Below are 72,089 nucleotides of genomic sequence, written 5' to 3'. Positions count from 1 at the left end.
TTTCACCCCTCTAATTGAATTCAAACCTATGCAAGCGCTAATCAACGCATCATAGGTGCTAGATTCCAATTCAAAACCACCCTCAAACTCCAAAATCTCAAACAATTCAAGTGCCTCTCTGTACCTCCTATTGAAAACCAACTTCTCTATCTGACTACAAATCCCAGAACTGGGCTGTTTTCTCATCTGGGGTTCTTCCAAAACCGCCCCTTTCCTCTCCACAACATCCATTTTCGACGGTTTCGGCCTCGGCTTCAGCCCCCATGGCTGCTGCAGCCCTTGTTCCAGTGAACAACATCTAATTCTATCAAAAGGGTTTCTCCATTTTCTCTTACTGAATGAAAAACAATACCCAGAAAACAACAAAGACTTGTGCTTGAAATGTAAAAGGCCTTTTCTTCTAGTGTTTGAAATTTGATCTAACGATACACTATGGTAGCGTAAGAGCGGGATTTCCATACTCAAATAGCAGAGACAAATCAATGAGTAATGGTAGTAATAGAAACTGAAAAAAGAGTGTACCTTGAAAGAGAGAGAGTGTGAATTGGTGTGGTTTTGCCTTCATATTTTGGTTGAAGGTAAGCGTGAGGTTTGAACAAAGAGAGAGTCAGCATTGAGTACTCCGCCTGAGTTGTTGGGAGGTAGTTGAGTTCTTTTTCCTAACTGAGATTTGATTTGAACGAGGAAAAGAAGGAAGGGAGAAACGGTGCGTTTTACTCATTTTTGTTCATTTTGTTTTGTTATTATGGGCAAATTTCACTCTTTTAATTTTATTTTGGAAAAAAAAAAGGTACAAAACGTTTAATTACACACTTTTAAAAACTTTCAAATATTCTATCTTTTCTTTTTCTTTTTTTTGATAGGATCAAATATTCTATCTTTGATGTCAAAAAAAAAAAAAAAACTTTACTATTTTTAAAGACGTTTTAATTTTGTTTTATTTAGGTTTCAAAAAAAATATATTTGTTTTATTTTAAAATGTTTTTAATTCAAACCATATATCTTCTTAAGTGTTCATTTGATTACCATGTTTTTGGTTTAAAAAAAATCACAATTATCATTTTAAAACGTGATTTAATTCATTTGATTAAATTTATAAATGGGGTTTTCGGGATCTTGTAACTTGATTTTTTTACTTATTTTGCATTAGACATAGTGAATAACAATTAAAAAAAAATCTGTTTTTTCAAAAAGTAGAATTTTAAAAAGTTGAATTAAACTCATCATTTATTTTGTTTGTTTTTTTCTTTTTTAAGGGAAATCACCCTTAATATGCTTGAATGATGTCAAACTAGGCAAGGGGAACCCCTCCCATTCTTAGGATCATTTTATAAATCATTTTTTTTATTAATATTTTTTTTTTATCGTATTCCTTTGGAAAAAACAAAACCATACATCTATTTTTTTTAATGGGACATACATCAATTTATTGATAACATTGTTAAAAGAAAATTCCTAAACAAAATGTCTTTATATGGTTATTTCAGCCCAACTATCCCTTATAATAGATATTATTGTTCTTTGAAGTACATTCCATCATGCGTAGTAATTTTATGATCTGAATTGAAATATTTCTTAAATTTTGAGTTTTATTTGAAACTTATAAAAATGTGGGTTTTAATTCGAAATTATCCTAAAATTATAGGAATTAAAATGTGATTTAAGTTTTTTACTATTATGTTACTGTGACTTCTGCATAAAAAATTTGCTTGGGTGTTTGTGTGAAACTATGTTGTTTTGAGATTTCAAAATTGTATCTTTAAGGGAAAAAAAAAGCCTCCTTATTTTTAAGTTGCCAAAAAGGAAAAAAAATGAACAAATATTCTATCTTTGATGTCAAAAAAAAAAAAAAAAAACTTTACTATTTTTAAAGACGTTTTAATTTTGTTTTATTTAGGTTTCAAAAAAAAATATTTGTTTTATTTTAAAATGTTTTTAATTCAAACCATATATCTTCTTAAGTGTTCATTTGATTACCATGTTTTTGGTTTAAAAAAATCACAATTATCATTTTAAAACGTGATTTAATTCATTTGATTAAATTTATAAATGGGGTTTTCGGGATCTTGTAACTTGATTTTTTTACTTATTTTGCATTAGACGTAGTGAATAACAATTTTTAAAAAAAAAATCTGTTTTTTCAAAAAGTAAAATTTTAAAAAGTTGAATAAAACTCATCATTTATTTTGTTTTTTTTTTCTTTTTTAAGGGAAATCACCCTTAATATGCTTGAATGATGTCAAACTAGGCAAGGGGAACCCCTCCCATTCTTAGGATCATTTTATAAATCATTTTTTTTATTAATAATTTTTTTTTTATCGTATTCCTTTGGAAAAAACAAAACCATACATCTATTGATAACATTGTTAAAAGAAAATTCTTAAACAAAATGTCTTTATATGGTTATTTCAGCCCAACTATCTCTTATAATAGATATTATTGTACTTTGAAGTACATTCCATCATGCGTAGTAATTTTATGATCTGAATTGAAATATTTCTTAAATTTTGAGTTTTATTTGAAACTTATAAAAATGTGGGTTTTAATTCGAAATTATCCTAAAATTATAGGAATTAAAATGTGATTTAAGTTTTTTACTATTATGTTACTGTGACTTCTTCATAAAAAATTTGCTTGGGTGTTTGTGTGAAACTATGTTGTTTTGAGATTTCAAAATTGTATCTTTAAGGGGAAAAAAAGCCTCCTTTTTTTTAAGTTGCCAAAAAGGAAAAAAAAAATGAAAACTTGGGAGCAAGTCATTTTTCATCGTGACGAACTAAACTCTCATGCTAAATGGTCTCTCCAATCTTGATCCTAATGTATTCCACATAACTTGAATCTCTGTATTAAATGAGGTGGACGAGATGCTTGACCACTAGAGTCTTACTATGGAGTTCCCTACATTTATTTTTTAGATAAAATGAGTGATTTCATAATGAAAATTTAATTTAATTTAAATATTTATACAGTTATATCTTTAAAGTTTAATTTTTTTGAAAATTAAATCCAAATTTAATGCTTCTTTTTTAGAAGAAAAATTAATGCATTGATAGTGGAGATGTTGAGTTGACCCCCTTGTTTAAGCCAAGATTGTGTCACTGATAAAGTCGATTGACACTTTTTCACTTGTTTTTTTTTTTTTAATTTATTCTTTTGTTTAATAGAAAAAGTTAAGCAGATAAAAATTATAAACAGATCCCCAAAAAAAAAAGATGCTCTACCAATAAAAATTGTTAGTCACAAAGCATGCTTAAAAGAATTCCTTGGAATCCCCACTCCTCAATCAAAATGTGAGTGGTGATCACGTGACCATTTCATATAATCATAATCAATTTTACAGGGAATATGTCAGTATTAATAGATCTATTAATTATCTATCAGATCCTAATTTTTCTTTTTCTTTTTTTCTTTTTTGGTAGCCAAGGTAGATCCTAATTTATAGGAGGATGCAGGATGGTCACATGTAGACGAGGGCCTAAGGTTAAAGCAGAAGATTTTCTTTTGAGTTTGAGGTTAATGTGCTGAGCAAACCATACTCTAGTGCAGTGAATGTAGTTGAGACTTGAGAGCTACAGTAATTGGGACTTAGTATTATTATTGTTTTTTTAAAATTGAGAGCTAAAGTCTTCTCTACTAAGGAAAAAAAAAAGAAGTAGCTATTGCTCTTTTTTGAAGCCACGTGAAAAAAAAAATGTAATGCTAGGGACAATATTTTCACAATTTGTTCCATAATTATTGACTTAAATAACATTACTTTCATCAAAATTTATCATTAATAATATTATTTTTGTTATACATCAATACCAAAAAAACCATATTAACAATTGTGAACAAATATTGTATTCCGAAGCTTATTGAAAATAATGGCAGCCCTTAGAAAATACTACTAGATAAGCATTCATAAAAGGTATTGCTTTGGCTTTTGGACCACTATGAATGAAACTTCAGTGTCTTTTCAATCCATATTTTTCTTAGCTCCTCCACGAATCTTCGTCAATGTTTTCCAAGCAATTGTTATTTGAGGCTGTCTAAGTCACTTGAAGATAAATTTATGCAATGTACCATTTTCTTTTACTTTTTTTCTTTCTTCCCGGATCCCAGTGAAGTTTACACGACGAAAGCTATAAGCTAAAAGCTATATAAAAAAAGTAAAAGAATAAAAGAACAAAAAACTTTATGACCATTATTACTTTGAGAATACTTTACAGGTAACCGCACAGTCGCACATCAATGTGAGAATATTAGTGCCAGTAGAGATCACAAATCGTTTTCCTCAAAAAGAATTTGAAGATGTGGTTTTTAAGATGCTAAAGTGATTTCTTCATAGCTGTGGTGCTGAGCACAACAGAACACATCTTTTTAGTCTTTCAAAATGGTGAAAGAATCATGGAATTCTAATCGTCATATTTGTATTCACACCGCTTTTTTTTTTTTTTTAACTAAATAGTTAAGGAGAATGAGAGGAGTGGATGAATCGTGAATGCTTTATAGGCGTAAGCTCCAAAGTCAGGCTAAAAAGAATATTATAACTCCCAAGATAGTTAAAGCATAAAATATCAATGTGCGAATATCAATGCACATTAACACATTGATTATGCATCACCCGCACTTAAAAATAACCACTTGGAGTAATCTAGAGAGAGAGAGAGAGAGAGAGTAAATAACATTGCCAACTAGCTCTAGTGTAATAGCATATTTTTCTCTTGAAAAAGAAAAATAAAGGATAAGCATGTGTAAGTAATCAGTATAACTCAAGAACTAAGAAAGCTAAATAACATCAACCTAATAAGCAATCTCAATTTGGGGCTAAAAAGAATATTATAACTCTCAAGGTAGTTCAAGCATAAAATATCAATGCGTGAATATCAATGCATATTAACACATTGATTATGCATCACCAGCACTTAAAAATAACCACTTGGAGTAATCTAGAGAGAGAGAGAGAGAGAGAGTAAATAACATTGCCAACGAGCTCTAGTGTAATGGCATATAGTGTAATGGCATATTTTTCTCTTGAAAAAGAAAAATAGAGGATAAGATGCATATGTAAGTAATCAATATAACTCAAGAATTAAGAAAGCTAAATAACATCATCCTAATAAGCAATCTCACTAGTAACAAGTTGAACTGCTAATTTGCTGCTTAATTTGAAGATAGCAATATTTGCTTCCAAAAAAAAAACTAATGTAACCCGACTCCCAAGCCTTTTACCCTCAATAGTGTAAGTTCTATAATGCGCATTTTAACAATGCTTTTTAACTTGGTCCCTTAGGATAACACTAAGTTGTTTAGGAAAAACTAACTTGCTCTTGCAAAGGCACTTCTAGTTCTATCTATGGTAGGCATGCCTTCTTAAGTGGTATAGTGATTCTAGAGTATAAACTGCATATGAGGTGCACACTTGCATGTGTGTGAGTGTCTGTGTGCATACACATTGTTGAACCCCAATCCCGATATTTTTGTATTACTAACGATGCTTGATACTTACTTGAAGAATTTATGCAATTCTCCAAGACTTCACTCTGTTTCCCAGGGGGAATGTTCGCCGCCGGCACCTGACATCAATGGAGGAATCAAATGAAAGATTCTCCAACTAGCATTATAATGTAATGCCTGGATCTAATCTATGTATGTATGGAATCAAGTAATCAAAACAGAAAGCTTTGCAATCCAATAAGGGATAGTGGAAACAGAGGGCTCCACTTGTCATGACAAGGGGCTCACTAATGAGATGTATCCATTCGCTAACATTGCATTTCTTACCCACAAAAATTTCAATGTATTATAAGTCCTTGATGAGCTGGTAAGTTTTGTTGAAAAAACACATCTGATAATCACTATTCTAAACCATCATGTTCTGCTTGAAAGATATGGAAGAAATGTAAATTTCTTTCTCAATGCTGCCTTGCATGCTGCACAAGACATTCAACGCAAGGTAGGTTTTATTTGGGCCTTAAAACCATAGCACGGTTCCCAGTACTCAACTGAATGCAAGTTCCATTCTAATTCAAGAACAACCCAATTGCAGTCTTGTAATTTTACTTGCAAGTAAAATGTATAATTAAGGGATAGCTCACAGAGGTATGACTTATGAGTACATAGAGAAGGGTTTTCCTTAAAATCAATGGTAACTCCAAGGCAATCATGTATCTTATGCTAATTATTGTGGGATAAAATAGCCACAAGTTAGGATTACATGAGGAACAAACAAATGCCAGATCCACCATGAAAACATAATAATACTTGAGAGCACTTTCCTTATGATTGATAAAAACATATATCTTAAGTATGTCAATAACAATGAGTGCGTGTGGATGTCTGTATGTATGCATTAAAAATCTGCAGCACCTATTACGTCTTTTAACATGCAAGATAAGAAGGAAAATCCTGCCAATGAGCTATAGCTCAACTGGCACTTCCTTCAACCATGTGTGCATGTTTAACTTGCCAATTTAAAACACAAAAAGATAAGATGGTAAATCCAATGGGTGAAGAAGAAGAATAGGTAATAACATATTAGAAAAATTATGGACAAGGAATAATTTCTCCAGCACTTAATTGCATGGAAAGGAATAGACAAAAGTAGGAGTTAACGAGGAAGAAATGCTTGAGCTAGATCTACCATAAATAAAAGCATAGGACTCAAAGAGTGTTTTCATTATTTTTTATTTAAAAAGAAAGCTTATGTTTATCAACTATGATTAACATAAATATGCACATACTATGCATGGCAAAGCTACAGCATACATATAATGTCTTTCAATGTAAAAGGTCATTGTAGTCAAAGGTGGTACATCTGATGGATGAAGCAGAAGAACAGGGAAAGGAATATTTGAAATAGCCTCTGTAACTGTTGTCAAAATTGGCTGGCTTCAAAATGACTGATAGAAAGATTCTACTGCATCCTCTTTGCAGAAAAGGAATTCTGGAGAGGACACATTTGTCAGTAAGGAAAATGTCACCAATGTGATACTGACAGAACAATGAGAAGCTCCATTATCAAAACTTTGTTACTCATGAACTCACGACATCATAGGAGTTTCAAATATAAATCTCTTCTGGTATAATAAGTAGATAAAGGAATGACCACAGTATTAGTGTTAGGTTTTGAAATTAAGGTTCCTTTTTAGGGAAAAAAACTGTTGTGTCCACATACAGCATAAGAAACTTTGAGAAACATTGTTGCTTCGCAACCTAGAACAAGGCAGTACACTTAAGCACATGTCACCATGGAAGAAATCTGAATTAGTAAGGGCTTGAAAAGATTTATTTCACACAGACTGCAATCCAATGATGCACTTGAAAATTGATGGTATCTTTTGGACAGTTTATTAATACGGGGAATGCACAACTTATCAAAATAGTCAATAAATAATTGAAGGAATTCAGATCATCAGTTAAAGCTTTCCTATTGTATACATTAATTATAAGCAAAGCACCAATATGATCAAAGAGGAAGCCATTGTAAACTATACAGTGTGGTGCAAACAAGGGTGGACAGAACGAACCATACCACACATACTGTTCCAATCCAATTTCAGTGTTGCTGTTCTGAACCTCATTTATATTTGTTCCTTCATAGACCACTCAACAAATGGAACAACTTTCTGGGCTACCATCTGCATAACACCAAAGTTGAACTATGCTTGTTACACGTCCAAGCAAGAAGTTAGAACATCGACCAAAACATTCACTATGCAATTATACGATGTATAGTTATACAAAGATCTAATGTTAATTCAGGAAAGCTTCAAGAACAACAAGAGGAACATGGTTTCAGTAAAATTTCCTAAGGAAAATATTACCTAGAAATTATAATAAAATGAGTTTCATTCCAACTTTTAATCTATGTAAAGATCTCTCACTTTAAGAGCAAGCATGAATGCTTGATCAATAAAAAAAAATCATTTCAATAACCTGCAAAGAATATAATGAGAAATTCAATAATCATAAGAAAAAGTAAATAAATCTAATAAATAAAAAGGATTCTTATATTCCCCACTATAACCATCCGTATATCATCCTTACAATTTATTGCCATATGCTTATTTAGAGACAATACAGTTCAGAAAAAAAAAAAAGATCAACTAGAGAAGTCCCTGCCCTCCTCTTTGCATAATGGCTATTCCTGTATCCTGATTATATCCTCCCTATTGTGTTAAACAAAATCCTACTTTTTGATCTTTCGATGCTTCCTTGGTCCCGGGACCTCCAATCTCCCAACAGAACATCCACACCTTGCCCGGAAAACAAGAACTGCTCTTCCATTAGGCGGCGCCATCTTCTTGAGCTCGGCCTCCAATTCGCGGTGGTGATCACGTGGCAATTCAAATAGACCCTTCTTCACTCCAACACCACCGCTGTTACCATTCACCAAACTGGGACTATTCTTCACACAATCCTCTGTCTCCAACTGAATATCGAACTCGGCCGCCTTCCTTAGTCCCTTACAATTCGGATTCCCACATTTCCTACTAGTCCATGTCAAAACCAACCAGGCAACCAATGCTGCAGAACAAATACTGACTCCAATTGAAACATATATAATAGGAGCAACAGAAACTTCCTCTTTAACCAAACAAACAACCACCCCAGCAATCTTAACAACCTCAACTACCACAAACTTCACATAAGGGAACAACAAAACCCCACAAGCACCAATCACAGCAATAAAAATCACTATGTCTATGACAGCCGATCGAGATCGATCACAACCGGGAATGATTTTCGAGCAATTTGGCGAATTGGGTGCCTTTCTATTTCTAGATAAAGGATTTCCGTGCTTTGATTTAGTGTCAGCCATAGCTGTGGTGGCTTGTTGGTCAACAGACTTGCAGACCGAGATTGAGCTATGGAAATAGACCATTTCAATTCAACAAAACCCAAAATTTTAATCAGAAAAACCAAAACCCAACAATCCAATCGAAAAACCAGATCGAACCCACGATTCTAAACACGAAAACAGACCGACCCAGTTGGCCTAAAAGGCCAAAAGATTCAAACTTGAAATTCAAGTCCAGCTGAAAGATCGAGATTTGTCGGTGCCTACATATATAAAATAAACATACATATATTTATATAAATGATCGGGATTGAAGGTAAGAAATTGAAAAATAAGCTAGAGAGATGGAATTGAGTTAAGAAGAAGGAAGCAGAAGAAGCAGAGAGGACAAGGAAGAGTCATTTATAGTGCTTTGCTCTAACACGATATCACAATCCGCGTGTAAATGTTTTCTTTTTTCTTTTTCTTTTTTTTCTTCTCTCTTAGCTCACAGAGAGAAGGTTGGATGGGTTATGGAAAAGGAAGGGTCAGACACGGTAATATGAGACACGTTGGCGAATCGTGATGAATGGAGTGGTGGAGTTACGTGGGCTATAATGTTTATTTTATGTGTTGGAAATGGGCTTTTGAATTTTTGAGGAAATGATGTGTGAATGATTTTGTGGGGCACTACTCTATGGGCTTGCCCAACTTTACTTTTATTTTATTTTATTTCCTTTTTTTTTTTGGGATACAATAAGAATATACCCAATTTCACAATTTCTTAATGTGATTGATTTTGAGTGCCAAAAAAAAAAAAAAAAGAAGGTGGGTGAAAAGTATCTATCACTCACAATTTATCTATGGAATTGTGTGTGAAATTAAATGTGTTTCTTTTTTTTGAAAACAAATTAAATGTGTTTCTAGACTTATTCTTTAAAAATAAAAATGGTGAATGAGACCAGAAATAACTAACCGGTCAATAAATGGCAAATGCTTGATGGACGGTGTAATTGTTGCATTTTCAAACCTTTCAAGGAATAAATATTTAAGAGGGGTAGAACAAGTCTTCATAATTTGTGGAGGGAATGTATTAAAGCTATTTCTAATTTTGCTATAAAGGTTTATAATTTGATGTGAATAATGTGATAATCAATTTGATTGATGTCATGTTAATAATATAATAAATTAACAAATTTAAATATTTTTTTATTTTATATTTAATAAAATTTGACAAATCAATTTATAAATATTCTATAATAAAATTTAGACAGCAACTCATATTATGTGGGTTTCACACAATTTGGGGTCTACAAAATGTGAGAAAGAAAAAAAAAATATATATATATATATATATATATCCGATACATAAGATAATTATTAGTATAATTCGTACCAATTTCTAAGAGGTCTACAAAATGTGAGAAAGAAAAAAAAAAATATATATATATATATATATATATCCGATACATAAGATAATTATTAGTATAATTCGTACCAATTTCTAAGAGTCTAGATAGAGGGATCAACAATGTGTGAAATTTAAGTAGAAAAATGTTATTTCTCAACAAACAAATAAATAAATAAATAAATAAAAAGGAAAAATGCTAAAGGTATTATTAATTTTATTACAAAATAACCTTTAAATGACGTTGCAATGAATTTTATCAATGTGGCATAAATAATATAATATGTTAAGGACATATTTTATGTAGTTGGCTAATCCTTTGACAAAACGCACTTTACTTGTATTTGGGTAGATCTAAGTTGTGTTTAATACTTGAAGAAACATGTTGTTCAAGTCTAGTATTAAAGCCATGAAGATTGGACCAAGAAATAAGTGAAGAAAAGGTGTTCAATAAAGCTGGACAGATAGCTCGACACCTGCGGATAGATAGCTCGATAGCTGCTGGACACCTCCTCGACACCTAGCTATCTGTCGAGATCTTCAGCTGATGCTTATTGCAATCTCGATAGCTTCTCGATCGATCGAGAAAGTTTCTGTCTCCTCGACACCTTCTCGACACCTCCTCGATAGCTGCTATCTGTTGAAATTCATTAAACCTCAACACCTTTCGATCGATCAAGGTTACGGGAAATCAGAATTTTCAGATTTGATTTTTGGGCCAGGCTTTTGTATTTGTGTAGGGTTTCTTTTCTCACAACCCTAGACCTATATAAGACTTATTTTAGAGGCCGTCACATAAGAGAATACAAGGAGAACATATTCAAAAGGTGACCTATGCCTTATTCTCTCTGAAAGAAGTTACTGCTTCTTTGCGCCTTAGGGTTGTGTAACCAAGTGTTTCTTGATCTTCATTGTTGATGAAGTGAAGAACTTTGCAGCCAACATTCTTCTTCCTTAAGTTGGTAAGTGAGTCACGTACTAGGATTCGTGCAAAGGAGTTAGTCACGTACTGGGATCCCTGCAACAAAAAGGGTGGCGTTCATATATTGAAGAGTTCAGAGGTTCTGAAGCGGTAGAAGGTTTCTACTGTGAGTTCATCTACGGAGATTGTAGAGTCTAGGGATAAAGGTTTTGTACTAGATCTTAAACTTCTCTTTACTATAGTGAATTGCTTTTCGGGAAGGTTTCCCCCCAGGTTTTTTACTATGAAACTGGTTGGTTTCATTGGTTTTCCTAGGTCATCATATCTTGTCTTATTTATTTTTTTCCGTTGCATGATTTTGACATGATATTGATGTTTGTTTGTTATTAACAAGGTTTATTCATAATTAATCTAATTAACAATTTGGGTTTAAAACTTGTTAATTTTATCAACCGGGGTCTAAATTTCCCAACATAATAAATAAATAAATATCCTAATTACTATTGGATAAAATTTAGATAAAAAATTAGTTGTAGCCGTAAGCTACAATCTTACTCAATATTTTTTTTATTGGAGTTGAATTTTGACAAATCCACCATTAGATGAAATCTTCTTCTTATATTCTCCATACTTGCAAAATTTTTAGAAAATTAAATATCAATAACTATGTCATCAATAAATTTTTTAAATTGCAAGTTTTTGTATTTTAAAATTATATATAAAATATAATCTCATAGATCATATAGTAAATAATATCCGATTGACACAAAATTTGACATGTATATTGAGAGCATTAAAAACATACAATTCAACAATTAGTTTTTCAAAATATGTAATAATGTTTATTTTATTGAGTAAGGTTGCAACATTTGGCTACAACAAATTTTGTAACTAAATTTTGTGCATTATTATTTTATTATATATTTTAAAGAACAAAGTTTAACTACAAAATTTTTTTTAATACTAGTTAAGCTACAAAATTGGTTGTAACTTTAAGTTATAACCTTAATCAATATTTTTATTAGAGGAGAACTTTGACAAATCTAACATTAGATTACATCTTCTTCTTATATACTCCATACTTGCAAAATTTGTAGAAAATTGAAGATCAACAGCTATGTCATTAATAAATTGTTTAAATTGCAAGTTTTTGTAGTTTAAAATTATGCATAATATATAAATTTATAAATCATATAGTAAATAATATTCAATTGACACAAAATTTGATATGTATATATACAATTCAATAGTTAGATTTTCAAAATATATAATAATGTTTATTTTATTGAGTAAAGTTATAACCAGACTATAACCAATTTTGTAACTAAATTTTTTTTTTTTTTTTTTAAATGTTGACACATCAATTTATAAAATTCTTTTAAAAAAATTTATGGTACCTTCCTCCTACCTATAACCTCTAACACCACTCATTAAGGTGTACACTCATAAATATTCCCTTAAAAGAGATTTTTTTAATAAAAAATAATAATAACAATTCAATAATTGGAGATGAAGAATTTGAATCCTAGATATCTCCGTAAAAAATACCAAGAATCGCTAGTTGAACTACAAAACTCTTAACCCTTTTCGAAGTCTAGTTTAATCCCTGCAAAAAATTCAATATGTAGTAATATTTATTTTATTGAATAAGGTTGCAGCATTTGGCTACAACCAATTTTGTAACTAAATTTTGTCTATTATTATTTTATTATATATTTTAAAGGACAAAATTTAACTACAAATTTTTTTTAATACTAGTTTAGTTACAAAATTGGTTGTAACCTTAAGTTATAACCTTAATCAATATTTTTATTGCAGGAGACTTTTGACAAATCTACCATTAGATTACATCTTCTTCTTATATACTCCATACTTGCAAAATTTGTAGAAAATTGAAGATCAATAGCTATGTCATCAATAAATTGTTTAAATTGCAATTTTTTGTAATTTAAAATTATGCACAAAATACAAATTTATAAATCATATAGTAAATAATATTCGATTGACACAAAATTTGATATGTATATATGCAATTCAATAGTTAAATGTGGGGCCTGTTAGTTAAAAAGGTGTAGTAATCCTCAGAAGTGGACTCGGGGCCCAATAGCCCAATCCGAGGACACTTAGTTATCCGAGGACAGCCTAAAAAAGTTTTATTATTACCAAATGGGTAATATAGGAGGAACGAGTAGATATTATATACAGCGGTATAACACACGTCCGAGGACACCAAAATTCGAGGTAAATGCAACTTTCATGTTAGTGGTGAGACTCCGCCAAGTTGTATCTGAACTGGAAATTGGATATAGCTTAGGAGGCGTCGGGGAAGGTAGCAAATATCTTTTAAGGCCATCACCTCCACATTAAATGCTTTCCAGCTAACAGTCTGGCCGCATTAATGTGGAGGTGATACCTGAACAGTAACTAAGCAGTTTTATGGCCACTAAGCTAAAGGTTCCGGTAGGTACTGGATGGGACAGAAAGGAGCTCCCAAGATAAGAACTACACGTGTACGATGGAAACGAGGGGAAAACGGAGTATAAAACATAGGAACGAAGGAAGTAAGGAGGACTTCTTCTGGCAGAAAAAAGAAAGAACGAAGAGAGAGAGACTGACTGAAAAAGAGCCGAGGAGAGTTTCTTTTGAGGAATAAACCAAAAGCATCTCTTGTTACTGGAGGAGTAGAACCTTTCCTGTCACACAGTACTAGTTCTTGAACCCATACTCTAAAAATTTATTGTTTGGGCTTGATTGGGCTAAAAACCCAGTCGTACTCAGGGTCAATCCAAATTGAGTCCCTACATTAAATTTTCAAAATATGTAATAGTGTTTATTTTATTGAGTAAGGTTATAACCAGGTTGTAACCAATTTTATAACTAAATTTTGTTTTTTTTTTTTAAATGTTGACACATCAATTTATAAAACTCTTTTAAAAATATTTATGGTACCTACCTCCTACCTGTAACCTCTATCACCACTCATTAAGGTGTACACTCATAAAGATTCCCTTAAAAGAGATTTTTTTAATAAAAAATAATAATAACAATTCAATAATTGAAGATGAATAATTTGAATCCTAGATATCTCTGTAAAAAATACCAAGAATTGCTAGTTGAACTACAAAGCTCTTAACCCCTTTCGAAGTCTAGTTTAATCCCTGCAAAAAATCCAATGGTTTTAGACTATTGTTTTTTCTTTTTCTTTGTAGTTTAAAATGTTGGAGACCTTAATGTCCTCCAAAAAAAAAATTGTTGGAGACTTGGTTACTTTGGACCACTGGCGGAGCCAGAGGGGGGCGAGGGGGGGGCACCTACCCTCCCTGACTCCTCAAAATTTTTGGTGCCCCCCTTGACTCCTCAAAATTTTTAATAATAGTAGTCTAAAGTAGTTATATACTGACATGGAGGAAACAAAAAAAAATGAAAGAAGGACTTTTACTTGTTGAAAGTGACCAAACTATTGCTTTTGTCTTATCCTACTGCAACTTGCACCTATTTCACTATTTTTTATTTTTTATTTTATATCATTATTTACACTATTTTTACTATTTATGATACTTTCACAGTATTTTATCCATGAATGATCCTAGAAATACTACAAATTTTACAACTTATATCTTACAAATTGACATGTCACAAATCACAAAAAAATCATTTCAAACATTTATTCATTATATTTTTTAAGTAACACTAATCACATTCTTACTCCATCAGTTTGTAAATTTTTAGTAGCTATGAATTGGTTAATTTTGTTTATTTATTTCAATAATATGAAATATATTCATATTTGCTTACAATTGTTTATTTATTTTGTTATTATTGTTGATTAATATTTTTTAGATTAATTTCACTTTTAATATCATCTTTTAATTTTGCCCCCTTTAGACTAAAATCCTGGCTCCGCCACTGCTATGGACATTGGTCTGGGGCGAACCATGGAAGCAACTGTTATATTTTAATTAAATATACCTACTTCTCGAGTAAGATTAACAAAGAGAAGAAAAAGACATTATTTTATGAATGTCCACTGGGCCAGGTAGGTTTTGCCATTGCATGTTTTTCCTGGAGAGGTGATGAAAAGGATGGAAAACCTGCTACGTGACGGTTTAGTTTTCCATATAAATTTAGAGACATTAATATTTTATTATTTTCAAAATATACTAAGTTTTTGAAATTTGGAGGTTGTTCCAGAATGTTTTCTGAAAGAGAGTGTTAGGAAGTAGGATCTAGTTTGTTTATATTTATTTATTCATATACTTTTTTATGAATTAGTGCTAGGATGTAATTGTTAATATGCATTGTATAATGATTTCTTAATGTTTTGCTCAATTTTTTTTTATTATAAATAAATTGGAGTTCCACTAAATAGTGCTCAATCTTATGAAATTTGTATTCCTCAATTTTAAAATGAATTGATTTGATTTTTTTATATTATTAATTTTTATTGACAATTTTTTATATTATTATTTATTAATAATTTAAATAAATAAATAAATGATAGACATTTTCAAAATCCACCAAATTCATTTCAAAATAATAATAAATTGGATTTTGTTTAAATTTGATAATGTACCAAAATTCACTCAACTCATTTTTATATGTATGAATAAAATCTTAAGAACTTTATAATGTAGTTACCGTATGAGTAAGAAGTAAGAATTTTAGAAGATCTAATCCCTAGTACTTATTACATGAGTACAAAGTCAAATGGTTACCAATTCCTAGTTGCAATTTCACCAGCTTTGGCAAAAACTTTCAAGCCATGGACCAATACGACTTTGGCTTGGAGGTATCTTCGTTCCATGGAAATGCTTCACAAACAAAAGAAAGAAAAAAAAGCTACCGAAATAGCCACGAAGTCTAAAAATTCATGGCAGGTTGCGTGTTTGGCTTGTAAACTTAAAGTCAATATACATATCACATTACTTGGATAACTTTGAAATAACACGTGGGTATTTCATATTTGCATCTTTATGCGTGGTTAATTTTTATTTTTATTTTTATTTTTTTATACATTGATGGTTGAAGTTAGGAAATTGAATTCTAAACGTCTCCATTAGAAATATTAAGTGTGAATTTGACTCCAACTTAAAAAGCTAATTTATTTCACTATTTAGTTTATTTTTGTTACTATTTATGAGTTTTACTGTACTTTTTAGTATTATTCATGGATCTCACTGTACTATTTCAGCTAACTTTTACCTTTATCTACAATATTTTCAGCAAAAAGTTTTCAGTTTCAGTAAAATAAATAGATTCCAAACAATCCCTAAGTACCAACCAGTTAAGTTTCAAGTTACCAAACTCTTGGCATATGCGCCGCGTTGATATGCATATTATTGCTTGTGGAATTATGTGCACCTAATGCGTATTTTTTTTTTACAATTGTCAATACGATATGTTATTATTTAAATAATATCACTTTTTTCTTGATCCGCTACTCTTATCATGTATTGATCCGCTACTCTTATCATGTATTAATCACAATCACAGGAGGTCATATAACCATTAATAAAAATGTGAAAAATGTGGTGTGCCTAGACTTATTTTGATAAGTATAAACTAGCTTTGATTTGGGAGTAATGAAATCTGAAAGAGACGAAAGAAATGGTAGAGGTTTTTTGACTACAAGATTTGTTGATAAAGTCAAGAAAACTTTGCGCGTATAGCGTTAGCGTGTATTGTAGACAAATGAATATGTCAAAACTTCAGATTCCATAACCACAAAGAGAAGTTTTCTTTTCTTGGAAACTAGTCCATCAGCCATGAGCCTATGATAGTCTTTATCAGTTTCAAATTCCCAGTCACCATAACAGTCAACCCAATTACCCAACTATAGACCATTGAAATTTTTTTCAATGTCATGATGTTTGAAAAGACAATCAAGAGAGGAAGTGGAAAACTCATTGGTGGGAAACACTGCTAGCTTTTAAGGGATAATAGCCCAACTTGGGAGGGAAATAACATTCATTGAGCTCAACAAACTCTCATTTTTCCAAACTTTGATAAGCAAAACCCTTTTTTTACTTTTTCTTTTTTTTAGCTCGAGCGAGCTAACTATCCCATCAATAATTTTTCCCTCTTTGCAATTAGTTGGCTGAGACTAGTGCCCAACCCAACAAAAACAATGGAATTGTGGTGGTTTCGGGTGGAGGTTACTCCATCGTACGTCCACAACTCCAGCCTTGACACATGCTATGTTACCATCTTGCTGGATAATGGGATTGTTGTATTTTCCGATCTCTTAAGGAATCAATACTTAATTATTTATCTTAGATTTAATTTAAATAAAAAAAAAGTTAAATTAGAACGTAAATATCATAAAAATCCCACAACCATTTTGATTTCATTTGTGTGAACCAATTGGTTATTGACAACTATTCCTTAACAGTTAACACTAGCAAATACATTGCATGGTGCATTTTAATACATTTTGTAAGAAATCATATTATATCCTACGTATAATACTTATTATGTATTATAATATATATCAACTTGATATATATTACATGTCATTACAAACAGATGATAATCAAGATTCAAGAAAATAAACCAATTACTTAAGTGAAATAATAAATATCAAATTACTTTAAAAAAATCTTAATTTTTTAATTAATGCAAAAAAAAAATCCTAATTAAAACTTTTTATTTCAAAGTTTTGTGAGTATCTCTTTTTTAATTGATAATGGGTAATCCACTCTTCTTGCCTTTTGAAATGAAAAATTACTAATCATCACTTAAGTCATAACATGTTTTTTTTTTTTTTTAATTTAGAAAATAGTTTGGGGTTTCAATTGGTTTAGTTTTTTTATTGGTTTAATATTTTGGAGACATTTTTCCCTCCCCTAAATTATTAATATTTTGAGGCTTTTTTTTAAATAGGAGGCCTTAGACCTAGGCCAGTGGGCCTAGAGCCCATCCTGAAATTAGGCTTCAAATAAGTATAGTATTTTATTTTATTTTTTTTAATATAGGAGGTACAGTGTTTTTTTTTTTTTTTTTTTTTTTTTTTTTGTGGATAGAGAGGTACAAGTACAATAATATTTTGATTTGGCATAATACAAAAGGAAGGTCCAATTTTTCGTATTTTCATTTATTTGTGCTCATGGTTTGTTCTGAAAAAATAATATCCACCATGATCTTTGATATTTTTTTATTGAACATATGCATTACTAATTTATGGTCTTTGACTGTGAAATGAAACTTTATTAAATCGGTTTAGAGAAACTTCCATTTTTATTCAAATAATTACACTTATTATAATCATGTTATTCTCCTAATTAAACAATTAAATAATTATTAACTAGCTCCTGCCGTCCTGGGAATTGGGATTGATATGCTGTATTGAAGTAGAACTTTTTTTTTTTTTTTTTTTTGAGGGGGTATTGAAGTAGAACTTGGTGGAGATTAAAGTTTGTGAATGTGACTTGCACTTTCCACTAATCCACTAAAGAAGATTATATAAAGTCAATGTCATATCATCATTTCCTTTGTCTTTATGATACTTTTCTTTTTTAATTGTATAAACTTTATGAGACTGTTTTAAAGTTGTTCAACTGATTAACTTAATGGAGTTATGGCTGTAATTATTTAATTATTGTTTTTAATATATATTTCAGTACAAATTAAGTATTGGTTCGATCTCTACCTACCAAAAAAGAATTTTAATTAATGTTTTAGCTTGATGATAAAAAGCAATTATCAGGAACCAACGCCATAAATTACACTCTCAAAAAAAAAAAAAAAAAACTCTCTTAAAATATTATATTTATGTTCCTATAAAAAAGAGTTTATATATATATGTGTGTGTGTGTGTGTGTGTGGTAAATTAATGCACGCATGACAACAACTATAAACCATATCTTGCAGAGTTTTGTTTTCATAAAAAAGAAAAATCTTATAGTTTTAATTGTATTTCAAATTTTATATGAATAATTATGGGTTATATAGCTACTAAATAATTTCAAGTATCTGTATTTTGTAGGTATTTTTTTACCGTAAAAGTTTTTAATTTCAGTTTTAGCTGTAAATTAAGCTGAAAACTTTAACTACTTCAAGGACAGAGAACTTTATAAATTTTGTTGAATACACAAAAGAGAACTTTTAGGCTCGCAAAGGACTCTAGGTTAGAACTCGCTCTGCCTTTTGAATGCTTGGAATGCTCCTTTTTTTATGAACTCCTGAAGTTAAATTATTGAAGAATTAATATTGGAATTTATGTCACTTGAGATTCTCTTGTTTATGGACTCATATTGGTATTTTGTTGTCTAATTACAAATGTTTGTCCTTTATAACTTAATTCTACTTTTGCCAACTTGGATTCGCATGAGGGATGTCCTTCACCCTGAAAAAGTAACTTGGTTTTTATAAGGATTTTCTGCAACCTTCTTAAGTTCTTGTTTGGAAGGAGGGAAATGAATATAATGAAAATAAATGAAAAAAAATAATAGAACTTTTGTGAATAATTATCCTTTACCGATCCTTTTAAATTGTTAGATATGAAATCATGTCAAAATTTTGGATAAAGATTATTTTATTTTGGGTAAAGATTATCAAAATAATCGTACTCATTGTTTTTGGGTATGTTTGACAAAGCATCATCATCATCATCTTCCAATAGTTGAGAAAAACAATTTACTAATTGTTTTGCTTTGGCTGTAATAACTAATTAATTTCTAGAGAAATAAACCATATTAAACTTTAAACCAAATTTGTTGGGTCAATTTAAAAGTCATGAAGGATCCATATTAAGTGCAAACCACGTTTAAAGATATCTAGGAGAGAGCATATTGATATTTTCACAGATCACAAGGTCTTGGAAATAGCAGGATACAAATTACAAAGTAAAAATGTAAAATCCCAATAATTTTGTCCATTTATTCTGTCCAAAGGATGCTCTTTTAATATGTTATTTGTTGCTAAAAAGAAAAACTAAATTCCCTATTATTGTTAAAAGTAAAAAGTATAAGAAAAGAAAAATAAAGATAAAACTTATTTACCTTCGATTACCGATTCATGAATTTAGCTTCTTCTTCTCCTTTCCTTTCTCTCTCTCTCTCTTTTTTTTTTTTTTTTTTTCGAAAGGAATGTGATAAGATCTGGGTTGGACCCGATCGGTCCGGTTATCAATAATTTTAACCCAAATCAGACTCAAATCATAGTAAGCCCAAACACCCTTGATCCAATATCCCAAACTTATTTGACAAGGCCCAATTCGGTTCCCTTTAACCCAAACAGTTGTAAAATAAGCCCAATTCCCCCGAGGCCCGATCTGAATTCCCTTAAAACCCATAAGGATGTAATCCAATGGCCCATCCGGAAATTTAAGCCAAGCCCAAATCCAACCCCAATTTCCTTTATTAACAAAATTGGATCTCCTTCCAAAAGCAAATTCACTCAAGCCCCCAAAATTTCACATAATTACAAATTGTGCCTATACATTCTAACATTATACATAACCCCCCACACTTTAACATAATTACAGTTAGACCCCAAAGATTTCACATAATTACACTTCAAATATTGAACCATTATAGAAAAAAAAAAAAAAAAGGGCAAATGCTTCAACAAGTAGACTAATATTATTCCCATCAAAAAAAAAAAAAGTAGACTAAATTACTAAAATCATATTCAATTAGGTTATATTTATTAGGGTGTAAGGCATAACAGAACTAGTTGTATTAATCCACTATGAGTAACGTGTTAAGATAGAATGATAGATCAATACTAAGCAAATTTTTGATTGGCCCATCAGTTAACATCATTTCTTTTCCTACCAATACTACTCTTCACGAGAAATTTTTTTTGTAAATCAAAGAATGATTGAAAGCTAAAAAACAGTTGATACACCTAAATCCACCATGTTTAATACAAAAATATACTATATTATCTTGAGCATCCTACAAACTTGCGTGTACAACAAACCAAAAAAATATTAAACTTTAGAATCTCTAAAGGAAAAAGGAAAAGAAAATTGAAACTATAGGCTATATAGCCCACTGGCTATCCAATCAACTAGTCACACGTGTCAAAGTGAGACATTTGGATAGAAATCTACGCACTTAGTGTTTATCAAACAAAAGTTGGGATTAAAAAAATAGATTAATTTGATGACATGTGAATCCCTTTTTATTAAACTTTTAATCGCATTCCAAAATCAAAGGCTTACACGAGAAAGAAAAAAAATATTCACTCCAGCCGTCGAGCTTTTGTCTGTGGACACGTGGCATTCCCATATCAGATCTCATTCTTAACAAGTAGAAAAAAGCTCAACCACTAGAAGTAGATTCTTGGGTTCTTTTTTGAAAAGTCCTTGAGATGCTTCACACGTGTACTGTTTTGGACAAGTGTTGTGATATGATAGGTGGTGTTGAAATTGGTGAGGTTGGAACTGAGGGTGACTTTTTTTACTTTACTTTTTGGGGGTTGTGGGGCCTACTTAAGAATATGGTGCTGACGTGTCTATTTCGGTGGATTTTCTTGTTGTCCTCTCTGCTTACGTGTCAAAATGGGTCCAATCCCACGTGGTAGGACAGGATTTTAGATGTTGACGTGGACTTTGAGAAAGAACACGGAAAAAATTATCGGAGGAAGCTGAGTCAACTAGGAGAAAATCTAGGACATAAATTTTGTTTGCTATAATTTTGACGGGGCAAGAGCATTCACATTCAACCAGACTTAACATTCAACCAAGCTTACTTACAGTACTTAGGTATTGTTCCTTAAATTTTTTTTTTTTTAAATTTTGTCATATAGATTTTTTTTTTATGAGATAAAAGTGTAGTTTTAAGTTAAGTAGCCACATAACTGAATCTTAAGAAAAGAACCTAAAAAACAGCATCTAAGGTACTGTACTTAAGTTTTATTTATTCACATTAATCTGTTTATAATAAAATTTTTGTACAATTTTACTTAAAAATGACTTATACTAGTTTGTATATAATTGTGTAAATTTACAAGTTTGCTATAGTAACTGTATAAATTTACTTAACACTATTCATTTTGCATTTATTTGTTTTTCTTTTTTTATATATGTCAATAATAAAGGAAGAGAGTGGATGATAATTGTTATTTGAGAAAAAAAAACAATTAAATAAATTTTAAAAAATTAATATTTTAATAAAATATAATGTAAAATAGGTAATTTGATGTAGAGTATTTAAAAAAATAAGTATATAAAAAAGATATGAGTTGTATTAAAAAAAAAAAAGTTTATATGAAAGTAATATATAGTCACTCACCATATGCCACATCAAAATTGTGATAAAATTATGACAAATAAAAAATGGTTACCTGAAAACAGCTAGTCAATCGGAGAGTCTTTGTCTTATGGTTGAATTTATTAATAGAAATAAATGCCCGTTTGCTTCGGGACCTGAAAAAGAAAACAAACTCGCTTTGCTTGGCCTAGAAAAAGAAAAAAAAAATGTTGACAAAATTTGTGAGACGTAATTGTCTAGTTGACTGCATGAATATCCATTTTTCCATGGAGTTTTAACTTCATCTTCCAACCAGAATTATGTCACTTTTAGGTACCTCGAAAAACAATTGGATTCCTCCTTGTCAAAAGTGAATACATTGATGTAAAAGTTAAATTTCTTTTTGTCAACCTTTGTGTAGATATGCCGAAATGATGTCACATTTAGTTACCTTGGCAAACAATTGGATTCCTCCTTGTCAATAATAGATAACTTAGTAAAAGGTTAATTTCTTTATGTCAACCTTTGTGTATGTGGTTTGTAAATCTTTAATTTAATTAATTATACTTTTCTTTAGAAGATTAATTTAATTATACTTGAAGAGCAAGTATCCTTTTCTTTTCTTTTTCTCTTTGGTGGAGACAGTAATACAATATTATATTATTTGTTAAATCCTTTTGGATATACATTATTGTCAGTTTCTTTAAAATATTTTCCTTTATTTCCGTGTGTATATTAAAAATAGTTAGTATTCTCAAAAAAAAAAGGAAAGAAAGAAGAAGAAGAAGATAACTTTGTTTAAATTCTACTCTTTTATTTTTTTATTAAAAAAAAAATCCAACTATAACCCATTCGGTACATGATCATAATACTTTGGTGAGAAATAAATTATAGTAAAGTGATTAAAATATGCATATTCATTGGAAAGATTTAAAAAAGAAAAAAGTAACAAATTTAAGAAGTCAAGCTTGTACATCTTGACCTTTGACACATTATTATGTTATGTTTCTTTTCTCCGTCTTATTCATTATTCTTTAAAACATATTTAATATTTTTATACATAAAATTATTAAAATGATTTCTTCTTTTTATTTTCTTATAAATACAATAGAATTTTAACTTATGAAGTCCGCTTTATGATATTAATATTTATTATCAATCTAAAATACCAATTGTAGTTGGTCTAAGTGAGATTTAAACCCAAAAACTCTTATTTGACGATAATTTTTGTTTTTGATCAATTAAGTTAGCTGCAAATTATTTCCTCTTTGATTTCTCTTTTTCTTATCAACTATAGCCAACCTATTACCACTACCAACATATGTACCTTAGAATTTCTTAATAAAATGCATTAGAAACTTAGCAAAAAAGTAAAAATAAATAAATCATAAAAACATAGAAATACTAATTTATACCCAAGTGATTATGAATTTGAAAGTTCATAGCTAAAAAGACATGTGTATCCTAGATTATTTCTTTGATTATATTATAAATTTAATACTATTTAATATTCTTATGTTCCATAAGTACAATTTTATAAAAAGATTGTTAAAAGATCAATTTATTGGGTTTGACTTACTTTCAGTACTTTTTTTAACTAGAATATCTTTTTATTTTAATGAGAAATTGTCACATTATCCACTAACTAAATAAAAGATAGATATTAAAATCTACTACCACTTGCCATTGTGTATTTAAAATAAAAGGATATCTCCAATTAAAAAAAATACTAGAGGTAAGTTAAACCCCAATTTATTTAGGATAGTAAGTAGTTATACATGCATTGAGTATATATTTTTTTTAAATTTTTTTTTTTTAATCATACTTCCAAGCAATATAATAAATATTCTATCAAAAGCAATATAATAAACAAAGTACATACTATTTGCGTTTTCATATTATTATTGGAGATATTACATTTTACTATCATAAACTATACTTCAAATTACATTTTGTATCATAAACTTTTAAAATGTACTATTTGTACCATAAACTATAATTCATGTTACACTTTACATCTTACTATCAATTATGCCATTATCTTGGATGACATCATATGAAAAAACCCAATAGTCTCCCTTCTCAATCCCTTAAAAATAAATGAGAAATTACACTTTATCATCATAAATTATACTTTCAATTACACTTTACATCTTAAATTTTAGTTTTCCATCTAAGATAACAAGAAGGTGCAAAATGCAATATATGTTATAGTTAAGGATACTAGTTGTGCATTCTGAGAATTTAAAATGTAAAGTATAATTTGAAGTATACTTTAGGATGATAAATTACACTTATTATTATACTACCTAAAATATCAAATAAAAAACGTGTTTTATTGGCTATGATTGCGGGAGAAAGGAGACGAAAAGACAGTAGGCCAACTTCCATTATTATACACAAAACAAGTGGCCTAAAAATGGAGAAAAAAAAACATTAAATTGAAAGTCATGAGTTAATGACTCACTCGTATTAGTCTTAATTAATATAATGAAAAGGAAAAAAAGGTTGGCGAGTTATGATTTTTGAACAAAGTGAGAGTCGCCGAGGGATAATAATTAAAGAAAAAAGGAAAAAGAAAAGCTGACTAGGACTTGGAAATTACAAATTGGCGTCCAACGAAAACCCAAATTGCCGTTTACATTGGCAAATCCAAAGAAAAAGAGTGAAAGAGAATCAAAAAGAGAAAGAAAAAGAGAGATCTCTTTTAAAGGCCACAAACCAAACTTGTGGCTCAGAATTCACTTCCTATTTCTTCACTTTCTCTCTCTATATTGCTGACGTGGCACCCCCACCTGCCCATTTGGGCTCCTCATCATCTATTCTCTCTCTCTCTCTCTCTCTATCGCCGAGGGATAATAATTAAAGAAAAAAGGAAAAAGAAAAGCTGACTAGGACTTGGAAATTACAAATTGGCGTCCAACGAAAACCCAAATTGCCGTTTACATTGGCAAATCCAAAGAAAAAGAGTGAAAGAGAATCAAAAAGAGAAAGAAAAAGAGAGATCTCTTTTAAAGGCCACAAACCAAACTTGTGGCTCAGAATTCACTTCCTATTTCTTCACTTTCTCTCTCTATATTGCTGACGTGGCACCCCCACCTGCCCATTTGGGCTCCTCATCATCTATTCTCTCTCTCTCTCTCTCTCTCATCTATCAAACAAAGCAAAATCAAAATCAAAAACACACAAACACAAACACAAACACATAACACAGAAAACAACGTACAATCGACGATACCACGACGCAACAACACTCTCTCTCTCTCTCTTACACCACAACGTGTCAGATCTCTTTTTGTTTTTGTTTCTCTTTCTAAAAAGTGTTTCGAAAAAAAAAAACAAAAACAAAAACAAAAAACAGAGAAAACTGAGACAGAGAAATGTCGGAAGCTAAAGACCCGGCGATAAAGCTGTTCGGGAAAACGATCCCGGTGCCGGAGGTTCAGGCAAACGGTTCGGGCGACTCTTCCGGAGCCCCATCTTCGTGTTCGGGTCCTCTGGTGGATGATAATATCGATCAAGACCGTGCTTCTTCGAGTAGCTCTTCGGCTGAGAAGGTATGTGTGTGATTTGGGATATTGGGATTTGGATGTGTGAGCTGAAAAAATTTTGGATTTTGAGAGCGACTCATTATTTTCAAGGTGGAGATATATAATGGGTCGGTCTTAGTTTGGAAGCTTTTTGCTTGATTGACTTGGTTATGGTGGGCTATTTTTTTAAAAAAAAATTATTTTTGGTTGTTAATGATGTGTTCGTGAGCTTTGAATTGGGGTTTAGTTTGATTCTTTAGCTTCAGTGTTTAAAGTTTGGATTTTTGGGGTGTGTTTTGATTCGTTTTTTGTATAAAAAATGAGCTCGTTATGATGGATTTGCTTGAGGTAGTTTAGGTTTATTTTGATTGGTTTTGGAGATTGGTGGTGTAATATCGTTTAGATTAGCTTAGGAACTTTGGTCGTTTTGTTAAGGTTGTCCATTTTAGTTACTGGATTTTGGATTTGGCATCTTGTTAGATTTCATCTATGGTTTTACATCTTTTGGTGGAGACAATTAGATTTGCAACCTGAGTTTTGATAGCTGAGGGTGAGGGGCTAGATTATTTTTTGGCAAATCTTGGATTTTCTTTTATTATATAAAGTTCAAAAAATATGTAATTTTTCTTTTGTGATCATATTCTCTGGTTAACTTTTGTTTGTGAACAATGCTGTTTCCAAATGAGATCCTTGCGTTTTGTGAGGAATTTTCCAATTTTGAGATCAAGAACAATCTATAATCTGGATATGGAGTTGCTATTTTTTGTGGAATAATTTCTTCACGGTGGCATACCTGTGTTTATTTGTACTTTAAAAATAAATAAATAGCTAAATTCAATAGTCACAATTAGGGGGGGGGGGGGGGGGGGGGGAGGGGGGGGGGGGGGTTGGTTTTGAACATTGGTTGTCTCTGTTGGAAAAACAAGGAGTTGCCAGTCGAGTTTAGCATTGCCTTGTTTTAATAGCCTTTTTCAGTAACTCATAGTGCTTATGCGAGTACGAACATACTTGCCATAGTATCTTCAAGAGAGTTATTACCAATTTTGACGAAATTTATTTTATTTTCCATTTGGTTACCTAGAATTTATAGAAAAGAGAAGAGAAAGAGACAATTTTCAGTTTGAATCTTATGACAATCACTCCAAACTCAGCCTGTTACAACAGATTGGGTTATCATGACTTTTCATTCGTACCTTTGCAATAAAGCAAGCCTTAGGAACACTTGAATCTGAACATTCTAGATATCTCTGACCCCAGGCAAATGAGCCTTTGATGGGTGACTGAGATGAGTTAGAGTCTTGTCATTAGTCCTTCAAAGAGGTGGTTCTATATATACTTTTGCTGGCATGTTCTTTTGTATTGCAACTATGGAACTTTGGTTCTAACTTCTAACATGATGAAGTACTTTTACTAGTATGTGGTTTTTGCAAGTTAATTGGTTATTGTTCAACTGGTTAATATCATTGAATGCTCAAAAGATTTAAGTGAAATCTGGTCTATGATTTTATTTTTTATGAAGTTTCCCTGAATATGGTTTTTACTGTAGTGGAATATTTTTATCTGCCATCAATTTATATCTGAAATTGTCTTTCTCAATGGAAATTTTGTTCAATTCAGGATACAATAGGAGAAAAACCAACTGCAAATAAAAAGGAAGATGGAGGCCTACCTGTGTCTTCAGAAGAGTCGACAAATCCAGATGGAGCCTCAGGAATAAGTGAGAACCCTAAAACACCCTCGGTTGAGAAGGAGAGTGCTACATTAAAAGCCTCAAAGACTGAAGAAGAACATAGTGAATCTAGTAATTCACAGGAAAAAACCCTAAAGAAACCAGACAAGATACTGCCATGCCCCCGCTGTAATAGCATGGATACCAAGTTCTGTTACTACAACAATTACAATGTCAACCAACCCCGGCATTTCTGCAAGAACTGCCAGAGATACTGGACAGCTGGTGGGACCATGAGGAATGTGCCTGTGGGTGCTGGTCGACGCAAAAACAAGAATTCCGCTTCTCACTACCGTCACATAACTGTCTCTGAAGCTCTCCAGAATGCTCGAGTTGATCTTCCAAATGGAGTCCACCATCCTTCTTTGACATCCAATGGCACTGTCCTTACATTTGGTTCAGACACACCCCTCTGTGAATCAATGGCTTCTGTGTTGAACCTTGCTGATAAAACAATGAGGAACTGCACACCAAATGGAATTCATAAACCTGAAGAACTAAGGATTCCAGTTCCTTATGGAGGTGGAGAAAATGGGGATGATCGTTCAAATGGAGCTTCAGTTGCAAGTTCGAATCCAAAGGATGAGCCTGGCAAAATTGGGTCACAAGAGCAAGTGATGCAGAATTCTCAGGGTTTCGCACCTCAAATACCATGCTTTCCTGGGGCTCCTTGGCCTTATCCATGGCATTCAGCTCAGTGGAGCTCCCCTGTACCACCACCTGCTTTCTGCTCTCCAGGCTTTCCGATGCCCTTCTACCCTGCTGCAGGTTATTGGGGTTGTACTGTACCAGGCCCTTGGAGCATCCCTTGGCTTCCCCAACCAACATCTCCAAACCATACAGCCCTGAGCTCTGGTCCCAACTCTCCAACCTTGGGAAAACACTCAAGAGATGAGAACATTCTCAAGTCGAGCAACTCTGGGGATGAGGAACCACTAAAAGAAAACAATGCTGAGAGATGCCTTTGGATTCCAAAGACTTTGAGGATTGATGACCCAGGTGAAGCTGCAAGAAGCTCTATATGGGCAACATTGGGGATAAAGAATGACAAGGCTGACACAATTAGTGGGGGAGGACTCTTTAAGGCATTCCAATCAAAGACTGATGAAAAGAATCATGTAGCCGAAACCTCTCCGGTCTTACAAGCCAATCCAGCAGCATTGTCTAGGTCACTCAACTTCCATGAGAGCTCATAAATAGGTAGCTTATATTTTGTAATCAGTTTACAGTGTTGCAAGCAGACTTGGCAGTTTTCAACTGGTCCATTCAAATTGCCATCAATGGTGTATGCCATGGGATCATTTTGAGTTTGCCAGCCTCATTTCTAAAAGTATGAAACCAGTCCAACTGAGGCAGAGCGGAGGAGGATTATCCTGGCATCTCCATTTTAGGAGAAGATACCCAGTTTAGCCAAAGTAGGAACTGATATCATGTGCTAGTATGAACAGGTGCTTTTTGCTTTATGTTAGATGGTTTGCTGAGTTCGTGTACATATTTCTATATCAAATAGTGAGCGCTAGAACAAGGTGTGTACCAAAAATCCCAGATGTACATAAATAAATTTGGGAATTGAATTCAAATGGAACTTGTTGTCCTTCTATACATTTAGAGATTTCCATCTTTTGGTGCATTCTTAAATTAATTCAACCTTGACTTGCGAAGTGCGTATGCTTGTGACAATAAGTTTAGAGACTACTTTTCTCATAATTTTGTTCACAACTACTACGTTACAAGTTGTAAATGTTAGATAATAATGTGGTCACTTATCAAAACAAAAAAAAAAACAAAAACAAAAACAAAATTGTAGATAATAAAGTGGTGTCAATGTGGCTCATGTGAAAATAACAAGGATAAATTATAAAGTTGGTCCTTATGTTTTATACTATTTTTCAATTTAGTCACTAACTTTTCAATTGTGTCAATTTGGTCCCTAACATTTTCAATATCGTGTCAATGTGGTCCTTGCTATTATTCTTTGTCAAACAGAATAATAAAAAATTATTTTTCATACTACATCAATTGCTAACAGTATCGCCATGTCAAATTTTTTTCTTTTTTTTTTAAAAACCCAAATTTTATGTTCTAAAATCAAGTTTGGGGAAATTTCTAAAATCCCTAACTCTCTCTCTCTCATTAGATTACACTCGCTCTCTTCTCCCTCACCCTCACTCTCACCTGCCCCACTTTTATTAGTCCCACAACTTGAGTTCCAATTTGATTGCTTTTCACTCCACTATGGTTTTCAACATTCTCTACTGGGGTTCTTGGCTTGAACTCAGAGCACTCATATTTGTCTCAATTGCACTTACCTTATAACCAGTACTGTCACTAAACAGGGGTGGAGTCAGAAATTTTTGTTTGGAGTGCCAAGTTGTGACACTAATATATTTATTAAGATAACTTTGCACACACATATATATATACATACATGTTTTTTTATTATATACACACACACACATATATACCAAATTTTTTATTTCATAAGTTATATCTATACACAAACACGCACCCAATAACAATAAAAAACTTGGTATTTTCAATCAAAATTATATTTGATGGCGATTTTTCATAAAATAAAATTCATTTTTACCATTTTCATAGTAAAATTCTTAAAAAGTATTATTTTTGATACAAATTATCAAATTTTATACTAAAGTTAGTAAAAAAATCTTTCCATTGAACTAATGCAATTTTCAAAAACTGATCCAAAACTTGGAGGAATAAGTTTAGCTATGAACATATTTGAAGCTATCTTGCTCTAACCTATTATCTGACTACTAAGAGACATTTCATGTGTTGTTTTAGTGACAAGATTTTTTTTTTTTTTAAATGAGTTAGTAACTTGTTAATTGCCACATAACGAGTTGAAAGAGATAAATTCAAACGTGTTTGGTGCCAAATTTTATCAAATATTTTACAGATATAAAAGCAAATTTTATAATAAAAAATAAAATTAAGAAAATAAAGTTATATCTCTATAACAATTAGACCAATTTTTTTTTTAAGAGCATCATTGGACTGATTCAATTATATGGGGGGCTAACTCTTATTTTTGTATACTAAATTTTAAAAATATAAAAATAATTATATATTAAAAAAAATTCAAAATTTTGGGTAGACCACATAACGAGTTGAAAGAGATAAATTCAAACGTGTTTGGTGCCAAATTTTATCAAATATTTTACAGATATAAAAGCAAATTTTATAATAAAAAATAAAATTAAGAAAATAAAGTTATATCTCTATAACAATTAGACCAATTATTTTTTTTAAGAGCATCATTGGACTGATTCAATTATATGGGAGGCTAACTCTTATTTTTGTATACTAAATTTTAAAAATATAAAAATAATTATATATTAAAAAAAAATTCAAAATTTTGGGGAGCCAACCCGTTACTTACTTCCGCCCCACTAACTACAGGGGCACGACACAATGGACAGTTCTTGTTTGATCTTAACCAGGTATATATCTATGCAAGGTACATGAAAAGCATGGCAACACTTACGAAAAAGTTAAGACTTCATTTTCTTCAAACTCACTCAAGCAAACCGTGCACTCCGTCCCATATATCAACCCCTCCTCTTTTCTATACTTACACACCGTTATAGAATAAATAATAGATTGTTGGAGACCAACGGTGTTGATCTACCATATGGGGTGGTCAATCCTAGGTTCATGACTTCAGATCTTGACTCACGTGAATGAAAATAAGGGTGAGGGAGAAGAGAGGGAGATGTGTAATCTGATGAGAAAGAGAAAGTTAGGGATTTTACAATTTTCCCCAAACTTAATTGTGAACAAAAATTTTGGTTTTTATTTTTATTTTTGAGGTGGTGATAATGAAAAACGATTTTTTATTATTCTGTTTGGCACGTCATAATTTTCTATCCATAAGATAAACGACAGAAACCAAATTGATGACACTAAAAATGTTAAAGACTAAATTGACAAATTGTGTAAACTGTAAAGGATAAAGACCAACTTTATAATTTACCCAAATAAAAAACCTTCCAACTCATAAGGTTGTGAAAAAAATGTTGTCTTGAAAAGTTAATATTTTATCACTCCACCTTTTATTGGTACACATTCCCTGATTTATAGGATATCAATGTTGCATCCAATTTCACTCAAGACTGTGTACCTCCAAAATCCAAGAATACAATTTCAACCGGGCTAAAAAGAGTGTTGTTTTTGTTTATTAGGGTTTTTTTTTTTTTTTTTGAAATCTATATTTAGTCAACCAATCAATAGATTCAAGTGTGGAACCTATCATTTTATAGTTTGTTTGCAAAACAAAAAAAAAATTCCAACTCATAAGGTTGTGAAAAAAATGTTGTCTTGAAAAGTTAATATTTTATCACTCCACCTTTTATTGGTACACATTCCCTGATTTATAGGATATCAATGTTGCATCCAATTTCACTCAAGACTGTGTACCTCCAAAATCCAAGAATACAATTTCAACCGGGCTAAAAAGAGTGTTGTTTTTGTTTATTAGGGTTTTTTTTTTTTTTTTTGAAATCTATATTTAGTCAACCAATCAATAGATTCAAGTGTGGAACCTATCATTTTATAGTTTGTTTGCAAAACAAAAAAAAACTATATTTAAATCTTTTTACCAAACAGCCTTTAGTTATATAGCTTATTGAAAATTAGATTTTAACAAACATGGGTTTCAAGTGAAACATGATTTTACCAAATTCAAGTTCAGCAAGAAATTCAAAATCGAGTTAAAAAAAAAAAAAAAATTACATAGGACTCAAGCTTGGGTAAATTCGATTTTGGCACATAACTTATACACTTCCTTCTTTTTGTGTGTGTGTGTATATATATATATATATATATGGAAAGAAGTGTATAATTAGCACAAAAAAAGAAAAAAGAAAAAGAAAAAAAAAAGCTACTACTCTTCTAGGATGTATGGCGACCAATATTTTCAATCCTTAAATATCTATTAAAATAATAAAAATAAGGAATAAACCTTAAATGTCTATTAAAATAATAAAAATAAGAAATAAAAATAAAAATGAAAAAGTTTAGCAACAAAATTGGTTGTAGTCTAAGAATAATTGGTTGTAGTCTAAGAGTCAACCTTACTCAATATCATTCACATTATTACATATTTTAAAAATCTAATTGTTAAATTGCATGTTCTTCATGTTCTTAATATATATATCAAATTTTGTGCCAATTAAATATTATTTATTATATAATTTATAAACTTATATTTTATACATAATTTTAAACTATAAAAATTTATTGATAAATTTAAACAATTTATTAATAACATAGTGTTAAGGTCTAAAATTTCACAACAAAACTCATTCCATAAAAAATAAAAAAGGCCCAATTCGTGCACCAAGAAGAATCGACATCCAGGCCCTATGTATGTTTAGATTTCCAGCAAAAAAGGCCATTAAAAAGTCCAGCAAATTCCAGTGAAAGAACTGGACCAGGATTCCCAGAGGCTGCCAGAGGCTCAGGATTCTCGGGACGTGCAGCACAGCTAAAGTGGGATTGAGATAGCTCAAAAGGAGTACCACGAAATACAAGAAATGAAAAACAAATATGTCCCTCTCAAGCACCCAGTGGTGCAGCAAAGAATCAGAAAGCTTGGAGAGTGACAATTCATGAATAAAAGGCTGGTACCCTAGGGAACCCAGAATGAAGAACTATAAAGAGAAGTGGCTGGAAAACCTTCAACCTAGTAGGAAAGGATTCTACTCACTTGGAAAAAATGACAACAAGGAAGACAACCAAAAAGCTAAGTCCAAGAGGTAAAAGGACTTGAAAGAAGAGAGGGTAAACGTCAACAATCCAAAATGGAAAGTCAGTAAGTGACTTTTAGGAAAACAGGACTAAAAGATGAAAACTATGAGAAACAGAGAAAGAATCAACTGTTAGAATGGCTAGCATAACAGGGGCTCTAGTATCCAAGGAGCCAAGGGGGAAGAATCAATGTTATCCAAACCCTAAAATGACACTATAAAAAGGGGGAAGTAGCCGACATTAAGGAGGATTATGCAGAAACAAAAAATCATAGCAGAATCTTTGAAAAAACACAATCTAAAACTCAAAGAAAGCAAAAAACAGCTCCCGGTATCCCAAAAACAGCCACTATAAAATGTACTTGGATTTAAAAGGATTCAAACTTTGCAAATCTTAGAGGCTTAGATAGCCATCTAAGTCTGTAATTTTTGAGCTTATTTGGACCTTGTATCACATCTTAGTGAGCATATTGTAATCCACAATTAAGAAAAATAATGAAATACCTCATATTGATTTGAGGATCTTTAACCGTTATTTTGTGTTTCTTTATTACATTGTTTTCCTTTGCTGCTTTCTGGCTGTTCAACACATATATTCTTGCTTGCTAGTTTCCTTTTACTCGGCCAAAAGACTGAATCCTTTTACCGAGGTCCTCACTTCAACTTAGACTTTAGACACATTTAGCCTCCAAAGAAATATATGTCAAAGCATGCACACATCAGATATTACTCTTTCCCACAAAAATCCTTCTCACCTAATTATCTTAGAAGGCAATGCCCAAGCAAAGCCACTTGGACTTGAGTTCCAAATCCCACAAGTCTTGTGTAAAAGCACTAAGTCTGTAAGAATTGGGACCAAGATTCTTGTGGTTGAATTATTCTCATGAAACTCATTTACATATATGTATATGTATTAAAATGTCTATCATAATCTAAGAAACTAACAATTATTTGAAGATATGTGTATTGTATAGTGTATTTCACCCATAGAGGTAAAGGGAAAGGACAAAGTTTTATTGCATAATAAACATAGAAAAAGATCATATAGTTCAGAGAACCAGGATTCTGGGTTCTTACAGACCTAGTACGCACCGGGATCCCACGACAGTACGCCCCGAGGTACCAAGTGAAGGAACTCTTTTAAATATTTATACAATAAAAGATAAGCCTTAAATACTCTATTTCAATCTCCTTCTCATCGTGAATATTATGAACACTTATTTTACTTATTTCGTAAGTGTAAATGGTCATTTTATGACACTAAAACACTTATAATTGTATTTTATTGCTTAGGAGGAATTGTATTTTTCATCTTGAGGAATTTTATGTGACTTGTGCACAACTTGGTTCGTAATCAGCCCCATTTAGCTACGGTAAACCAAGTCTAGTCCACCAAAACAACAAGTATTTGGACTCGGGATTTTTGTTTCTACTTGGGCCTGTGTGCTAAGAAAAAAAGTACTCTCACACATAGTTATTGATTTTTCATTTTATAAAAATTTTGTAAGAAAGGAAGATATAAAAAAAAATGTAATCAAATGAGGTGAATTTTACAATAAAAAGATATTAAGGAAGTTATAGACCAATTTTATATCAAAACTTTCTTGAAATAAAAATAAGCAAAGCGACGAAATCATTTTCGTCGCTTAAAGCCCCTGCAGTTAATATTACGCTCTCATATATACATCTCTCTCCCTCTTAGACCTTATTAGTCTTACAGTCAGGCTTCCTTTTCCAACGCCGTTTCAGTGCAAGCAGGTACGTCATATCTCTCATTGCATTTCTCGTTGCTTCAAGTATAAACCCCCAAATTTCCAAGCTTTATCTACACTTGGGTCTCGTTTTGTTCCCATTTGTACAATTTATCTTCCTATTTATTTTTCCATATAAATTGTTTCAATTTATTTTTTTTGGTCCTAAATTTCTCTTTGTTTTGACAATGTTTGTATTGGGGTATTGGGTAGTTGAATGTAACATCAAATTGGGAACTTGAACTGAAGATAGATATATAGATTGATTAATAACCTCAATCTCAATCACCATTTGGGACATGGTGATGCCAATTAAATATTATTTATTATATAATCTATAAACTTATATTTTATACATAATTTTAAACTATAAAAATTTATTGATAAATTTAAACAATTTATTGATAACATAGTGTTAAGGTCTAAAATTTCACAACAAAGCTCATTCCATAAAAAATAAAAAAGGCCCAATTCGTGCACCAAGAAGAATCAACATCAAGGCCCTAGGTATGTTCAGATTTCCAGCAAAAAAGGCCATTAAAAAGTCCAGCAAATTCCAGTGAAAGAACTGGACCAGGATTCCCAGAGGCTGCCAGAGGCTCAGGATCCTCGGGACGTGCAGCACAGCTAAAGTGGGATTGAGATAGCTCAAAAGGAGTACCACGAAATACAAGAAATGAAGAACAAATATGTCCCTCTCAAGCACCCAATAGTGCAGCAAAGAATCAAAAAGCTTGGAGAGTGACAATTCATGAATAAAATGTTGGTACCCCAGGGAACCCAGAATGAAGAACTATAAAGAGAAGTGGCTAGAAAACCTTCAACCTAGCAGGAAAGGATTCTACTCACTTGGAAAAAATGACAACAAGGAAGACAGCCAAAAAGCTAAGTCCAAGAGGTAAAAGGACTTGAAAGAAGAGAGGGTAAACGTCAACAATCCAAAATGGAAAGTTAGTAAGTAGCTTTTAGGAAAATAGGACTAAAAGATGAAAACTATGAGAAACAGAGAAAGAATCAACTGTCAGAATGGCTAGCATAACAGGGGCTCTGGTATTCAACGAGCCAAGGGGGAAAAATCAATAGTATCCAAACCCTAAAATGACACTATAAAAAGGGGGAAGTAGCCGACATTAAGGAGCATTATGCAGAAACAAAAAATCATAGCAGAATCTTTGAAAAAACACAGTCTAAAACTTAAAGAAAGCAAAAAACAGCTCCCAGTATCCCAGAAACAGCCACTATAAAATGTACTTGGATTCAAAAGAATTCAAACTTTGTAAATCTTAGAGGCTTAGATAGCCATCTAAGTTTGTAATTTTTGAGCTTATTTGGACCTTGTATCACATCTTAGTGAGCATATTGTAATCTACAATTAAGAAAAATAATGAAATACCTCATATTGATTTGAGGATCTTTAACAGTTATTTTGTGTTTCTTTATTACATTGTTTTCCTTTGCTGCTTTTTGGCTGTTCAACACATATATTCTTGCTTGCAAGTTTTCCTTTTACTCAGCCAAAAGACTGAATCCTTTTACCGAGGTCCTCACTTCAACTTAGGCCTTAGACACATTTTGCCTCCAAAGAAATATATGTCAAAGCATGCACACATTAGATATTACTCTTTCTCACAAAAATCCTTCTCACCTAATTATCTTAGAAGGCAATGCCCAAGCAAAGCCACTTGGACTTGAGTTCCAAATCCCACAAGTCTTATGTAAAAGCACTAAGTCTGTAAGAATTGGGGCCAAGATTCTCGTGGTTGAATTATTCTCATGAAACTCATTTACATATATGTATATGTATTAAAATGTCTATCATAATCTAAGATACTAACAATTATTTGAAGATATGTGTATTGTATAGTGTATTTCACCCATAGAGGTAAAGGGAAAGGACAAAGTTTTATTGCATAATAAACATGGAAAAAGATTATATAGTTCAGAGAACCAGCATTCTGGGTTCTTACAGGCCTAGTACGCACCGGGATCCCACGACAGTACGCCCCGAGGTACCAAGTGAAGGAACTCTTTTAAATATTTATACAATAAAAGATAAGCCTTAAATACTCTATTTCAATCTCCTTCTCATCGTGAATATTATGAACACTTATTTTACTTATTTCGTAAGCGTAAATGGTCATTTTATGACACTAAAACACTTATAATGGTATTTTATTGCTTAAGAGGAATTGTATTTTTCATCTTGAGAAGTTTTATGTGACTTGTACATAACTTAGTTTGTAATCAGCCCCATTTAGCTACGGTAAACCAAGCCTAGTTCACCAAAACAACAAGTATTTGGACTCGGATCTTTGTCTCTACTTAGGCTTGTGTGCTAAGAAAAAAAAGTACTCTCACACATAGTTATTGATTTTTTATTTTATAAAAATTTTGTAAGTAAGGAGGATATAAAAAAAAATTGTAATCAAAAGGTGAATTTTTCAATAAAAAGATATTAAGGAAGTTATATAGCCCAATTTTATATCAAAACTTTCTTGAAATAAAAATAAGCAAAGCGACTAAATCATTTTCGTCGCCTAAAGCCCCTGTAGTTAAAATTACGCTCTGATATATACATCTCTCTCCCTCTTAGACGTTATTAGTCTTACCGTCAGGCTTCCTTTTCCAACGCCGTTTCAGTGCAAGCAGGTGCGTCATATCTCTCATTGCATTTCTCGTTGCTTCAAGTATAAACCCCCAAATTTCCAAGCTTTATCTACACTTGGGTCTCGTTTTGTTCCCATTTGTACAATTTATCTTCCTATTTATTTTTCCATATAAATTGTTTCAATTTATTTTTTTTGGTCCTAAATTTCTCTTTGTTTTGACAATGTTTGTATTGGGGTATTGGGTAGTTGAATGTAACATCAAATTGGGAACTTGAACTGAAGATAGATATATAGATTGATTAATAACCTCAATCTCAATCACCATTTGGGACATGGTGGTATTTTTTGGAGTTTATTTTTTTTAATGGTTATCTTGAATGTATTTATTGGGGTATATCAATTGACTGAATTGAAGCTTTGTAATTTGATTTTGATTTTTAGCACTTGAGAGAGAAACTTGTTTAATTTGATGCACTTGAAATAAACCAACCAGCTGTAGTTTCTGCTTTTGTAAGCTAAAAGGGTTCATTAATTTTGGCCTTTGAAATGAATTCGATGATTCTTTGTATCGATTTATATATGTATTTGTTATTTTTTCTCTGCATTTTATGCATTTCCATCCAATTTTATGACCCCCTTTCTTTCTTCTTTTTTTTTTTTTTTTTTTTTTTGGAAGGAGTTGCATATCATGTCTTTCCCTCTCTCATCAATCTCTTTGATTTTATAGATTGGAATCTTGTATGATTTGGACGTGGTTGACAGGACTTGCATAAATTTGTATATACACATACACACACACACACACACACACACACACACACAACAAGTGTGATTATATTTTGTTTGTGATCATGTTAATTAATGTATGCAGAATAAACAGAACCATATCAAGGTACTGCAGTAAAGTAGGACTGCCTCAATCAATTGACCAACACTCTAGACCAGCGGAGGTATTATATATTGCTTTTCTCAAACTACTTGAACCTTTTTTTTTTAATAATAAAAATGAATTAGAAATTGTGTTTACCTCTCAATCGAATTACTTGTTTAGTTTCACTGGAGGTTTGTTCTTTTAAATAATTCTTTGATTGTTGGATATTGGACATTGGGTATTGGTTGAGACCTTGAGCGGCATTGTCTGTAAGCGAGGTTTTGCTGCATGGGGTTTGGAATCTGGTGGGATTATTGAGATTTATGTTTTTTTTTTTTTTTTTAATTAATTCTTTGATTGGGCTACTGAACTAATTCATGGGTTAAGTTAAATTATGATGGGAGGAATTTAAATAAGTTGAGAATTTCATGTTTTTATTATTCTTTTTCATCATTATTATTTGTGGTGTACTTGGAGGAAAGATAGTGCTCTAGACCAAGAGCTTTGTAGCTCAATTGGTTGGCACCTCCTGATGTGTCCATGACATCTAGGTTGAAATCCCTCCTCCCCCATTGTAATTATGGAATTATAAAAAAATATAGTGCTTTAGAGCACTACTGTTGTTGGTTCCAACTAATGCTTGGACATACAGATTATTTGTCCTTTGATGCAGATTTATTAGTTTGAATATTTCCAGTTGGTATCTCTCTACCTGTTCATTTTATATAATTTATGTGTATTGCACCAATCTATGTTTGTATCACATCCAGATAAGATGTGTCAATTCAGTTCTGTGCCAGTTATCTATTGTGTTTGATCCAACACTGTATGTAGCACCATTGAAATTAGGACATATTAGTTTTGATTGAACCAATTCATGATTCATCTTTGAAATATGTTGTATTTTGTATTTTGTTTTATGGATTACTCCATTCCTGAATGAAACTTTGCTTACTATTTTGTTGAAGTCTAGACCTCCCTTATTTCCTTCAAATCCCATGGTTTCAATCATTAAAAAGTATCTGAAATTTCTATAAAGAAGATTTTGTGTCAATCACATTTCTGTAGGGGCTTATTAGCTTGAGAAAGGTTTGATTACCTCACTTGTTGGATTTTTAATTCTTATAGTTTTGCTAAAACCATGATTATTTTTAAAAAAAAATTATGTGCTTAATCATAGATTAAAATGATATTTGATTATTGTGACAGATGAACACTAGTTCTGCGGGATCCTCCTCGAAATCAAAGGCTGGGTCGGTGCAGCCCTCAGAAACTTCATTTAAGCGCAAACGTGGAACCTTTCAGAAAGAGTGTGAGTATTTAAAATGGGTTTGCTTTGTTGGTTTTATTGCCACAATTTTATTTTATGCCTTGATATTCTTTTTGGATTTTACAGTGCAGCACATGATGTATGGTTTTGGAGATGGTCCTAATGTAAGTAGCACTGTTTATTTGTATTTGTTTTGTGCTTTTGGACTATAACAACACTGATAATTTATATTAGCTTAAATTATGTTTATTTGTATTTGTGAAAACACAATGTTTTTCAAAATCTCTTATAATTACCTCACAGAAGCATCTCAGAGGTTGATTTTAATTGCCATGGTTATCTTTGCCACTAAGATATTGATATGCTTACTGCTTAGAGTTGGCCTCTTGATTTTGGAAAGTAGTCTTCCACAACAAATGGCAAGAATCATGATAATATTAATATCACAGTCGAAATTACATAAGGTAAGATAATGAAACTGGGTTTTACATTTTTGGAGGTTTACATGTGAGATTGAAAACAAGACCTGCATGATTCATCACATTTTGTAACATACCCGTAGCAAAGCTTTTAGCTGTGTCTTGTGGATTATTGGGTCCACTACGAACTAAAACCATTAGAAGAGACCTACATTACTCATCTTCATTAGACTTTAAATTGCAATTGCATCCATCTCATTCGTGCACTACTTGATTATTGAAGGTGTTCTGCTATTCTTTTCTATGCCTCATTGAACAAAAAGCTTCCCTACCTTTTTCTGTTTTAGGTGCCAACCTCTTCTTGTTTTTACTAACTTCAATAAATAAATTACAAAAGTCTTTATGTATTACATGCAATATTATTAACATGAAATTCTGTAATTACAAAGAATGAAAAGTGTGATGATTTATAGTATCCAATTTATACACGGCTTTGTATATTTTTTGTTGCATTATCAGCCGCTTCCAGAAAGTGTTGCTCTTGTGGAGGACATTGCTATGGAGTATATCACAGATTTGGTAAGTACTTCTTTTGGCACCGACAATTTACTCAAGTAAAATTTCATGGTAGGCTTATGTCCACATTTTTAACTTTTCTGCAGGTGCATAAAGCCCAAGATATTGGATCAAAGAGGGGAAAGCTATCAGTTGAAGATTTCCTGTATCTGATACGCAAGGTTTCTTGATTATTTACCATTTTCAACAATAAACTTCATTCTCTGTTTTAGAAACTAGTTAAAAAGAAAATAAAAATATCACTGACCTCAAAGTTCTTTATGGATACCATTGTTATCAAGGCATGCTATTTTGCAAGCTCACTTTACTATCATGTTTGCATTATAGTACACTTTTCACATTGTGTGCCTTGGCCAATGACATTCGTACATGACAAAACTTTTCCTTTCTTTGTTCAATTTAGTACTATTTAGGGAAAAAAGCTTTAGTTAACTTCATCTTCCGCCCCATTTATCTCTCTTTTCTTTAGCTAGATTTTAAATTGGCTTTAAATGAAATAATCAATGATATCCTCTGACTTCGTTGTCTGAACCTTTTTTTTTTTTTTTTCTTTGCTCCATGTCCTCCCGCTACATGCCAAAGAATATTCAGCATGGCCTGTGGGGGCCCATGCCTCTGGGACCTTATGTAAGTAATTTAAATTAGTTATTCAAGTGGTGTATAAGTTTGTGTTCCTCTTTCATTTTTATTAATGTTTAGAAATTTATTTTCAACGTGCTTTCACCTTTCAGGTTGTGGAAATCCAGCATTGGCCGTTTATGTTACCCTGATTTTGATGATACAGCCTTGAGGCCAAGGTCAAGCAAAAACATTAATTGAACACTGAACCATATGGTTAGCTTAACACTGGACATTAACACTGTGTTTCTGAGAGATGTTTCAAATTTGAGATAAGAGAGAAAAATGGAAGGGAAAAGAGGTGTGGTTTTAAGGAAAGGGCAGTGGAAAGCAGAGGAAGATGTAAGTGCTGTTAATCCTTTTAAAGAAGTATGGCCCTAAGAGACTCAAGCTCCTTTTGATCCAAATGCCACTTGCAGAGACTGGAAAGCCGTGCTATCTTCATTGGGTAAACAGGCTTAGACCCAACTTAAAGAAGTAAACCACCACAATTGCATTTCTTGTTGATTCAAGTATAACCCCCAAATTTCCAAGCTTTATTTATACACTTCTGTCTCTACTCTCATCTTTTTCTCAGCTCCCTGGTTCTCTTCCCATTTGTACAATTTATCTTCATATTTATTTTTCCATATAAATTGTTTCAATTTTTTTATTTATTTTAAATTTCTCTTTGTTTTGACATCTTGCACTGTTGTTGATGTTTGTATTGGGATATTGGGTAGTTGAATTTTGTAGATTTTGGTTCTGTTTTGGGGAATGTAACATCAATTTGGGTCCTTGAACTTATGTAGATAGATTGATAACCTCAATCTCAATCTCTTTGATTTTTAGTACTCAAGAAAGAAGCTTGTTTAACTTGATGCACGTGAAATGAACCAACCAACAGTAGTGTCTGCTTTCATAAGCTAAAAGGGTTCATTAATTTTGGCCTTTGAATGAATTTGGAGACTTTTTGTATCGATTTATATATGTATTTTATTTCTCTGCATTTTATGCATTTCCATCCAATTTTATGACCCATTTTTTGGAGTTTAATATTATGTCTTTCACTCCAATTTCAAATACTCCCTCTCTCATCAATCTTTTTGTTTTTATAGATTGGAATCTTGTGTGATTTGAACGTGGTTGATGGGGCCTGCACAAATTTGTAGCACAGGTCTTCTTCATTAAAGCATTTGGGCTTAGGAATTGTATAGTTTGCTAGCCATGAGTTACTTTTCTGTCTCTCTTTCTCTTTTTTATTATTATTAATTTATTTCTTTCAATACTTTCTCTGTGTGTGTGTGTGTGTGTGTGTGTGTGATCATGTTAATTAATTTATGCAGAATAAACAGGACCATATCCAGGTACTGCAGTAAAGTGCTGCACTTGTTGGGGACATTGTGGAGTATGTCACAGATTTGGTAAGTAGTTCTTTTGGTACTGACAATTTACTCTCAAAGTAAAATGTCATGGTAGGTGTAGGGAATATTTTTGTGGCCCAAGCCCAAAAGGTTTGGATTATGAGCCCAATGAACCCAGAATAATGAATTTGTAGAGAATGAGTGAAAGAGCTAGGCTGATTATGGACTAAACAATAGTTAACTACAGTGCTAAGAAGGAACTGATAAATAACACACTTCAAAGTCTTTCAATTTGATGTTCGAAGAGGAATATTATTGAAGAAAAATCAACACGACTCTCCAAAAGTCCCCTTCTTCTCTAGAAGCTTTTTCTTTATATAGCATCCTCCCTCATCATCTTCACCGTCCACTTGTTCTTCATCTAAGTGTCCACTTGAGTATGTGTCATGTCACATTTCTTCCTTAGCTTTCTGTGAGTGGTGGTAGCTGGATTGACACTGTTCAGGGGTCTTCTCCCAATTAATGCGGTTAGAAAAGCAGATGCAGTGCATTTAATGTGGTGATGACAGCTTTTTCTTTTAGATATTTCTCTATTCTTCTTATCTCCAGGCATATCCAAACTTATCCAGATAGCTGAAGTCATTAGTAAGATCATTCGAACCCTTCAGATATTTGCTTGACCAAGAATTTTTACATCCGAGGAGAATAATCTCTTCGGAACGCTGGTGCTCTCTTCGGACGGATCTTCTTCACCCCAGGTATCTTTCTTTCATGCGGAATACTCCTCAACAATTTTCGCCTTTTCAGACACACAGTAACCTTCACATAGGGCTTTGGGCTCAATACATAAACTTGAGTTTTTCCCCACAAAAACCCTATCCGACCGTTGCTTAAAAAAAAAAGTACCCTAAATCTCTCTCTCAGAGCTCTCCTCAACGCCACCTTCTCTCTCCAGTCTCCACAAATCTTCGTCCTCTCTCCTCCGAGGTTTGTTGTTAGAGGAGTTTTGTCTCAATACTTGCAGTTTCCTTTGGTGAGAAATATCTCTTTTCTTTACACTCTTTTTTAAGTTATAATTTTAGAGTAGTAGTAAAACAAAGATAGAGGTATAAGCCCCCATTTGTTTCAGAAACTATGTGAATTAGTGCATATGTTGCCTTGCAAGATCAGACCCAAATCAATGCCCACTCCAAAACTGCCAACGGGGCCTCTCAAGTACGCGCCATTTCTATTCAAACCGAATCTCAAACCTTCCTCTCCCATTAAGCTCTTGAAAATATCAGCTGAGACTAAAAACTTAAGACTAGGAAAGATACTCCATGCCTTGTTGGTCACAAGCAGCCAACCCTCGAAAAACGGCCACCCGGTGTTCCAAACAAACTCGTTGATCTATTTCTATGTTAAATGTGATGAAATATCTGTTGCCCGTCAACTGTTTGATGAAATGCCTGATAGGAATGTAGTTTCGTGGACTGCGTTGATGTCAGGTTATTTACATAATGGGTTAGCTTTGGAAGTTCTTAGACTATATAAGAAAATGGTTTCGTTGGACGGTTTGTGTCCGAATGAATATGTATTTGCTATTGTTATTTCTTCTTGTTCTGATAGTGGGAGGGTTGAAGAGGGCAAGCAATGTCATGGGTATGTGCTGAAGTCTGGGTTGGTGCTTCATCAATATGTCAAGAATGCACTGATTTGCATGTATTCGAGGTGTTCAGATGTGGATGGTGCTATGCGGGTTTTGAATACAGTGCCTGGATATGATGTTTTTTCTTACAATTCAGTCATCAATAAACTTATAGAACTGGAGTATTTGAGGGAAGCTTTAGAAGTTTTGGATAGGATGATGGTTGAGTGTGTGGTATGGGATAATGTCACTTATGTTGCCATTTTTGGCCTTTGTGCTCGTCTTAAAGATTTGAAATTAGGTTTTCAAGTTCATGGTCAAATGTTGAAGAGTGACCTTGAATGTGATGTCTTTGTTAGTAGCGCAATGGTTGATATGTATGGGAAATGTGGTAAAATTCTGTATGCAAGGAAAGTTTTTGATTGTTTGCGAAATAGAAATGTGGTCTCCTGGACGTCAATCATGGCTGCATACCTCCAAAATGGTTACTTTGAGGAAGCATTAAATCTATTTCCAAAAATGGAAATTGAAGGCATTATGCCAAATGAATATACTTTTGCTGTTTTGCTAAAATCCAGTGCAGGTTTGTCTGCATTAGGACTTGGAGATCTATTACATGCCCGGGCTGAGAAATCAGGTTTCAAGGAGCATGTTATTGTTGGGAATGCTTTGGTAATTATGTATTCCAAGACCGGCAACATTAAAGAAGCAAATAAGATTTTCTTAGATATGATATTTCGAGAGACCATTACCTGGAATGCAATGATCTGTGGGTATTCCCATCATGGGCTTGGTAAAGAAGCTCTAACTGTGTTTCAAGACATGTTAGTAGCAGGTGTGTGTCCTAACTACGTAACTTTTGTTGGGGTACTATCTGCTTGTGCACATTCGTGTCTAGTGCAAGAAGGATTCTATTATTTGAATCAACTAATGGAACAAATGGGCATTGAACCTGGATTAGAGCACTATACATGTTTTGTTGGGCTTCTGAGCAGGGCTGGACTACTTGATGAAGCTGAGAATTTTATGAGATCTACACCAGTAAAGTGGGATGTCATCGCATGGCGTACTTTGCTAAATGCTTGTCATGTCCATCGGAATTATGGTATAGGAAAACGGATAGCAGAAACTGTCTTACAGATGGATCCTCATGATGAGGGAACATATATATTGATATCAAATATGTATGCCAAGGCAAGGAGATGGGATGGAGTCGTGAAGATCCGAAAATTGATGAGAGAAAGAAATGTCAAGAAAGAACCTGGGGTCAGCTGGTTAGAGATAAGGAATGTTACCCATGTCTTTGTTTCAGATGACAACAAACACCCAGAATCTAGTCAGATCTATGAGAAGGTTGGAGAATTGCTGGCCAAGATTAAACCATTAGGGTATGTGCCAGATATTGCTGCAGTATTGCATGATGTAGAGGATGAGCAGAAAGAAGATTATCTTAGTTATCACAGTGAGAAGTTGGCTATAGCATATGGTCTCATGAAAACACCTACAGGAGCCCCCATCCGTGTTATTAAGAACCTTAGGATGTGTGATGATTGCCATAGAGCTGTGAAACTAATTTCAAAGGTCACAAACAGGTTGATAATTGTTAGGGATGCAAACCGTTTTCATCATTTTCACAATGGGAGCTGTTCTTGTGCAGATTTTTGGTGAAACTTTGATGACCTTTTTGACATATGGATGACTGGAGAAGCTAATTGCATGTTATGGAACCTAGAGGATATTAGCTCCATGTCCTCCCTCTACATGCCAAAGAATATTGAGCATGGCCTGTGGGGGCCCATGCCTCTGGGACCTTATGTAAGTAATTTAAATTAGTTATTCAAGTGGTGTATAAGTTTGTGTTCCTCTTTCATTTTTATTAATGTTTAGAAATTTATTTTCAACGTGCTTTCACCTTTCAGGTTGTGGAAATCCAGCATTGGCCGTTTATGTTACCCTGATTTTGATGATACAGCCTTGAGGCCAAGGTCAAGCAAAAACATTAATTGAACACTGAACCATATGGTTAGCTTAACACTGGACATTAACACTGTGTTTCTGAGAGATGTTTCAAATTTGAGATAAGAGAGAAAAATGGAAGGGAAAAGAGGTGTGGTTTTAAGGAAAGGGCAGTGGAAAGCAGAGGAAGATGTAAGTGCTGTTAATCCTTTTAAAGAAGTATGGCCCTAAGAGACTCAAGCTCCTTTTGATCCAAATGCCACTTGCAGAGACTGGAAAGCCGTGCTATCTTCATTGGGTAAACAGGCTTAGACCCAACTTAAAGAAGTAAACCACCACAATTGCATTTCTTGTTGATTCAAGTATAACCCCCAAATTTCCAAGCTTTATTTATACACTTCTGTCTCTACTCTCATCTTTTTCTCAGCTCCCTGGTTCTCTTCCCATTTGTACAATTTATCTTCATATTTATTTTTCCATATAAATTGTTTCAATTTTTTTATTTATTTTAAATTTCTCTTTGTTTTGACATCTTGCACTGTTGTTGATGTTTGTATTGGGATATTGGGTAGTTGAATTTTGTAGATTTTGGTTCTGTTTTGGGGGAATGTAACATCAATTTGGGTCCTTGAACTTATGTAGATAGATTGATAACCTCAATCTCAATCTCTTTGATTTTTAGTACTCAAGAAAGAAGCTTGTTTAACTTGATGCACGTGAAATGAACCAACCAACAGTAGTGTCTGCTTTCATAAGCTAAAAGGGTTCATTAATTTTGGCCTTTGAATGAATTTGGAGACTTTTTGTATCGATTTATATATGTATTTTATTTCTCTGCATTTTATGCATTTCCATCCAATTTTATGACCCATTTTTTGGAGTTTAATATTATGTCTTTCACTCCAATTTCAAATACTCCCTCTCTCATCAATCTTTTTGTTTTTATAGATTGGAATCTTGTGTGATTTGAACGTGGTTGATGGGGCCTGCATAAATTTGTAGCACAGGTCTTCTTCATTAAAGCATTTGGGCTTAGGAATTGTATAGTTTGCTAGCCATGAGTTACTTTTCTGTCTCTCTTTCTCTTTTTTATTATTATTAATTTATTTCTTTCAATACTTTCTGTGTGTGTGTGTGTGTGTGTGTGTGATCATGTTAATTAATTTATGCAGAATAAACAGGACCATATCCAGGTACTGCAGTAAAGTGCTGCACTTGTTGGGGACATTGTGGAGTATGTCACAGATTTGGTAAGTAGTTCTTTTGGTACTGACAATTTACTCTCAAAGTAAAATGTCATGGTAGGTGTAGGGAATATTTTTGTGGCCCAAGCCCAAAAGGTTTGGATTATGAGCCCAATGAACCCAGAATAATGAATTTGTAGAGAATGAGTGAAAGAGCTAGGCTGATTATGGACTAAACAATAGTTAACTACAGTGCTAAGAAGGAACTGATAAATAACACACTTCAAAGTCTTTCAATTTGATGTTCGAAGAGGAATATTATTGAAAGAAAAATCAACACGACTCTCCAAAAGTCCCCTTCTTCTCTAGAAGCTTTTTCTTTATATAGCATCCTCCCTCATCATCTTCACCGTCCACTTGTTCTTCATCTAAGTGTCCACTTGAGTATGTGTCATGTCACATTTCTTCCTTAGCTTTCTGTGAGTGGTGGTAGCTGGATTGACACTGTTCAGGGGTCTTCTCCATATTAATGCGGTTAGAAAAGCAGATGCAGTGCATTTAATGTGGTGATGACAGCTTTTCCTTTTAGATATTTCTCTATTCTTCTTATCTCCAGGCATATCCAAAACTTATCCAGATAGCTGAAGTCATTAGTAAGATCATTCGAACCCTTCAGATATTTGCTTGACCAAGAATTTTTACATCCGAGGAGAATAATCTCTTCGGAACGCTGGTGCTCTCTTCGGACGGATCTTCTTCACCCCCAGGTATCTTTCTTTCATGCGGAATACTCCTCAACAATTTTCGCCTTTTCAGACACACAGTAACCTTCACATAGGGCTTTGGGCTCAATACATAAACTTGAGTTTCTACCCCCACAGTAGGCTTGTGTCAACATCTTTAACTTTTCTGCAGGAGCATAAAGTCCAAGATATTAGACCAAAGAGGGGAAAGCTATCAGTTGAAGATTTCCTGTATCTAATACGTGAGTTTCCTCAATTATTTTCCATTTTCACCAATAAACTTCATTTCAAAGAGGGGAAATCTGTCAGTTGAAGATTTCCTGTATCTGATACGCAAGGTTCCTCGATTATTTACCATTTTCACCAATAAACTTCATTTCTCTGTTTTAGAAGCTAGTTTAAAAAAAAAAATATCACTGCCTCAAAGTTCTTTATGGCTACCATTGTTGTCAAGGCATGCTATTTTGCAAGCTCACTTTACTATCATAGTGCAAGTGTACAACATACTTTTCACATTGTGTGCCTTGGCCAATGACATTCATACATGACAACACAACACTTTTCCTTTCCTTGTTCCATTTTAGTACTATTTAAGGGAAAAAGTTTTAGTAAACTTCTTCCTCCACCCCATTTATCTCTCATTTATTTAGCTAGAAATTAAATTGGCTTTAAATAAAATTATCAATGACATCCTCTGACTTTGTTGTCTGAACCTTTTTTTTTCTTTGTAAAAGCAGGATATACACTGCTGCAAAATTTTCATGCTCTAAGTTCGTTATATTGGTTAGAACATGGTAAACAAATGCCAATGTTATACTTTGATCCTGCAGGATTTGCCAAAACTTAACCGCTGTACAGAGTTGCTGTCTATGAATAAGGAGCTGAAACAAGCGAGAAAGGTTTTTGAGTCAGATGAAGAGAAGCTGAGGAAGGTTTTTGAGGCAGATGAAGAAAACTAGCGTAGATATAGTAACATGCCAGTGTTTTGATCGGCTAATAAGATTTTCAATTTTAGATCACAATACTAGATGGTCTTGAAATCCCTACAACTCATATGTTCCTACACCTATTTTCATGCGAATGATCATCTAGCTAGGTAAAATATAGTCTGACCATCCAAATAACGATTTTATCAATCTTAAATAATTCTAATCTTTAGTTTAAAATTTTTTTTTTCCATTCTTCTTTGCATGTGTTATGCATCTCCCTAGTAATTAAAAAAAAAAAATTGGCATAATCTATTGCAATCTTCTAAACTGTTGCCTATTATTATAGGATTTGACTCCAAAATTTTATTGTTTGAATGTTATTCATCTATTAAAACGAGAGAACTTGCACTCTTTAGCGGTGAATAAAACTCAATTTGGCTGGGAGCTTTAACATTATATCGAGTTTCTTTGCAGAGTAAAGCTAAAAAATTATGTGTTTATACTTTTTAACTACAAAGTAAACCATTCATCTTCTCAATAAATCTAATGTCACAACACAACTTGTTTCACACAATATATTTATTGACCCATAATAAATTTGATGTCTTTGCAATCATTTTCCTTTTAAATAAATCTAATGACCCAATACAATTTGTTTCATAATGTAAAATGTTGTGATTGGTGTAAATTAAAAATGATATCACAACCTCAAACAAAAAATTGATATAACAACTTATCACCTCAATAAGTTACAATATATATATATATATATATAATCATATCCATAACATTGCTATGAAGCTTCCTATTGAACTCCTCCTCCTTTGCGTGTCATTCCATAAAAGATTGATTCTGTTTTTAGTGCTTTATGACTCTCTGATCCATTACTGCCTCTTATCTCACGTCTATAAACATTAAATATCAATAAAACCAATAATCCTTCATTTGAAAACCATTAACAAAACAAAGTGGGTAAGGAAAGGTACCTTACACTTTACATAGAAAGAAAGACATATCAACTTGTCTTGTCTACCTTTTGCTAGTTGGAGAAGGCCTAACATTGATGGAGAAGGCCTAACTTATTACCGTGTAAAGTTATATACGGTTGCATGACAAAAGGTTTGTATCTTAATTTATCGTTCTTGCCAAGAGATTGTAGCTCAACTGCTTTCTCCTGGTATTTCTAATGGAGATACTCCATTGTTAAATCTACTCACACTCAACTACTAAATTAACCAAAAAAAAAAAAGTAATTTTTGATATTTTTAACAAATATGTCTAGGATTCAAAATCTTTCCCAATTATAGCTAACCAATTACAATTTTTTATTTTATTTTAAATTAGTATTGCAAAATCTTATCTCAACTTGAACATTTCTTTATCCCACCCTTTTTATAATGAGTTTATTATCCCAAGCCAAATTAAAAAAATTGAAAGGCAAAAAGAATTAAGATCCTTGGCAACTGTAAATTAAAATTTCTCACACTTCTGTTTGTTTTATTGGTGACATGTGGTGTTTCCTTTCGAGAGCACATAACGGCATGCTTTACAGTTTACACTTTCACGTGCGTGAAGTGTAATTAAACTGAAATATTGCCCATGATCCACGTGCACTCACTATGTTGTGGAGCTGAATTAATTTTAATTATAATAATGTAATAATAGTAAGAATAATATGATAGGCTGTTTTGTTAATTTTTAAAAATAAAGTCATGGGTGCCTACACCAAAAACTGATTGGTGTCTTGGTCTGAAGATAAAAAGCTATCATTAGAAGCGGACGTCATAGATTAAAATTCTCTAAAAAAAAAAAGTCAAAATATGTATAAATAATTATTGAGAGAAGCACACCCTATTAACCAATGAAATTAATACTGACAGGTTTTATATGAAAATTGTGTATTTTATTTCATAATTAAATATTTATTATTTCTTGACTTCTACCCTTAAGGCACTCATCAATAAGAATTTGCGCCATCACCTTTTCCCAGTTTTCAACAAAAATAAGCTCTTTCAGTATTGCTTTTATAAATATTCTTAGACACGAATCAAAAAAACTTTGTTGCTCTTCATGTAGCATTTTCAACAGCTCTTTTGTTTTGGAGTCTTATAATTTAGTCCTTGAGAAATAGGAAAAAAAATACTGGTGGTTCCATGTATTTCAATTGTTTTAGCTAATTAATTTACTATTGACTATTTTTTATAGCTAATTGTTCTATGATATTATCCAGTTCTCTTTAAATGAAAATTTTGGATTAGAATTGTCCTTTCCCACTCATTATAAGCAAGGTTTTCAGACCCGGACCGTTCATTGAACCGTAAAAAGAGAGGTTCAAGGTTTTTGAGGTTGAACCGAGGTCGAACCGGGATCGAACCGTAATGACGTCATAATTAATTTAATAATTAATTAAAGCCTTAATATAGATATTAAATTTATAAAACTAGCAAAATTGACTAATATATCTATATATGTGAGGAAAATTTAATGATTTTCAAGCATATATTTAATAATTAAATAAGAAAGTTAATAAAATAAAATAATAACCATGAAAACATTAAAATTTATGATTAATTTTTAAAATAAAGTTGAATATCTTTGAAGGATTTTAATTATAATTTTTTATTTTTTGTAAGAGATGGATAATATAATTAAGTAGAATAAAATTGTGTTAAGTTGTTTTTATATAAAATAAAATAAAAAAAATTGCTAAAGGGTTGAACCGCACGGTTCTTGCCGGTTCGTACAGTCCAACCCTGGTTTTAGGGGTTCACGGAATTGCCACATATGCCCGGTTCTTTATGCTTAAAAAATCGGTTTTCATCACGGTTCACGGTTTTCACGGTCCGACCTCCCGGTCCGGTCCGGTTCTGAAAACTATGATTATAAGAGAGAAAATAAACAAAAAAACTAATTGATTTCTGCCTAACTTATTTTGAGCTAAGCTCTCGAATCTACACGATGCATCCGAAGTCTGAATAATAATTAATTAATTTTATTCTAATATAAATTTTTATTTTTTATTTTTTATTCTATTAGTCCAATTGCTAGAGATAGTTGACTTTTAAGAGCAACTGTAGGGAGTGCTTCCAGGGGAGGGTGGGTATGCCTTCTATTTAACTCGAACGAACCATGAAAGGGCAATATTCTCCTTTGTATAATTTAAATAGTGAAAAGAGATAGTAATTGAATAAGCTTACAACTTTACTTTTTTTTTTTTTTAATTTTTTTTTTTAAAGCTAGAATAAGCTTAAATTACAAGTTACAACTAGGGCTGTAAACAAGCTGAGTTTTGTCAAGTAATGAATGTTCAAGCTCGGCTCGACAGCAAAAGCAAAATGTTCAAGTTTGGCTTGAGCTTGATACGAACTTACAAATAAATTTCAAGCTTGAGCTCTATATCTAGCCCAAACTCAAGCTCAATATCATGTTTGAGCTTGAAATCCAACACAAGTATTATCAAGTCTATATCAAGTTTATTATCTAACCTATTTGGTTTGGATGAGTGGTCTCAACTTATAATTAATTAAAATCTTAGAAGGATATGAGTTTACTTGTCAAGCTCATATCAATTTCATTACCAAACTCATAAATAAGCCTATGCTCAATTTGTTTTGTTACTTTTGTATCGAACCTTAGTGTTCACGAGCTTATTCATGAATAATATTTTTTACTAGGACTCGACTTGTTTATTAAACAAGCCTAAAACTAAAGTTTAAGCTTGGCTTGTTTATAAACAAGCAAACATGATTGAGTTTTTTATCGAATCAAGCCTGAGCTATTTATGAATGACTTGGTTCATTTACAGCCCTAGTTATAACTTCAAATGGTTTGTAAAACAACATTTTACTCTCATTTTCATTTCCATGAGATTAATTCTATCGGTTTATTTTTTTAGGTTCATTAAAGCTTCAATTTTTTTAAAGGTAAAAATAAACTTTTACACAACAAACAAAGTAAATTAACAAAAACAAACGAATGCTTGAAGGAAATAAAAGAAGAAATGAGTGGATGTCGCAAATTAAACATAATTTTAAATTTGCTTATATATCAAGGAATACTTAAGATTTTTGTATTAAATGGCACTCATTTCTTTTAAAGGCAAATTATAGTTTTCAACCCTAAATCATCACCTTGATTACTCTTATCCCTCTAAATTATCAAAATGCATGTTGATTGATCCCCCAATCTAAAAACACCTTATATTATCCTCTTGTCATATGTTTTACTATTAATTTTAACATAATTTAGTACTAGAAGATTAATTTAACCCCTAGATGTCTAATTTGGAGAAATGGATAAATTGATATTTTAATGCTAAATTATGTCAAATTTAACACAAAAACAATGGTAAAGGGGACATTGAAAACATAGTTATAATTTTAGAGGTCAATTATGCATTTCAATAGTTTAGAGGGTTAAATGTAATTAAAGTGATACTATGATAGCTTTAAAAAAAAAAAAAAAAAATTTACCCTTGAAAAAAGTCAAAATTATAAATGTAATCCCAAGAGTCAATTATATTTACCTAAAACTGGTTAAAGCAGTCCTAAAAGTTTGTAAAATTCAACAACTTCTTGTACTCAAACAAAAACTTATATTCCATGGGCCTATGGACTTAAAATTTTAAAGAGAAATGTTAATGAGTGTTCTTAAAGTACTCATTAATAATCTATTTAAAAAAAAAATTTATGTGAAATGAAAAAAAAAAATTAATATTTTGACTAATTTTTTCATCCCTTATGATACTAAAGTTTTAAAAGTCAAGAATCTTTTAGATTATGTGTTAGGTGAATCCAAATTAACGCAAATCACTCACCTTCCTGGCTCCCAAATAGTCTAAAATTAATTACTAATAGAAACCTCATAAAAATCGAATAAAATTAGATAATAGTAAGATTCTCTCTCATTTGACAATTACACCTTTCTAAGTAGATTCTATATTCGGAAAGACCTTTGTAGTTTTCGAAACAAACAAAAGCAGTTACCGTATTCGAAAGGCTGAGTACATAAAGCGTCTATGTATAGCTGTTCTGAGTTTATGCTCGTTAATTATGGGTTCTCTGACTTCTTAAGCTTTATACTTATCTGTACAGCCAAATTGTCAGTGTTGTTAAATAAGCACTAATTTTCGCAATTAAAGCCTCTCGTTGGATCTGAAGCCGTATCAGTTCCCTAGGAAACTCCAAAAAAGCTGCCTATTCTCTGGTTACTGAACCAACACCAACACCAACACCCAAATCCAATATATCAAAGCTTGGATTCAGAAATCTGGGAGCTACCCATTTCCCAGAATCGTGCAAGAAATAATGGGTCGGTCCTGTTTTCTCAAGATTCTTCTTGTTTCATCACTCCTGGTTCTGTTCTTCTCTCATGGTACTACTACAATGTTTCTGTAGCATTAGTTTTTTGTGCTTTTCATTTTTCCTAGGAGTATTTTCTGTTGGATTTTTTGTCTTGTCTCTTGGTTCCTTTTTCCTTAACTTTTCGTTGTCAATTTTAAGGATTCGGAAGAAAAGTGATGGAGACGGTTGAGCATGAAGATAATTCCACTGTTCAAGGAGAGGTTAGTTACTTTTTTTCCCCTCCTCTTTTTCATAGACGACTAATAATTGTATAGTTGTTTCACTCAATAATTATTTTATTTTTCTTTAGTGAACATTGAGTAAATGTTTATTTGTTGTCCAGGAAACTATAGGAAAATCAAGGGAGATTGCAGAAGTGATGGATTATTCAGATCCGGGGCCAAACACTAACCCGAAAGCCGGTTACATTCTCAGCCCTCCTCCACATGCCTAAGCGAGGTTATCAACGAATTAATGAATAAAGAGCTTGTCACTTTCTTTTTTATTTTTTTGGTTTTTAAGTTAAGTTTGTGAGATGAATAGAATTGTTTATGTTACTTCGGTGATGCTGAAAATTTGTAAATAGGGTGGTGCTGAATATTTGGGTTCTTTATATTTAATCAGTTGTCTTCAGAATATGTTCAGACTTTGTGCAATAAAACAGTATTGGTGATGCTGCTCTTCCTTATTGTTATATCCAACTATCCAAGCAAAGAAGTCCAGAATAACAAACTTTTTCTTCTTTGATATGATAGGCTATGGACTCGGTTTGTGTCATGTACAAAGTTCAATTCTTTAAGGGTTGAAGACTTTTTTAAGCCAGTGTGGCCCTACTTCTATCACTTGCTAGCAGTGTAAGCATAATTTGGTGACTTTGTTCAGTAATCGAAGTTGGCATATATAAGCTAGCCTAACTTTCTCAAATGAGTTTTGAGTTTGACTCATGAACTAGATTAATTGTGTTAGAAACCTAGTGATTTCTAATTGGGATGGGCATTAATTTTAAGAAAATGAATAATAATTGTAGGAAAATTGATTTAATTCGAGATAGACATTATTTATAGAAAAATATTATTGAATTCATACAAGCTCCAAAGATTCATCAATGGAGGAAAACACATACACCGAGAGAGAGAGAGAGATATGACAATATGAATCTTGTGAAATGAATTCAGTGTATTAGCTTGGAGCACTTTGTTCTTTATATAAGGAGAGCAGAGGCGGGAAAATGAAAACAGAAAGAAACAGTAAAAATAACTAACTGTAACTAACTCATTTAATCTAACTTAACACTAAACGACTGCCGTATGATAACTATTATACTAGGCTGCTGCTAAACTACTTGTAGTTCACTTACATATATTTACAAACCATAAGCAACAAACTACAACACTACAACAGCACTACAACAGATACTAACAGCTATTATATAACAGATGTAAATTCAATACTCCCCCTTAAGATGAACCATAAATGTTGATGAGGTTCATCTTGGATAAGAGGAAGTAGAATTGCTTGTAACCAAGTGCCTTTGTGAAGCAGTCAGCAATCTGATGTCTTGTAGGAATATGGAATGTCTTAATCACTCCATCTTGAAGCTTACTTCAAATGAAATGGCAGTCAACCTCTATATGTTTCGTACGTTCATGAAATACTGGATTGGCAGCAATGTATAGAGCTGCCTTGCTATCACAATACATAGAGGCAGGTTGATTATGATTTAAACCAAAAGTTTGAAGCAAGGCCAACAACCAAACAACCTCACTGGTGACAGTAGCCATTGCTCGATACTCTGATTCTGCAGATGATCTAGATACCACTTGCTGTTTCTTGCATTTCCAGGATATGAGAGACTCACCAAGAAAGACACAAAAACCTGAAACTGATCTTCTTGTATCTGGACAAGCCGCCCAGTCAGCATCACAATAGGCTTTTAACTTTAATTCAGAGCTTGCTGATAAAAACAAGTCTTGTCCTGGTGTCCTTTTAAGATACTTTAGTACCTTGTAGGCTGCCTGCAAATGTGGTAATTTGGGAGAACTCATAAACTGACTCAGTTCATGCACTGAGTAGCAAATGTCAAGCCTGGTTAAGGTGAGATAAAGAAGCTTGCCTATAATTCTTCTGTATAGAGATGGATCTGGAACATCTTCTCCCATAGAACTTCTAAATTTTGCAGATTGATCCATGGGAACATTTGCAAGCTTACTTGCAAGCATTCCTGTATCAGAAAGTAACTCAAAAACAAATTTTCTTTGACATAAATTGATGCCTTTGTCAGTCCTTGCAACCTCAAGACCTAAGAAAAACTTCAAGGTACCAAGATCCTTGAGCTTGAATTTGTTATCCAGAAACTCCTTGAATGTATTGACTGCCTCCACATTGTTGCTAGCTATTAGAATATCATCTACATAAACCAGCAAAATGATAATGGAACCCTTGCTGGTCTTGGTGAATACAGAATATATAGTCTGACTTGGATTGGATAAAACCATGTTCAATGAGGGTGAATGAAAGCTTGGCAAACCACTGCCTACTTGCCTGCTTCAAGCCATAAAGTGACTTAGTGAGCTTGCACACCTCCCCCTTGCTGCCAAAACCAGGAGGAGGAACCATATACACTTCCTCATTCAACTCCCCATGCAAGAAGGCATTATTGACATCTAGCTGGGACAAATGCCAACCAAACACAGTAGCCACAGCCAAAAGAGTCCTAACTGTCACAAACTTCACAACAGGAAAGAAGGTTTCATAGTAATCAACACCTTTAGTTTGATTGAATCCTTTAGCCACTAGTCTAGCCTTGTACCTTTCAATGGAACCATCAGCTTTAAGCTTGATTTTGTAAACCCACTTGCACCCAATAGGCACCTTACCAGGAGGCAGATTGGTCAGCACCCAAGTGTGATTAGCCTGAGGAGTTTCAATTTCAGCCTTCATGGCAGCTTGCCACAAGGGATCAATGGAAGCTTCAGCATAGGAAGAAGGTTCTTTGGTAGTGGACAAGGCAACAGAAAAGGCTCTATGTGCAGTAGACAGTTTAGAATAAGAGAAAGTGGAAGAAAGTGGATATAAAATACCTGGATTGACAATGGAATCATGGGAAGGCATGACAGGAGCTGAAACCATATTGCAGTGATAATCATGAAGGTATGAAGGAGGTCTATGAGGCCTAGTTGACTTTCTAACAACAGGTAAAATAGGTAAGGAAGTGGGAAGTTCAGAATTTTCAAGTGGAGTATTAGAAACAGGAGGAGAAGTGGCCAGATCAGGATGCACAAGATCTGGGAACTCATCAGGAGGAACAGCAGTGTCAACATGACTGAATGGCAAAGAAAACTCAACAGAAATATGAGAAATGGACTCTGAAAAGGAAGGCTGAGATGAAAACATATTGTGAGAAGAGGTAAAAGGACTAGGAACAGATTTAGACAACCAATGTTTGAAAGGAAAAATAGACTCTTTGAAGATGACATTTCTAGATAGGAAGGTAGTTTTAGTAGACAAATCATACAACTTGTACCCTTTGGTTCCAGAGGGATATCCAAGAAATATGCAAGCCTTAGCTCGAGGATCAAATTTGGATCTGTTTCTAGCTAAAGTAGAAGCATAACACAAGCAACCAAAAGATCTAAGATGGTGATATGATGGAAAATGGCCCAAAAGTTTCTGGTAAGGAGTCATATTGCCTAGAAGAGGGCTAGGAAGCCTATTGATAAGATAAGTGGCTGTAAGAACACAATCCCCCCAGAATTTTAAAGGCAAATTTGCATGAAACCTTAAAGCCCGAGCAACATTCAACAAATGCTGATGTTTCCTCTCAACAACAGCATTTTGTTGTAGGGTTTCAACACAAGACAGCTGATGTAAAATGCCATGTGCAGCATAAAAAGAAGAAATGGCAAATTCAGGACCATTATCACTCCTTATCACCCTAATGGGCATCTTGAATTGAGTAAGAATCATTTGATAAAAGATTTGAATCAAGGAAGAAGCTTCAGATTTAAGTTTCATTAAATAAACCCAAGTACATCTACTATGATCATCAACCAAAGTAAGAAAATATCTTGAGCCATTCAAAGAAGTAGTGGAGAAAAGACCCCAAATATCAGCATGAATTAAGTCAAAACAAGATAATGAAACACTTGTGGACTTAGGAAAAGGAAGTTTATGTTGCTTAGCCAATGGACAGACAAGACAATCAAAAGAATTGTTGTTATTGCAAGAAGTTAGGTCAGGTACAAGATGTTTCAACAAAGCTATTCTTTGTGTAGATGGATGACCCAATCTGTAATGCCACAACCTAACATTGTTATTTGAATTCTCAACATCATTAGAAGAGTTAAGATGACAGGCATTGACACTGACATTCTTATTACAGAAAAAGGAAGGCAATTTGGATAGAACCTCAGAAACAGATGGAGGTAAGGTGAAGGAATCAGTGCACTGCAAGATGTACAAGCCACCATGTCTCTTACCCAACCCAATCATCTTCCAATGCAGTAAGTCCTGAAGAAAACAATAATGAGAAAGGAAAACACAACAACAAGATGGGTTTTGGGTCAGCTTGCTTATAGAAATAAGATTGAAGGAAAAACTAGGAATGCAAAGAACATTCTCTAAAGTCAAGGTTGCTGAGACTTTAACAGTTCCAATGTGGGTTACCTTAACCATTTCACCATTAGGAAGCCTAACAGAAATTTGAACAGAAGAAGTAATGGAAGTAAAGAAGTGAAGAGAGTGAACCATGTGGTCTGTTGCACCACTATCCAGAATCCAGTCAAATGAGCTAATGTGAGAGGTATTTGCACTGGAAGAAAAAACTGAATGCTTAAGAGAAAGGGAAAAACAAAAACCTGAAAAGGTTTGGGCCTGAACATCCATTGAAGGCTGAGAAATGATGGTGGCAACTTGATGAGGATTGTCCAAACATGCTTCTGTTGGTGCTTGGGTGCCAAAGTGACATTGGGAGTTCAATAAACCAACCAACTGCTGATATTGAGCCTTGGTGAGAGCAACAGGTTCACTGAGATCTTCAGCAGCAACAACATTGCTTGCAAAAGGTGAACTACCTTTGTTTTTGAACTTATATCCAGGAGGATAACCGTGCAGTTTAAAGCACTTGTCAACAACATGCCCCATGGCTCCACAATGTGTGCACTATGGTCTGCCATTCTTAGACTTAACAAAGGTCTTGGTGTTGCCAAATTTAGACCCAAAAGCTGCCAAAGCTGCTGATGTATCAATTAAGGCCTTTTTCCCAGCACTTACTTTTCTTTGTTTCTCATCTTGCAATAAAAGGGAGAACACTTTGCTTAAAGGAGGCACAGGTTCTATCAACAGAATTTGACTTCGAACAGCTGTATATGTCTCATTCAGCCCCATCAGAAAAGACATGGTACATTCCTCAACTTGATGACCACATGTACATGCCCTATAATTCGAAAATTCATCCCAGAGACCTTTGAATTTGGCATAGTATGCATTAATGGTTAAGTCCTCCTGAGTCAAGGAACTAATCTCCTTTCTTAAATCAAAGATTGTAGGTCCATTCCCTTGACCAAACCTGTTTTGCAAATCAATCCAGACATCCCTGGCAGTCTTATAGTAGACTATACTTGATTGTAAATCCTTAGAAACAGAATTAAACAACCAAGCTAGAACAGTACTGTTACATTTACACCATGCTGTGTAATGTGGGTGATCAACAGACTGAGGTTTGGAGATAGAGCCATCAATGAATCCCAATTTAGTTTTGGCATCCAAAGAAATGAGAATTGCTCTACTCCAGGTATTATAGTTTTCTTCGGTGAGATGTTGAACCACCAAAGAAACTCCTGGATTGTCTCCACTAGATAGGAAATATGGACTGGGTGTATTTTCCCAAGTCTGGACAGTGGGATTAGTGGCACTTGATGTACTCTCAGTCATAGCTAGATGTATTTATAAAGGAAATCAAGAACCAATTTTCTCGAGAATCGATCAAGAAATATAGGAAATCGAGATTTAGATCTCAATCTTGATCAGATTAAAAAAAAAATGATTGGAAACCCTAAAATCAAAGAAAGGGAATTGAAACCCTGAGAATGGAATTTCAATTATGAACAAGAAAAACACGATCAAGATTTCAACACACAAAGGAAATCAAGACCTAAAAGATGATGATCCTAATGCAAGAATCAACAGAAATACAGTAAGGTAAATTTCTAGTTGATCTGAATGAAGCATTAAAGAATCAAGAAAAACGTAATTGAACTAGGAAGAATCAGAGAGTACCAGAAGTGAATGATCTCTGAAACTAGTTCAGCTCTGATACCATATTGAATTCATACAAGTTCCAAAGATTCATCAATGGAGGAAAACACATACACCGAGAGAGAGAGAGAGATATGACAATATGAATCTTGTGAAATGAAAATTATATATCAACTTGGAACACTCTGTTCTTTATATAAGGAGAACAGAGGCGGGAAAATGAAAACAGAAAGAAACAGTAAAATAACTAACTGTAACTAACTCATTAATCTAACTAACTATAAACGACAGCCGTATGATAACTATTATACTAGGCTAGTACTAAACTACTTGTAGTTCACTTACATATATATACAAACCATAAGCAACAGATACAAACTACAACAGAAACTACAACACTACAACAGATATTAACAGCTACTATTTAACAGATGTAAATTCAATAGTGTACTCTCACGTCACAAGCTCTGATTTTCCTTAGAAGTTAATGCATTGCAGACTTGCAGTTAACAATTTGATGACTATTCTGAACTGAGCCGCCAGCATAAACTGTCCCTTAAGGTAACTCAAAAATTATTACAAATATATGTTTAACTTTCGCATGGGATAGTGTTACTGGATAATTTTATAATGATATATTTGCTTGACTTATGGTTCAATCTTAATACTGTACTCAGGACCTGACCTATTTGACAATAATTAAGTTCACGTTCGTGACAATTCTAACTCATAATTATTTGGTCAGAGTGTTCCTTACTCGTGCCTATTTTTGTTTGTTCAGAACATTCATTTTCAAACCTGTCTATTAATATGTGCGGACTGAGAGTCTTAAGACACGTAAATCAGGTTTTATTTAATTTGATAGAAATTGGTGGAGCCAGAAAGCTTGGAAATTTTTTTAGGCCATAATTTATAGAGTTGACACTTGAGAGGATTTTGTTTCATTGGATTAAGATATGGACCTTAGTTATATATGAAATGTGAACCGTGTGCGAGACTGTCATGCATCCCACTAAAGCCATGAGTCACTGCTATTGCCTCTTGGAGATCAGAACCTTTGTTTATTGAACAACTTGAAGGTTGTTTAACATAAAAAGAAGTATAATGTTATGGAGGAGAGACGTTCTCCTGCCATGAATGCATAGTTTGCAACTTTGAAAGTGCAATTGAAAAAAGGTATAGAGGAAACATACAGGAAAAATGGCATGATAAATGATGCCAAATAAGGTAAGACCAAACTTTCATCAAAACAGAAAATTTTAGCAGTTTATTAATTTTTTTTTTTTAAATAACGACTCTATTTGTATTTCTTGAAATAGTTTTGGTAAAAATGCAAAACTGACTCTTTAACTTTCATTGTTTTTCATTTCAGTCCTCTAACTTTTAATTTTTTTTTTCAATTCAAGACTCCGTTACAACTCAGTTAGTGTTGCCGTTAGATATGCTTGAAACGACGCCGTTTTACTCTCTCTCTCTCTCTCTCTCTCTCTCATTTAACTTGGAATTAAAATAAAATAAGAAAAATCGGGAAAAAAAACACACACACACACACATTAAGGGACAACGTCGTCGTTCCCCTTCCCTGAATAAAAAAAGAAAAAAAGAAATCACCTTACCCAAATCCCTAACTTAGAGTAATTGGGGAAACTATGTCAGATTGAGAGAGAGAGAGAGACCGAGTAGGAAATTGAGTCCGTTTGATTCGGTTTAACTGTTTAAGAACGATTTGCAGAGATATTATGAATCGGTTTGACATAATCGGTGATTGAGTTCTGATGAAGATCGATTTGCAAAGATTGAGGCCGAGAAATTTAGACCAAGAATCCATATATTGACTAAATCGGTGATGGAGTTCTGAATTGGTGATGGGTGTACTTCGTAGCTCCAGCTCCGGCTCTGGCCAAGTTTTGGGTAAGTGATGAAAACCTAGTTTTTTTAGTATGTTTTTTTTGGGTAGTAGCATAACAATGAATTGCTATGTGTTTGGTGTCTTTTTCTATTGAGAATTAAAACTTAGATTTATAGGAGCATCAAACGTTGTAGTTTTATCTAATTTACTCTCTGTTTTAAGATGAATACTCTCTGTTTCAAACCCTCTTTATGCACTAACCCGAGCATCAAATGTTTTTTTTTTTTCTTTTTTTCTTTTTTCAGATTTTTCTTATTTTATTTTAATTCTAACTTTATAAAATTAAAAAAAAAGAAAAAGAAAGAGGGCAAAACGGCGTCATTTCGAGCATATCTAATGGCAACACTAACTGAGCTGTAACAGAGCCTTGAATTGACAAAAATTAAAAGTTAAAGGATTGAATTGACAAAACTGAAAGTTAGAAGACTGAAATGAAAAACAGTAAAAATTAAAGGGTCAGTTTTGCATTTTTGCCAATAGTTTTTTAAATTTCTTTAAACTTTAATCATAAAATTTCACTTAGACTAATAGCAAACTATGTTAATTATTTCACTTAGACTAATAGTTCGGGCTAGTGACATGGCAACTCGGATGAGTGACATGTTAGGTCAACAAGGGCGCAAAAAGCCCCATCGTTGAGCCTCGACAGATAGAGTCATCTCTTTCACCATATGGAAGTTCTTTCATACTTACCTACCCTCGTTGAAGTTCAGTGTACAATTGAACTAAGGGGGTGAATTAAATGGGATAATCACCAAAGTAGGTATGAAAAAAATAACCTTAGAAATTAGAATTACATCTTTTTTTCCTCTCTACGTAAAGTCTCTTTAAATTTTTTTGAGGGGAAAAGTCTATTTACTGACTTAAGTATTGAAGAATTTTCCTTTAAATGGGATAATCACCAAAGCGGGTATGAAAAAATAACCTTAGAATTACGTCTTTTTTCTCCTCTCTACATAAAGTCTCTTAAAATTTTATTTTTGATGGGAAAAGTCTCTTTACTGACTTAAGTATTGGAGAATTTCCCTCCTACCCAGTGCCCTCCTTATAATATGTCATATGACAAAAACACATCATACGATGTGTAATGCTTACTTTAAGTTATATAATGTAAACACAACGTGTGACACCGCGTTTATTATTAATGTTATAATTATTTTTTTTTTGAGAAACTAATGTTATAAATTTTTGTAAATGATTGCAATATAAAATAAAAAATTATTTATAAATTTTTAAAGCTTTTGGTGTTAAGATTTTTAATTGGGCAGTATTTTAAATTTCTTGAAAACTTTTGGCTATAGAGTTTCACTTAGAATACAAAAAGATTGTCCGCATAAAATAGAGTGAAAAAATTAAGAGAGTGTCCATTTTGCACAACCATAATGAGTAGAATGCAATTTTTTCTAGTCTTTATTTGGTTACTAGCCGCAAACCCGCGCATTGCACGTGATAATTATTTTTATGGTAGTTTTATTATTATTATTTTTAAAATTTAAACTAATTTAATAGTGAGTAATGTATTTTGTAAACATATTTTTATTTATTATAAGAACAATCATAAATGTAATATAGGAATAATTATAAATTATAAATATAAATTTTGTCATACCAAAATGAAAATAATACAATTTTTCTTATAAATTCAAAAGGCAAGTTAAAGAAAATATTCAGTTTTTAATAAAAGTTATTATAAGGATGCAATTTGAGTCCTAAGTCCAAAAGGTAAAAGGATCTAGGCCCAAAGTGCCCAATATAATGAATTTGTACAGAGTGAGTTAAAAAACTAGGCTCTAACGAGTTGGGTAACAATTATAGGAGATTCAAATGACAATAAAGTAAAGATAGACTGGTTTTATCTAAAAAAAATCAACATCGGTACAATCCGAGGAGATCAGTTCTTCTATATATCTCTTAAATTTGATTACAAGTACATTTCTTAGTGTTACAGTATTATTCTCTCAATTCTCCGATCCCTTTTCTTTAGGGTTTTTTTTTTTTTTTTTTCTCTATCTTCCTTCTTTCATCTCTACTCTTCACGTGTAGATTAGATTGTTGGTGTTGATATTTGTTCCATCAGTACCTTCCTGAAGTCTTTGGGAAGTAGCTATAAGGCTGAAAATTACTGCTCAGGTATCACTTCCTCATTAATGCAGCCAGAGAGTTAGCTACAGAGCATTCAATGCGGTGATAGCAGTTTTCTCTTAGATATTATATGGCTTCCCTCTATCCTATGCTTCTAGGATGTTTGTCCTTATCAACAGAATCTCCTGTAACGTTGCCCTGGATGGTAGACCACACCGTCGATCCTCAGCTTTGCTCAGCCGAGGAGACATTCATCCTCGGACCACCTTCTTGGACTTTTATGACCAAACCTCGCCTCTTCATTTGCTAACACAGACTCCTATAATAGTATTTTACTCGTCCTCGGACCACTTAATGTCCTCGGATTAGGCCCCCAACCCAATATATACATAGATACATATTATTGGGCCTATCACCCCCACACTTATTTATAACATTTTGTGAATCATTAAAGAAAATATAAAATTTGGAAATTATTCTTTTAATTTTAAACAAACTTTTTCAAACCTTTTTTTTTTTTGCCTACAATCCAAAACACCAAAAAACATAACTAAAAAAATTAATAAAACTTAACAATGATTAATTTGACCAATTAGGATAAAAATTTATTGTTGATAATCTATTAAGGTTATTTTCTTTGTAGAAATTGTAATTTTGTCCACCCAAAACATATTATCAAATAAAAAATTATTAGCAAGATCTAAGAATTAAATTTCTATACATGAATTGTTATAAAATAATAATAATAATAAAAATAAAATTACAAAAGCTAAAATTTGTCACCCATCTAATTATTTTCATTTGTCTAACCTTTACTTTTCTCTAAATAAATAGCACTATAGAGTACTTCTAATACAATTATTAAGAGTACTTTGTCCACCACAAAGGTTAAAAAATAAACAAAAATTAGTTAAGTCTCTTAGTTTAACATCTAAGTTGAGCACTATAAAAAATCATGCTATGTAATATAATAAATACCAAATTATCTAAATCATTTTATGTATAGAATAATCTTATATTTTTATATTCTGTATTTAATTCTTTAAAGAGAGAGAGAGAGAGAGAGAAAGAACATTTTTTTTTTTTTTTTTTTTATGAGGGAAAACTATGCATAGAATGAAAGAGATAGTGACAAATTTATATTAAGAGAGTGTGAATAAGAAAAGACAAAAATAAAAGAAGATGAATAAAAAGAGGAAAAATGATATTAATGTAGAGGGTAGTGAGGACATGAAAAGGTAATGGAGGGAGAAATGTTGAATAGGTAGTGGAGAAATGAAAAGATAAGGAAGAGAGAAAGGTTGGAGAAGTGTAAATATTAAAAAAATAAATGTTAAAAGCAGTTATAAGAAAATTGGAAAGAAAAAAATAATGACGTAGACGCCGATGTGGCTCAACTAGAACGTAGTAACAATAAATGCTACACTTCAGCTTTTAGATATACTAGCTTGTAACTCCATGCATATGCATGGATACACTTAAAGATATACAATAAAATGCATAGTATAATTCTTATATATATAATTTAAATACTACTGATAGTCATTTTTATATTTTGTTAACTCTTTAAAAAAATTTGTAAAGATATTACTAGATATAAAATGTAAATTGTCCATTTATTATTATTATTATTATTATTATTATTATTATTATTGTGAAGCACTTTTTATTTTATTTTAATTTTTGCGATTAATTTATTCTAGACTCTTTGGTTTTTGTACTTAATAACTCACGTGGATGAATATTTATGATGTGATCTCACATTTTATTCTAAAATTAAGAAATAAAACTCTTTAAGAATAAATAATTTAGGATCTATGGCACAAAATTGGAACTCTAATTTTTTTTTTTTTTTTGATAAGTAAGAATGTTATATATACGACGGCTACTCTATGCATGAAAAACATAAAGTAAACCCAAAGACTACAAGAAGAAAAAAGAGAGAAAACAGAAAAGAACCAGACAACAAAATAATTACAAAAGAGAAAGAGAAGTAAGAAAAGAGTGGAGAGAATCACAAGACGTGAGTCTCTAAGCCTGAGACCAATCAAAAAGAGTCCCACAAAAAGAAGTAAGAATCTGATCACCGGAACTATCCAAATTCTCAAGAGTCTACCAATTCTATTCCTTCCAAATACACCATAGGATGCACAACGGAACTAAGTTCCAAATCTGAGACAAATGCTTCCCCAACCAATTCCACCAGCCAAAAAGCAAATCTGGGATCGATCTAGGTATAACCTAAGACAAACCAAAAAAGGCAAAGCTCTACAACCGATGAGTCATCTCACAATGAAGAAGTAGATGGTCTACCATCTCTCCACAATAGCGGCACATAATACATCAATCTACAAAAACCAATCTCCTCAATCTCAAGTTATTGCCCATTAGGATCTTATTCCAAACTACACACCAAATAAAAAAAGAAACTCGTCTAGGTACCTTTACTCTCCAAATACCTTTCTAAGGAAAGACAATTGAGGGAGATATATATACATATATATATATATGGATAATTGGAACTCTAATTTGAAATTCTAATATGAGTTTCTCTCAGCTTCACCTATTATAGATAGATAGATAGATAGATAAATATAGATGACTCATAAATTTGATAGAATAATTACACTTTACCCACCTGTGGTTTGCCTTTAATTTGACTTGCCTACCCGTGGTTTCAATTTTGACACTTTACCCACCTGAGGTTCAATCCGTTACTGCTCCGTAATCCACCTTCCTGTTTGCCGTTACTCTAACACGTTTTCTTTCAAAATCAAAACACAAAACAGATCAAAAAGTTAAGGTTTTTGATTACTTAAGAACATTTTTATGTGGTTTTGGTTGTGGGTTCATCTAATTTCCTTCATTCTCACATCCATCTCGGTCTCAACCTCCGTCTCGACGGTTTGGAGCAGACCCAGGAAAATTCTATAACAGTCACCTCCATTGTCATTTTTTCAAGTCTTTAGTCTTCTCTCTCTCTTTCTCTCTCTCTCTCTCTCTCTCTCTCTCTTGTTGAACATGGCGACCATTTCAACACAACCCTCAAAATTTCACATTCTGAACCCTCGTTCAGCCACTTCTCTCAGCCTAGCTTTCTCAACGGCCATAGCTTTTCCTTCAAAGCTTTCTAGGTTTCTCTCAAAATCTCTCAAACATGAGCCAAGGTCAAGGAGGAGTACGGCGATGTTGGTCTTTGAAAGAAATGTGGACGAGAACATCGCTGAGTCTGCATTTTCATCTAATGGTTCTGCTCCTTCCTCATCCCGATCAAAGTTTGTACAATAAAAAATTACACTTTTTGCTTTGATGTCAATTTTTTTTTAATCTTTCGGTTTTTTTGGTTGTGGTTGCATGTGTTTGATTGTGATTGGTCATCTGGGTTTTGATTGTTTTTGTTGAATTTTTCTTGTTTTTGTTTGTGGGTCATTCATTTTCTATAATCTATATGGTTGTGGTATATGTGTGATTGTTCAATTGGATTGTGTCGATTTCTATTGAATTTTGCTAAATTTGATATATTTGCCATTAATTTTTTATTGAATTTGATGTCTTTGCCATTATAGTGTTTGATCTGTTTTGTGTTTTGATTTTGAAAGAAAATGTGTTAGAGTAACGGTAGACGGGGAGGTGGGTTACAGAGTAATAACGGATTGAACCTCGGGTGGGTAAAGTGTTAAAATTGAAATCACGAGTAGGCAAGTCAAATTAGAGGCAAACCACAGGTGAGTAAAGTGTAATTATCCCAAATTTGATTTTTTTTTTAGTTATATGATTATGTTTTTTATGGTTTATTATATTGGACTTTTTATTTTTTATACTAATTAACTAATTTGGCACAAAAATTTAAAAATTTAGATTAGATGGGACACATGGGGTAAAATTAAACTCTAATTGAACTTCAATTTTTATACTAAATTAACTCACTTGGCACAAAATTCTAAAATTTAGATTAGATGAGACACACGGCGTAAAATTAGAGTCTAATTGAATTCCAATTTGAAATTTAATTGGATTTTCTCTATGTTTTACCTATTATTATATACTAGTATGTAGCCCCATGCGGTATGCTACCGCACGGGAATTGATATATTATTAATCATGAGTTTATTCATGTTTAAAAGGCTCAATTAAATCTAAATTCATATTATTAACCAGAAAAATTCTTTAACAAAACTTAGCAGTATATATATTTTACACAGAAAGATGAACCTTGGTGACAATGTTTATCTAAAAGATCCATTTACGCTTTTGAATCTTCAATCTCTATTGGTGATTGAAATTTTCGTAGCTTAAAAAAATTTTAAATTAAAAAAAAAAAAAAAAAAAAAAAAAAACCTCAGAGTTGTACTCATTTTGTAGTTTTATGATGGGTCATTTTGTAATATGAAGGGCATTTATGTGAAGAAAAAACCTCTGAAGTTCCATGGTTGATAAAAGAAATTCTCTCCAATATCTTTTTATAGAGAGATGGGTTTGTGCGTGTTTTTATACATCCTTCATAGTTGTATTATCATGAAGCAGGTCCAGATGAATTTAGATTGGTATTATTGATTCCTAAAGCACGAGTGTTTAAGGTGTTATTATATTTCTTCTCATTGACTTCTACACATGACAGCAAAATTAAAATAATTAGATTGTACACGTGTATAGTAAAATTGAACTCCAATTTTAGATTCTAATTGAATAGTTAGAATGATAATATATGATAGTAACAATAGTAGGAAAATTCAAATAAAATTTCGAATTAAATTGTAACAATCTGAATAAAAAATTTCAGTAGAAAGACAGGGTAGAGTGATCCATTCCAAGAAGGTGACCAAACTTGTGTAAATATAGAATAATAAATCTCTCTCCAGAAAATTTACATTGTTCATAACCTTTACCTTTACTGAAAACTTTAAAAACATAGTGACTTACATCTGCCATCCAGACATCTACAGCCGGGTCCTCTCCAATTTGCGTGAGATTTCATTGATCACTAAGTTCCTTTACAGCCTGCAAAAAGCATCATCCATCGGTCCACAGTAGTGCTTTCTTCATTGTTATAGGTACCAACCTAAACAAAAAGCTAAATATAAGATAGTGAATTTTAGGCATAATGTGCATCTAATCACATATTAGCAATCTATAACAAATGTAAAGATGCAAACTTTGTAAGTGAATAGTAAACAAAACTCAGTGTCAGAACTAAGAAAAAAGCACTTTAATCCGAAACTTAATGCAAATGTAAAGGTGCAAACTTTGTAAGCAATTTATAACAAAGATGCAAATTCTGGCTTTGCTATTTTTTTTTTTTTTTGGAAATTATGCAATGTACCCACACCAAGTTCTTATTACTGATATTAATCTCTTTGGTTTTCAACTTTGAATGCAAAATCAAGAAAAAACTTAATTAGCACAGTAACTCACTTGACCCGATACATAGAAGTTGTTTTAATGAGAATGAGCCCACATACATTTAGCCACATGATGCAAAATTCAACTTCAATTTACCCAAACCAAGTTCTTATCACTGATATTAATCTCTTTGATTTTCACGTTTGACTGCAAAATCAAGAAAAAACTTAATTAGCACAGTAACTCACTTGACCCGATACATAGAAGTTGTTTTAATGAGAATGAGCTCACATATATTTAGCCACATGATGCAAAATTCAACTTCAATTTACCCAAACCAAGTTTTTATCACTGATATTAATCTCTTTGATTTTCACGTTTGACTGCAAAATCAAGAAAAAACTTAATTAGCACAGTAACTCACTTGACCCGATACATAAAAGTGATTTTAATGAAAATGAGTCCACATACATTTAGCCACATGATGCAAAATTCAACTTCAATTTCAGATTCTAGACACATGGCATAAAATTAGAATTCTAATTTGGTGTGTACACGTGGCACACAATTAGAGTTCTAATTTGGAATTCAATTTCACACACTCTCTCTGCTTCACCTATTATTATATATATAGACTAGTCTTGCCCAATCATACCCTTATATTCTTACCACAAATAATCGGATTACTGGCTTTATTTATTGTTGAGATGCAACCCAAAACAAAAAAGGCATACGACAACAAAATTAATAATAATAAAAATATCTCCAAATAGCATTATAATGAAGTATTGTTTCCAAAAGCCATATTTTTCAAATCTGTATGGTTGCTTATTTTAATCCTCATACGGGATTTAAGTTTCATTTATACATTTGAATATTGATATTATTAAATTCAATGGTTAGTTATGAAGCAAAAGAGTTGTTAACCATAAAAAAAAATATGTGAGAAAATGAATTGACAATAATTCATAAGTCAATGAATATGAATAAAAAAGGGGTTGCAAGTTTACCTACAAATTTGTTTGTTGTGCATTGGGGGGTTGCCGGTGTGTTGTTAAGATTTGTTTGCCGATGGTAGCAAGTGGTTAGGAGTTGAGATTATATTTAGAGAAACATTTAAGAGAGAGAGGGGGGAGCTTGAGAGTCTACATAGAAGTGTCTAGGTGAAATGTTCTTGTTTAAGTTATTTTTGTGGTCTTCTTGGTTTTTGTATTAGGTGTTAATGTATTATTTATTTTGGCACAAAAACTTAAAAAGTTTAGATAGGACACATGACGGAAAATTGAGAATCCAATTAACTCACTTGACCAAAAAAAAAAATGTGATACAAAATTGAGAATTCAATTGAGATTTAATTGGATTTCTCTCAGTTTCACCTATTATATATATATATATAGACTAGTGTGTAATCCCGTGCATATGTACGGATATATTTAAAAACAATCACAATTACATATATATAATTTAGAATCTAATTAGATCTAGACTATTCTGATTTTGCATTCAATAATTTACTTGCCACAAAAATTAAAAAATTAGATGGAAAACATGCACAAAATTGAACTCCGATTAAAATTCAATTTTATAATCTAATTGAATTTAGACTCTTTAATTTTTGCATCTAATAATTCACTTGAAACACAAATCTAAAAATTAGATGAGACACGTGGTGCTAAATTAGACTCCAATTTAGAATTTAATTGGATTTTCTCTAGCTTTAGCTATTAATATTAATATATATATATATATATATATTTATATATATGACTTATAAACTTGAATTGTTTTTTGTTATACCAAAAAAAAAAAATCAAAAAGACTCATAAATATAAAATCATTCAAAAATTATATTTTTTATGGTTTACTTATATTGGACTCCTCATTTTTTACACTAAACTAGCATGTAGCCTGTGCTTACGCACAGAAATATTAACAATTGTGATGAT

The 72,089-nt window shown here is 32.5% G+C and overlaps 5 protein-coding genes and 1 long non-coding RNA gene across 27 annotated transcripts in view; 4 read left to right on the top strand and 2 right to left on the bottom strand.

Moving 5' to 3' along the window:
* The window catches only part of LOC112015772 (pentatricopeptide repeat-containing protein At5g50390, chloroplastic), a 2,589-nt gene extending 1,918 nt beyond the window's left edge, over positions 1-671 (bottom strand). Inside the window, exon 1 of the mRNA XM_024048212.2 lies at positions 1-671. This exon is cut by the window's left edge and continues 1,918 nt beyond it. Within this exon, the coding sequence (XP_023903980.2) occupies positions 1-459 (459 nt within the window). The 5' untranslated portion in view covers positions 460-671.
* A 7,293-nt stretch (positions 672-7,964) lies between these two features.
* On the bottom strand, positions 7,965-9,264 carry LOC112015818 (uncharacterized protein At5g19025). The gene has a single exon (XM_024048263.2). The coding sequence runs from the start codon at positions 8,864-8,866 to the stop codon at positions 8,171-8,173; it is 696 nt and encodes a 231-aa protein (XP_023904031.1). The 5' UTR covers positions 8,867-9,264; the 3' UTR covers positions 7,965-8,170.
* A 16,049-nt stretch (positions 9,265-25,313) lies between these two features.
* On the top strand, positions 25,314-29,150 carry LOC112015793 (cyclic dof factor 2). The gene is made up of 2 exons (XM_024048229.2): positions 25,314-25,846; positions 27,437-29,150. Exons 1-2 carry the CDS (start codon positions 25,670-25,672, stop codon positions 28,742-28,744), a joined length of 1,485 nt encoding a protein of 494 aa, XP_023903997.2. The 5' UTR covers positions 25,314-25,669; the 3' UTR covers positions 28,745-29,150.
* A 5,813-nt stretch (positions 29,151-34,963) lies between these two features.
* LOC112015865 (transcription initiation factor TFIID subunit 13) lies at positions 34,964-49,422 on the top strand. 19 transcript variants are annotated; one of them, XM_065767516.1, is made up of 7 exons: positions 34,964-35,077; positions 38,551-38,629; positions 39,760-39,862; positions 39,947-39,984; positions 40,759-40,818; positions 40,902-40,976; positions 49,117-49,422. In XM_065767516.1, the coding sequence occupies exons 3-7, from the start codon at positions 39,760-39,762 to the stop codon at positions 49,243-49,245; spliced, it is 405 nt and encodes a 134-aa protein (XP_065623588.1). In that variant the 5' UTR covers positions 34,964-35,077; positions 38,551-38,629; the 3' UTR covers positions 49,246-49,422. The 19 variants fall into 19 exon arrangements, with proteins under 19 accessions (XP_065623588.1, XP_065623587.1, XP_065623590.1 ...); XM_065767515.1 differs by lacking the exon at positions 34,964-35,077 and adding an exon at positions 37,586-37,719; XM_065767511.1 differs by lacking the exons at positions 34,964-35,077; positions 38,551-38,629; positions 39,760-39,862; ... (1 more) ...; positions 40,759-40,818; positions 40,902-40,976 and adding exons at positions 43,651-46,218; positions 46,323-46,657; positions 47,308-47,366; ... (1 more) ...; positions 48,181-48,310; positions 48,459-48,528 and having other exon boundaries at positions 49,117-49,192.
* LOC136064972 (uncharacterized) lies at positions 41,366-43,549 on the top strand. Of its 4 annotated transcripts, none has more exons than XR_010626629.1 (5): positions 41,366-41,442; positions 41,547-41,881; positions 42,531-42,643; positions 42,759-42,836; positions 43,445-43,549. It is a non-coding gene; the product is annotated as an uncharacterized LOC136064972 (long non-coding RNA). The 4 variants fall into 4 exon arrangements; XR_010626628.1 differs by having other exon boundaries at positions 43,406-43,548; XR_010626627.1 differs by lacking the exon at positions 43,445-43,549 and having other exon boundaries at positions 42,759-43,083.
* Positions 49,423-54,249: 4,827 nt separating the features above from the next.
* On the top strand, positions 54,250-55,251 carry LOC111988955 (uncharacterized). Its single transcript, XM_065767523.1, has 3 exons — positions 54,250-54,588; positions 54,717-54,778; positions 54,901-55,251. The coding sequence occupies exons 1-3, from the start codon at positions 54,522-54,524 to the stop codon at positions 55,009-55,011; spliced, it is 240 nt and encodes a 79-aa protein (XP_065623595.1). The 5' UTR covers positions 54,250-54,521; the 3' UTR covers positions 55,012-55,251.
* Positions 55,252-72,089: the final 16,838 nt, after the last annotated feature.

Source organism: Quercus suber, unplaced genomic scaffold, assembly GCF_002906115.3.
Source record: "Quercus suber isolate HL8 unplaced genomic scaffold, Cork oak 2.0 scaffold_817, whole genome shotgun sequence".
Taxonomy (NCBI): domain Eukaryota; kingdom Viridiplantae; phylum Streptophyta; class Magnoliopsida; order Fagales; family Fagaceae; genus Quercus; species Quercus suber.
This window is presented reverse-complemented; position numbering and strand designations above follow the sequence as displayed.

What these genes read in the sequence shown, in the direction of transcription:
- LOC112015818 (XM_024048263.2), bottom strand. Translation starts at nt 8,866, where the DNA reads ATGGTCTATTTCCATAGCTCAATCTCGGTCTGCAAGTCTGTTGACCAA.
- LOC112015793 (XM_024048229.2), top strand. Translation starts at nt 25,670, where the DNA reads ATGTCGGAAGCTAAAGACCCGGCGATAAAGCTGTTCGGGAAAACGATC. An exon ending in GTAGCTCTTCGGCTGAGAAG is followed by an intron (nt 25,847 to 27,436) that starts GTATGTGTGTGA and finishes TGTTCAATTCAG; the next exon opens with GATACAATAGGAGAAAAACC.
- LOC112015865 (XM_065767514.1), top strand. Translation starts at nt 43,927, where the DNA reads ATGTTGCCTTGCAAGATCAGACCCAAATCAATGCCCACTCCAAAACTG.
- LOC111988955 (XM_065767523.1), top strand. Translation starts at nt 54,522, where the DNA reads ATGGGTCGGTCCTGTTTTCTCAAGATTCTTCTTGTTTCATCACTCCTG. An exon ending in GGTTCTGTTCTTCTCTCATG is followed by an intron (nt 54,589 to 54,716) that starts GTACTACTACAA and finishes GTCAATTTTAAG; the next exon opens with GATTCGGAAGAAAAGTGATG. An exon ending in ATTCCACTGTTCAAGGAGAG is followed by an intron (nt 54,779 to 54,900) that starts GTTAGTTACTTT and finishes TTTGTTGTCCAG; the next exon opens with GAAACTATAGGAAAATCAAG.